Consider the following 59,561-nt stretch of genomic DNA (forward strand, 5'->3'; position numbering starts at 1 on the left):
TCTGTGACACTTTGCAGCTGAAACATCTATTAATGTTCTAGCTTATACAAATTGCAAAATAATGAAGTCAACATTAATTAAACATATACTATAAATAGTTAAAAAAATACTTAAGCAGAATTTAAACTTATGTTAAATACATACAAAAACGACAAACGAATTGTCCTTAAATGGGCGAGAATTCAAAATGACACATTTTCACAGTTTTTATATTTCAAAACATGGCTTTTATTTTCAGTTTCACAGTTTGTATCTCATAGCCCATTTGGGCTATGGAATAAAGTTTTGCAATGTCTTCAACAATATTTAAAGCATTTTATTCAAAGAAAGAATAATAAAGATTCAATGAAAACAATTCATGTTGTGAGAAATAGCATCATGTATTCTGCAGAGTGTTGCTGTGTTATTAAAAACAGAAATAACTGATGAATTTCGGCCTGTTGCAAGTCAGTGTCGAATACTGTTACAGTACAATAAATGTGTTTAAACCAAAATAGGTTCAAAAATGTTCTTGATCTAAAAAAAGAACAAAAATATCTGTTTTTAACATCATCCTTTCTAATGGCACATCACACATCTGACTCAATGATTATGTCCTGTCCTTCCCTGACCCTTCCCTCAAGAGGACAGATAATGAGCGGGGCGGCGTTCTTTCCATTTTCTTGAACACAGGGGTTAAAGTATGGGTAGAGAGGCTCAGAGAAGTGACACCCGCTGTAAGCGTAAATGAGTGTCTTTGCTTCTGCGTCGTAGAAAGACACCGACCCTTCCTCGTAGTCCAGGAAGATACCGACTTTCTGGGGGGTTTCCTGGCATTTGAGGGTGACGGAGGGGCCGGCGCAGGCGCTGAGACTGCCACCTTTTCGCCGGCAGATCGCCCAGTAACCGCTGTCGGGACGAATAGTGATGGCCCCCTTCCTGTTGATGGACTCTCTAGCCACTCCAAGATCCCAGTCAGTTTTATCTCCAACCTGAAACACAACGTACAAAATACAAAGTCAGACACACCAAACACTTTCAAACAACCAGCTCAGACATGCATATGACAGCGGAAAATTATTTTTAGGCTTTTTCTGTACAGTATCATGTTAAATGTAATGTGTTACTCCAACTGAAAATTTTGAGCTTAAAGTGTGTTTTCTTGTTTCTGAGCTCCTACCTGAACCACCCAGTAGCGTCTTCCAGATGTGAAGCTTTGTTTCCCCAAACGCAGACGCAGGAGTCAAATCGCTGAGGATTGTCTGGGAGCGGGGCCTTCTGGCTGCTGAGGCTCACCTGTGGATCAATGAAATCATGGTTATCATCGTCATCTTCATCATATTGAACATTGGCCTGATTAGCAACATTGTCGTTGTCACCGCTACCAATTAATTGCCTTATCATGTTTTACATGTCCTGCTGTCTTTACAGTCTTAAATGTGAGAAACTATTCTGAAGAACTATTAGTTTCCTAAGGCGACTGTGCTCTTCACACATTTAAGTCAATGATCGTACAATCAGACAATACCTTCTTTCTGTCTGGAGACAGGACCAGCCAGCCTGAAGCAGTCTCGGGGTCCAGAGTGACATCGACTGCAGAAACAAAGAAGAAAAACAGTGAGTCGGATAATAAAAACGGGTACTAATAAAGGTTAACCTATGTTATTGAAATAAGCAATGGATGTATGATTGTGAACATACCTGCACATTGATCCATCTTGTCTGCTTCTGCAAAAACGGAGAACGAAAAGGTTGATTTCATGCATTGATTTTCACAATCTATCGCTCGAATCTTTGGTCATTTTGTGAAGTAGATAAAGATTTTCAGCCAAAAGACTACTGACCTTCTGCAGACAGTTTGTTCCCAAGTTCCTGGCAGATGTCCACCAGCTTAGAGACAGCTCTCCTCACTGTCCCCATGCAGTTATCTGAGTGGACTGCCACCTCAGACCAGTCTTTAGTGGATGGGAGTTTACTTAGAGATGGGAAGCTCTAAAATAGGGAGGAAGACACATGGGGTTTCTCATGAGTTCTTGAAATGCTGACGCAGCACAGAAATGTTGAAATGCAGTTCAGGTATCTAACCTGTAGGAGGTGAAGAGGGTGCTGAGTGAGCTCCAGGTGCTGCAGCTCGCTGCTCCTCGTCTGCAGTTGGTTGATTTCCTGCTCCAGCTCGACCAGCAGCTCCTCGGCTCTCCTCTCAGCTTCTCCCTGCCTCTCCTCGAGCTCCTCGACCAGCCCGGCCTGTTGTCTCTCAATGGCGGTTATCAGCAGGGTGCAGACCTGAGCGCTGCTCTGTATCTCTCTCTCTGATTTTCTGTCGATTGAAACAATAGAACATGTAAATTTACAGATAAAAAACAGACACACCTGAGCAGTTAACTCTTTTTGAACATGCATCCAGACAACAATGCCGGCCTTACTTTGCTGAGATCCACTGAATTTTTTATCTGCTCCATTTTGCTCAGTCTGGCGTGGATCATCTGTTGAATGTCGGCCTTCGTCTCCCTCAAATGCATCTGCAAAAGGTTAGAAGATATAACATTTTGAATATAGTTTGCTGAAAAATGCACAAAAATGCAAGTGCTGAGAGAAAAGGTTTAATGGCTTCAAGGGAAAATATGTTGACTGGGTGACTGAGTTTATTTTCTCACTTAAAAATGACAAAATACAGAAACAATAAAATAAACTTTTCCTCACCTTGATCCTCTTGCTCTCCTTCTCCATGGGGACGGTCTCATGGTGTTTATGGTGCCTCTCTGTGCAACTCACGCACACAGGCGTCTGGTCGTTCTTGCAGAACATCGTCAGCGGCTTGTTGTGTTTTCTGCAGAGCTGACCGGTGGGGAAGGTGGCCGGATCTGTCAGCCGGTGTCTCTGCAGGGCTGGATCCCTCAGGTGTGGTGTGAGGTGAAGCTCACAGTAAGACACCTGACACACGAGGCACGACTTGACCGCTGTTGACTTGTTTCCCTGGCAGATGTCACAGGGAACTTCGTCAGCCTCGAAGAGTTGGTTTGGGGAATGTTTCACAATGTCGACATCCTCCTCTTGTGTTTTTGTGGGCAGCAGAGACCTTTTGATTTGAATTCACTTCTGTTAAATCTCAATTCAATTCAAATATTTAGCTTTTTTATATGATTTGCAATCATCCGAAAGAACCAGAATGCTTCAAAAAGTAATAAAGAGATTCAAAACAAACCTTGTAAAGATTTCAATGATTTCAGCAAATCCTCGGTTGATCCTGAGTTCTGGACGTTTTCTGAATGTCTCTTTGCACAGCGGACACTCTGACTTGTCCTTCATGTCCCAGAAGCCTTCTATGCAGTCCAGGCAAAAGTTGTGTCCACATGGGATGGAGACAGGGTTGTTGTAGGTGTCCAGACAGATGCAGCACCTGAACTGCACATCATACGGCACGGAGGCCATGTTCCTGGCTGGAAAAAACACATTATATTACTTAAACATGGAACACAGGGAAACAGATACTCACTATTACTCACTTGTCATAACATCAGAATGATTTGCAATTAATGACAATGACACAAGGAATTGCACCACACCGATGACGAATTGTTTTTGAATAAGACAGATAAATCTAACACTGACCAATATTAAGCTACTCCTCAAAACGCTGCTCATTGCATGCTACAAATAAATGAGCACTATAATAATAATATTAACATAGCTGGTGATAATTTAATGGCCAGTTGGTGCTAGCCAAGAAATAGTGGATTGCTCTAAAACAGCTATTCAATTCATCAGACGCTGCTACTCATTGCCAGCTCTGTTAGACAGTTAGTAGATTTAGGTGACTACTTAGTGGTCACTATAGGTGTTTAAATAATAAATCAAATTGTGTAGACCAAAATTTGGCAAAATTATTCTTTGTAGCTTGCAACATGTTGCAAAGACAGAAGTTAGAAAAATCAAACACTTAATGACAAAGGATTTCAAGTAACTAAATAACGATTGCAAATATTGCAATAAAAGTAGAAGTTGCAGAATCCTTGTCTTATATACTTTATATATCTGTCATATCACTGTTATTTACAACATTTAAGTCTTTAGTAATTATGATCACCTGGAAAAATCTGAATAAAGATTAAACTAATGCCATAAAGCCTGTTTTATTTGGTCAGTCCTTAGTTATTTCTAATCATAGATACCATTAATGTAATGAATTCTACGTTCTACACTTTTCTTGTTGCAGTAGTCAACCCTCTTACCTGTTTGGGTTGTCATGTCGAGTGTCCTGATTGTCCTCACAGATGCAGCACATACTGCAGATGCAGAGTGCAGGAAGTTTATATACTCACTCACAGTCACTGCCTGGTTGCAGTGGGTTAGTCACTCTGTTTACCGTTTAGCTCCTCCCTGCAGGTTTTAGAACATCACTCATTCAGTCAGGTATTTGTCTGCTGCTTTGGCTACACCGTGTTCTGTAAATTTTACCCTGAGGTCACATCGTCGTGCTCAGCTGGAGCAAAGTTGTTTCAGGAAAGTGTACAAAGTTTTGTCGTCTTACTGTAACATACTGTGTCATAATTTCCAGCTGTGTACATGTTTGAGCAAAAGCCAAAATGTGATCATCTAATTGCTCAGGATAATAAATGTGTGTGTGGAAAATGTAGAAAACCACCTGAGATAATAATAACATGTACAAAAATGTCAGCAAACTACAATGTGCCATGTGCTCTTCTTGTGGACCATGTGAGTGTATCCTGATTTAATATGTATTATTCCCTTTTTTATTTAAGTTATTTCACATTATACAGGCAAAGTTTGGGCAATTTTTCCATCTTGAAATCAGTCCAGAGATATGAGAATAAATTAATTAAGTTTTTATTACTATGTGTGTGTGTGTGTGTGTGTGTGTGTGTCAAGGTCAGCTAATCCACACTGTCTTATGACTCTAATTTAAGAAGAAGTTCCTCAGACATCAGAAATACAGTTAAACATTTTTATTGTCCAAACTGAGAGTGTGGGAGGAAACCGGAGCACCCGGAGTAAACCCACGCCGACACAGGGAGAAACTCCACACAGCAACAAGAGTCGGGGCCGGTGTGACCCTGACCTTGATTCTGTGGGGCCACAGTGTTAACAACTGAGCCACTGTGCGGCCCTATAGTCTACTGACTGTGGACATTGCTGCAATGTTGCAAACCTCCTCCACCTGCAGCTGCTGGTGTGCTGCTTTATATAATGAGAGCAATTAGAACAAATGCAGCTATTAAACATACGTGGAAAGCAACGATCTGGAGCACATCCTTCCAGGAACTTCGGGAGGCAGCTTTCTTTGCGAGCCGAGCAGGAAAGTCTTTGATTTGAGCCTGCAAAGACTGGACAATGGCTGCGTCCACAACTGGATCCTGTAATACTATTACAGACTCCAGCAGGCGCCTCCCGCAGAACTTCTTCTGCAGGTCCTTCACCACAGCCTTGCAGACTCTCTTGGTGTTCTTCACCTCCGGGCAGAAGCCTTCAGTGACAGTGAGTCCCTCCATCGTCTGGTTTACCAGGTGTCTGATGTGGGAGACCCACTCCTCCTGGCTGCGGTTCTGGAGAGCGTGACACTTAATCAACACTCTCGTCGTCAGCAGGGTAACAAACCACCGGAGCTGGGTCTCACTTTCTGCCTCGGTTGTCGAATCACAGCCAGAGGCAGAAGGATCAGCAGACTCCGGGGATGTTTGAGATCGGTCCATGGTGTCCCCAGAGTTGATTTGCTTCTGTAGGCAATCCTCTGGTGTATCTTCTTGAGATACGGCACTTTTTTGTGGCTCTTCCATTTTCTAGGATGCGTACTGTCTTCAGCAGTTTCTGATGTGAGCTTTGATCCTGAATGTGGGGAACTATGTGCTGCTGATGAGTCATGGATTCTAGAATGGATTCTAGAACGCCTTTGAGAGGTCACACACACACACACACACACACACACAGAAACACAGATAACTCTGGACTTACAAGACACCACAAACAAATCAAACAATACTACAGAGAAAGAAAAGTCCAAAAAGATCGAAAACCTACTCCAACAACTTTCACAGTCATATCTTCAGACGTTCATTGCCTTCAACAAAATTCATCAATCACAAACAAAAAACATTTACTATTTAATACAGGAGAAATCTTAATAAATATTGATTATATAGTCCATCTTGCCTTTTCTTAAGTTGGGAAACTTAAACACTTCAAAATAAAACACCCATTCCAATTGTTTATCATCTGTTCACCAGAATATTGCAGCTTTTTTCCCTTTTTTGAGCCATTTCATGGAAAATTAACTCTTAAATCATCCTAAAAGAAAATGCAACAAATTTTCCACGTCTCCCAAACCACACAGCTCACACAATCTGTTTTCCTTCTAATATTGTTTGCAAACCAGAGGGTGAATACCAGTTCTCAACTGTGCAACTTAAGATATATATTCTAAGATATTCTAGATAAACAAGATTTAACTGATGATTCAAGGCAAAACTTGCGTTTAATTTGCATCGAGGTCCTTCATTTAGTTTTTCACGAGATATTATATAGGTTGATTTGTTGATAATATATATCAAGATATGTCTTAAGTGCATAAACAGAAAGGTGTAAGTTCATCATTGTACATGTAGGCCATTTAACAATGGAATTAACAAGCCATGAAAAGTGATGCAAATCCTTGATCAGGTTCTGAAGGGTTGCTTCCTTATTTCTCACGCTTTTACAGTGTGTTTGTGTGTGGGCTGCAACGTCAAGAATGACCAGATATTCTTAAGGTACTGGATGTTAGCAGATAAGAGTTGTTTTGTCTCAGTGAACTTCTGCATTTTTCTGTTGATCAGCTCGGTGATGCTGCAACCTTTCTAGAAAGAAAAACCTGTTTTGCAGAGTTCCACCTTTTCTTTCAGATGAATGAACAACACCTCACATCAAGAATAGTCACACGTCAGAGGGAAAGGACTGTGTCTTTCAGTGCATGTGCGTCATACAGAACCATCAAAGATTGTATCACCTCTTTGCTCTGTGCTTACTCTCTCACTACTAAGATCCTTTACTTAAGTCAAAGTAGCAATAATGCAATATAAAAACATTAAACGTAATGTACTAGAAATGATACTCAAGTAAAAGTATTATGAGCAAATGCACTGAAAGTCAAAAGTAAAAGTACTCATAATTCAGAAACACAACTCCTGTGAGTGTTACACTCTTATATATTATATTACTGGATTATTATGACTGATGCATCAATGTGTAAGTAGCAGCTTTATGTTGCATTTGGTCAGGATGGAGCTAGTTTATATACTGTTGGGTAGTTTAATGTATAACAGTTCATCATATTTCATAAGATGATCATTTGTTTTGTATGTAAAATCTAATGTGATGACGTGATGAACTTGCTAGCAAACAGTTGCTTATTTACACATCCAGCAATTACGGAGCAACATTATTGTTCATGTGGAGTCATGTTTCTGGCCCCCTGATGAATATTCACTCTCTTTTAGCTCTGTTTTTTGTCTCCACCAACTCCTGAGGGACATATCTGGCTCTTTGGCTGCTAAATGCTCCACTATGTTCACCAGCTTGTCTCTAACTCTGCCATTTGGTGCTAAGCAGGTAGTGTACAGTGGAGTTTCAGAGCTTTTTCGCTGAAAACAGCTGCCTGCTGCGGCCGAAAACAACGCTATGAGAGCGGTGAGAATGAAGCAAAACAGTAAAGTTGCGGGCCGAACAGATAAACAGTGAACTGAAAGTTGTTATAAAATTCTGTAAAGTCAAGGGGAGCAGCAGATTCAGGTGATTATTCTTTGTAGTTTCATCACTACGAGCGACCCCTTTCACATAGTCACTTGGTACATTGTTATTATAGATATATTGACTATAGCCACTTTAAGTCCTGTATTTTAGCAAATTACATTCCACCACTGAGACTCTCATATTTCATTAACAGCAGCTTTTGTGTTTGAGCTGATGAAAAAGGATAAATTGCATAATTCTTTGTCTAAATGTGCAGTTTTTGCATTACTGCAAAATGTCTTAACAAAAACCATGAAATAAAACATACGTTTATAAGTTTATTTATTAGTTATCCATACACAGTAAAAAGTTGGGTGAATTCAGTATTCATGTTAAATGATGTTTTGACCCATCACTTGGCCAAAAACTGCTACATAAAAGAACACCTTTGACTACAAAATAAATTGCATTGAATGTCAATGTATACACTAATGAAACAACATCACGCAAGCCCTTGTGTCCAAACCAGCAATATATTCCTACAGACAGCACTTTGCAGCCTGTGCATACAACGGATTATCAATTAGAAATATGCAACCACCGTCCTCAGTGTAGCCTCACTAGAATTAACCAGAAAAACTGAGACAGTTAAACAAAAATGACTGACAATAAATAAAAAGCACTATGGACACCACAGAGGGTGCAACAAGCATTATTAGTTTGCATAAATTAAATTATGCCACTACTTATAGAATCAACTTTACCAAAGCAGACAACACGGACATGTAGAAACTCAGGGAAGTTTTGAGTGAGTCCTACACCCTTGAACCAGGAAAAAACAGCATGTAAATATATTTGCAGGGTTTTACAACAACAACTCTATCTTACTGATGTCAAAAGCAAATTAAATGCTAATTATTAAATCTGTTGTCACACACAAAAGACAAAAAATCTGTAACAAAATCCTTTATTTAACCAGGTTAAAGCTGAGATTACAATCTAAATCAGTCTCAATTTTAAAATGTAGGTTCTGCAGGCTCATACAGTATTTCTTGGAAAAAGCTGCATAAAAGTGGTTAAAAAGTTACATCTTTTACATACTGTAATACAGTGTAGTTTTACAATTGAGATGCCACAGAAAGGAGGGTAAACAACATTTTTGTGCAGATTACAATCAGATCACGGCTCTCAAGCTTATCACTCAATTGAAAAGTACGTACAGGTTCTGCGTGCAAGTGAATCGAAAACCTGTGAGACAACATCTGACTAGATAAGAGAACTAAATGGGCTTTAACCCAGTTGTCAGGTGACAGTGTAGATTATTAGAATTTTAATTTATGAAAATGTGCATTTTCATTATTGAACAATTTCTAATTGGGTTATTGCAAATATCAGTGGTGGAAGAAGTGTCTTTTACTTAACTAAAAGTAGCAATACCACAGTATAAAAATACTCCATTACAAGTAGAAGTCTTGCATTCAAAACTGTACTTTAGTACATAAGTATTATCAGCAAAATATATCATGTTGCCAGTTTATTAAGTACACCTATCTTAGATTTATTGCAGGACTGTTGTAATAATGTATTAGTTTGACCTTCATGAAGGTTATAATGTTCAGTTTTTGTAGAAACAGTTTTAGAGACGTGTTGATTCAACTTTATGGTCATCTTGGAGACTGCAGTTTGTTGTGCTGTTGAACTGTATTGTTTTATACTGACAGGTGTTTCTATTATTTTGTCCACCCCATTTATATCAATGAGGGTAGAAACACCTCTCTGCATAATGCAATGCAGTTAAACTACATATATATTCCATTCAGAGTGCTACATTTATTATATATATATATATGTATTATTGGAATATTACTGCTGTTGTATTACACTGTCATAGCCCAGCTCTTAGACTGGGACAAAAAACAGGAAACACTGGGGTATACTAAATAATAAAATAATTTATTTACAACAAAATAATCAAAACAAATCCAAAAAATAGGTGGGAGGAATCTGTAAAGCCAGTACTGTAGGGAGTGAGTGAGTGAGTGAGTGAGTGAGTGAGTGAGTGAGTGAGTGAGTGAACACTGGAAAGGAGAGCTTCCAACAGACACAAAACAGAGCAACACCCCCGGCTGAAATACCAAGTCTTAAGGGAGTCCTGACAGGTATGCGTCACGGTCGAAGCCTAACAGCACATTCACAGACTGCACCGAAACCTAAATAGTCCTATTTGCCAACACACACACCTGTAAAACAAATACTGATATTTTCATTTAAATCCTGAGTATCAAGATTGCCTAGACACTTTGCATTCACGTCCAATTGGTGAGACGGCTTTTGGAAAAGCCTGATCAAAAACGTCAGTACACCTGTATTGTTCTCACCCGCACTGACAATACCACCTGTCACTTCTCAAAACATATCATATTCACTATTATGTAAGTTGATCCTGGTGCTTGTGACACAGTAGTACATTCAGATCAGCAGTACAGTATGTCCTTAACCAGAGTCAAAACAATTTGTACAGGTAAGGTTGGGCAAAAGTGTTTTATTTTAACCTCATGAATACATTATTGTTTCCTACAGATAGATACATGTTTGTCTTCACTACATTTTTATATTACTCTTGTAAATTTCTGTATCGACTATAAGTGAATATTGTATTGTGTAAAAACTAATTTAAAGAGATCATACTAATGTTGTTTTGTGTACTTAGCTTCTAAACTTATACTGTACATAAGGAAATGCAGGAAAAACACCCTGATGATGTTACAGACAGACAGGCTGGGGACACCGAGATGGAAAAAGATGGTTCTTTATTAGATAACAGGAGGGGAAGACAGGTGTACGGCTCTGGAGGCTTGAGGCGAAGACGAAGGCGGGGACCCTCTGGAGGTCTGCGGCGAAGGTGGGAGCCATCTGGAGGCTGGCGAACCAGATCAGGGGTCGATGGAGCAGCCGGACAGGGAGCCGGCGACGGAGCAGCCGGACAGCGAGCCGGTGATGGGATGACTGGCAGAGGAGCGAGCTGGACCAGTGGTGTCCAAGAGTCCGGAACCTGCCACTCCGGCCAAGAAGGAGGGTATGGCTGCTGCTGTGACCCAGCCGATGGTTCAGCAGCTTGTTGCAACCCAGCAGTCGGTCCTGCGGCGTGCTGCGATCCAACCGAGAAAGGAGGCGACTGCGATCCAGCAGGAAGTCCGGGGAACTGCTGTGGCCGGCGGAGATTCCGGGGGCGAGGAGCTGCTGCCATCCTGCAGGGGGTGCTGGCTGCTGCGATTCAGCAGTGAGTGATGATTGCCGCGGCGCGTGGTGACAGAGCGACTGCGGAAGTGATGGAAGTGATGACTGGAGTGGGTGTGGTTGGATTGGTGGAGAGTACCGATGAGGACAATCCACCCGCTTTTGAACGGGGTCCGTGGAGCTCGGGCTGTAATCCTTCGGTGTGGGTACGATCTTCTGTTACGGACAGACAGGCAGGAGACACCGATACAGAAACAGATGGCTCTTTATTGGGTTACAGCCAGAGCAGACAGGTATGCAGGTAAGCTCACAACCAGACGATGACGTACGGAGACGGGGAAACACACTGGAATGGAATATAGGAGTCGTGGAGAATCCCATGTAGAGTACTTCGTAAAACGAGATCGGACAACTGGCTGAGGTGAGTGATGTACTTTTTTCCTGGCTGTGATTAGGTGCTGATGGGGAGCAGGAGTGTGATAGGGTGCAGGTGTGTGATTAACTGATAGTGGAGCCTGGCGTGTCTGTGACACTTTGCAGCTGAAACATCTATTAATGTTCTAGCTTATACAAATTGCAAAATAATGAAGTCATCATTAATTAAACATATACTATAAATAGTTAAAAAATACTTAAGCAGAATTTAAACTTATGTTAAATACATACAAAATCGACAAACGAATTGTCCTTAAATGGGCGAGAATTCAAAATGACACATTTTCACAGTTTTTATATTTCAAAACATGACTTTTATTTTCAGTTTCACAGTTTGTATCTCACAGCCCATTTAGGCTATGGAATAAAGTTTTGCAATGCCTTCAACAATATTTAAAGCATTTTATTCAAAGAAAGAACAATAACAATAATAAAGATTCAAAGAAAACAATTCATGTTGTGAGAAATAGCATCATGTATTCCGCAGAGTGTTGCTGTGTTATTAAAAACAGAAATAACTGATGAATTTCGGCCTGTTGCAGGTCAGTGTCGAATACTGTTACAGTACAATAAATGTGTTTAAACCAAAATAGGTTCAAAAATGTTCTTGATCTAAAAAAAGAACAAAAATATCTGTTTTTAACATCATCCTTTCTAATGACACATCACACATCTGACTCAATGATTATGTCCTGTCCTTCCCTGACCCTTCCCTCAAGAGGACAGATAATGAGCGGGGCGGCGTTCTTTCCATTTTCTTGAACACAGGGGTTAAAGTATGGGTAGAGAGGCTCAGAGAAGTGACACCCGCTGTAAGCGTAAATGAATGTGTCTTTGCTTCTGCGTCGTAGAAAGACACCGACCCTTCCTCGTAGTCCAGGAAGATACCGACTTTCTGGGGGGTTTCCTGGCATTTGAGGGTGACGGAGGGGCCGGCGCAGGCGCTGAGACTGCCACCTTTTCGCCGGCAGATCGCCCAGTAACCGCTGTCGGGACGAATAGTGATGGCCCCCTTCCTGTTGATGGACTCTCTAGCCACGCCAAGATCCCAGTCAGTTTTATCTCCAACCTGAAACACAACGTACAAAATACAAAGTCAGGCACACCAAACACTTTCAAACAACCAGCTCAGACATGCATATGACAGCGGAAAATTATTTTTAGGCTTTTTCTGTACAGTATCATGTTAAATAATGTGTTACTCCAACTGAAAATTTTGAGCTTAAAGTGTGTTTTCTTGTTTCTGAGCTCCTACCTGAACCACCCAGTAGCGTCTTCCAGATGTGAAGCTTTGTTTCCCCAAAACGCAGACGCAGGAGTCAAATCGCTGAGGATTGTCTGGGAGCGGGGCCTTCTGGCTGCTGAGGCTCACCTGTGGATCAATGAAATCATGGTTATCATCGCCATCTTCATCATATTGAACATTGGCCTGATTAGCAACACTGTCGTTGTCACCGCTACCAATTAATTGCCTCATCATGTTTTACATGTCCTGCTGTCTTTACAGTCTTAAATGTGAGAAACTATTCTGAAGAACTATTAGTTTCCTAAGGCGACTGTGCTCTTCACACATTTAAGTCAATGATCGTACAATCAGACAATACCTTCTTTCTGTCTGGAGACAGGACCAGCCAGCCTGAAGCAGTCTCGGGGTCCAGAGTGACATCGACTGCAGAAACAAAGAAGAAAAACAGTGAGTCGGATAATAAAAACGGGTACTAATAAAGGTTAACCTATGTTATTGAAATAAGCAATGGATGTATGATTGTGAACATACCTGCATATTGATCCATCTTGTCTGCTTCTGCAAAAACGGAGAACGAAAAGGTTGATTTCATGCATTGATTTTCACAATCTATCGCTCGAATCTTTGGTCATTTTGTGAAGTAGATAAAGATTTTCAGCCAAAAGACTACTGACCTTCTGCAGACAGTTTGTTCCCAAGTTCCTGGCAGATGTCCACCAGCTTAGAGACAGCTCTCCTCACTGTCCCCATGCAGTTATCTGAGTGGACTGCCACCTCAGACCAGTCTTTAGTGGATGGGAGTTTACTTAGAGATGGGAAGCTCTAAAATAGGGAAGACACATGGGGTTTCTCATGAGTTCTTGAAATGCTGACGCAGCACAGAAATGTTGAAATGCAGTTCAGGTATCTAACCTGTAGGAGGTGAAGAGGGTGCTGAGTGAGCTCCAGGTGCTGCAGCTCGCTGCTCCTCGTCTGCAGTTGGTTGATTTCCTGCTCCAGCTCGACCAGCAGCTCCTCGGCTCTCCTCTCAGCTTCTCCCTGCCTCTCCTCGAGCTCCTCGACCAGCCCGGCCTGTTGTCTCTCAATGGCGGTTATCAGCAGGGTGCAGACCTGAGCGCTGCTCTGTATCTCTCTCTCTGTGATTTTCTGTCGATTGAAACAATAGAACATGTAAATTTACAGATAAAAAACAGACACACCTGAGCAGTTAACTCTTTTTGAACATGCATCCAGACAACAATGCCGGCCTTACTTTGCTGAGATCCACTGAATTTTTTATCTGCTCCATTTTGCTCAGTCTGGCGTGGATCATCTGTTGAATGTCGGCCTTCGTCTCCCTCAAATGCATCTGCAAAATGTTAGAAGATATAACATTTTGAATATAGTTTGCTGAAAAATGCACAAAAAAGCAAGTGCTGAGAGAAAAGGTTTAATGACTTCAAGGGATGTTGACTGGGTGACTGAGTTCATTTTCTCACTGAAAAATGACAAAATACAGAAACAATAAAATAAACTTTTCCTCACCTTGATCCTCTTGCTCTCCTTCTCCATGGGGACGGTCTCATGGTGTTTATGGTGCCTCTCTGTGCAACTCACACACACAGGCGTCTGGTCGTTCTTGCAGAACATCGTCAGCGGCTTGTTGTGATTTCTGCAGAGCTGACCGGTGGGGAAGGTGGCCGGATCCGTCAGCCGGTGTCTCTGCAGGGCTGGATCCCTCAGGTGTGGTGTGAGGTGAAGCTCACAGTAAGACACCTGACACACGAGGCACGACTTGACCGCTGTTGACTCGTTTCCCTGGCAGATGTCACAGGGAACTTCGTCAGCCTCGAAGAGTTGGTTTGGGGAATGTTTCACAACGTCGACATCCTCCTCTTGTGTTTTTGTGGGCAGCAGAGACCTTTTGATTTGAATTCACTTCTGTTAAATCTCAATTTAATTCAAATATTTAGCTTTTTTATATGATTTGCAATCATCCGAAAGAACCAGAATGCTTCAAAAAGTAATAAAGAGATTCAAAACAAACCTTGTAAAGATTTCAATGATTTCAGCAAATCCTCGGTTGATCCTGAGTTCTGGACGTTTTCTGAATGTCTCTTTGCACAGCGGACACTCCGACTTGTCCTTCATGTCCCAGAAGCCTTCGATGCAGTCCAGGCAAAAGTTGTGTCCACATGGGATGGAGACAGGGTTGTTGTAGGTGTCCAGACAGATGCAGCACCTGAACTGCACATCATACGGCACGGAGGCCATGTTCCTGGCTGGAAAAAACACATTATATTACTTAAACATGGAACACAGGGAAACAGATACTCACTATTACTCACTTGTCATAGCATCAGAATGATTTGCAATTAATGACAATGACACAAGGAAAATAGAGCTTCTCCAGGATTGCACCACACCGATGACGAATTGTTTTTGAATAAGACAGATAAATCTAACACTGACCAATATTAAGCTACTCCTCAAAACGCTGCTCATTGCATGCTACAAATAAATGAGCACTATAATAATAATATTAACATAGCTGGTGATAATTTAATGACCAGTTGGTGCTTGCCAAGAAATAGTGGATCGCTCTAAAACAGCTATTCAATTCATCAGACACTGCTACTCATTGCCAGCTCTGTTAGACAGTTAGTAGATTTAGGTGACTACTTAGTGGTCACTATAGGTGTTTAAATAATAAATCAAATTGTGTAGACCAAAGTTTGGCAAAATTATTCTTTGTAGCTTGCAACATGTTGCAAAGACAGAAGTTAGAAAAATCAAACACTTAATGACAAAGGATTTCAAGTAACTAAAAAACGATTGCAAATATTGCAATAAAAGTAGAAGTTGCAGAATCCTTGTCTTATATACTTCATATATCTGTCATATCACTGTTATTTACAACATTTAAGTCTTTAGTAATTATGATCACCTGGAAAAATCTGAATAAAGACTGACTAAATATACTGTATTTATAATGTAATTGTCATACTAATGCCATAAAGCCTTATTTATTTGGTCAGTTCTTAGTTATTTCTAATCATAGATACCATTAATGTAATGAATTCTACGTTCTACACTTTTCTTGTTGCAGTAGTCAACCCTTTTACCTGTTTGGGTTGTCATGTCGAGTGTCCTGATTGTCCTCACAGATGCAGCACATACTGCAGATGCAGAGTGCAGGAAGTTTATATACTCACTCACAGTCACTGCCTGTTTGCAGTGGGTTAGTCACTCTGTCTGTTTACTGTTTAGCTCCTCCCTGCAGGTTTTAGAACATCACTCATTCAGTCAGGTATTTGTCTGCTGCTTTGGCTACACCGTGTTCTGTAAATTTTACCCTGAGGTCACATCGTCGTGCTCAGCTGGAGCAAAGTTGTTTCAGGAAAGTGTACAAAGTTTTGTCGTCTTACTGTAACATACTGTGTCATAATTTCCAGCTGTGTACATGTTTGAGCAAAAGCCAAATGTGATCATCTAATTGCTCAGGATAATAAATGTGTGTGTGGAAAATGTAGAAAACCACCTGAGATAATAATAACATGTACAAAAATGTCAGCAAACTACAATGTGCCATGTGCTCTTCTTGTGGACCATCATGTGAGTGTATCCTGATTTAACATGTATTATTCCCTTTTTTATTTAAGTTATTTCACATTAAGTTTGGGAAATTTTTCCATCTTGAAATCAGTCCAGAGATATGAGAATAAATTAATTAAGTTTTTATTACTATGTGTGTGTGTGTGTGTGTGTGTGTGTGTGTGTGTGTGTCAAGGTCAGCTAATCCACACTGTCTTATGACTCTAATTTAAGAAGAAGTTCCTCAGACATCAGAAATACAGTTAAACATTTTTATTGTCCAATCTGAGAGTGTGGGAGGAAACCGGAGCACCCGGAGTAAACCCACGCCGACACAGGGAGAAACTCCACACAGCAACAAGAGTCGGGGCCGGTGTGACCCTGACCTTGATTCTGTGGGGCCACAGTGTTAACAACTGAGCCACTGTGCGGCCCTATAGTCTTCTGACTGTGGACATTGCTGCAATGTTGCAAACCTACTCCACCTGCGGCTGCTGGTGTGCTGCTTTATATAATGAGAGCAATTAGAACAAATGCAGCTATTAAACATACGTGGAAAGCAACGGCCTGGAGCACATCCTTCCAGGAACTGCGGGAGGCAGCTTTCTTTGCGAGCCAAGCAGGAAAGTCTTTGATTTGAGCCTGCAAAGACTGGACGAGGGCTGCGTCCACAACTGGATCCTGTAATACTATTACAGACTCCAGCAGGCGCCTCCCGCAGAACTTCTTCTGCAGGTCCTTCACCACAGCCTTGCAGACTCTCTTGGTGTTCTTCACCTCCGGGCAGAAGCCTTCAGTGACAGTGAGTCCCTCCATCGTCTGGTTTACCAGGTGTCTGATGTGGGAGACCCACTCCTCCTGGCTGCGGTTCTGGAGAGCGTGACACTTAATCAACACTCTCGTCGTCAGCAGGGTAACAAACCACCGGAGCTGGGTCTCACTTTCTGCCTCGGTTGTCGAATCACAGCCAGAGGCAGAAGGATCAGCAGACTCCGGGGATGTTTGAGATCGGTCCATGGTGTCCCCAGAGTTGATTTGCTTCTGTAGGCAATCCTCTGGTGTATCTTCTTGAGATACGGCACTTTTTTGTGGTTCTTCCATTTTCTAGGATGCGTACTGTCTTCAGCAGTTTCTGATGTGAGCTTTGATCCTGAATGTGGGGAACTATGTGCTGCTGATGTGTCATGGATTCTAGAATGGATTCTAGAACGCCTTTGAGAGGTCACACACGCACACACACACACACACACACACACACACACACACACACACACACACACACAGACAACTCTGGACTTACAAGACACCACAAACAAATCATACAATACTACAGAGAAAGAAAAGTCCAAAAAGATCGAAAACCTACTCTAATAACTTTCACAGTCATATCTTCAGACGTTCATTGTCTTCAACAAAATTCATCAATCACAAACAAAAAACATTTACTATTTAATACAGGAGAAATCTTAATAAATATTGATTATATAGTCCATCTTGCCTTTTCCTATGTTGGCAAACTTAAACACTTCAAAATAAAACACCCATTCCAATTGTTTATCATCTGTTCACCAGAATATTGCAGCTTTTTTCTCTTTTTGAGCCATTTCATGGAAAATTAACTCTTAAATCATCCTAAAAGAAAATGCAACTAATTTTCCACGTCTCCCAAACCACACAGCTCACACAGTCTGTTTTCCTTCTGAATATTGTTTGCAAACCAGAGGATGAATACCAGTTCTCAACTGTGCAACTTAAGATATATATTCTAAGATATTCTAGATAAACAAGATTTAACTGATGATTCAAGGCAAAACTTGCGTTTAATTTGCATCGAGGTCCTTCATTTAGTTTTTCACGAGATATTATATAGGTTGATTTGTTGATAATATATATCAAGATATGTCTTAAGTGCATAAACAGAAAGGTGTAAGTTCATCATTGTACATGTAGGCCATTTAACAATGGAACTAACAAGCCATGAAAAGTGATGCAAATCCTTGATCAGGTTCTGAAGGGTTGCTTCCTTATTTCTCACGCTTTTACAGTGTGTTTGTGTGTGGGCTGCAACGTCAAGAATGACCAGATATTCTTAAGGTACTGGATGTTAGCAGATAAGAGTTGTTTTGTCTCAGTGAACTTCTGCATTTTTCTGTTGATCAGCTCGGTGTTGCTGCAACCTTTCTAGAAAGAAAAACCTGTTTTGCAGAGTTCCACCTTTTCTTTCAGATGAATGAACAAAAAACACCTCACATCAAGAATAGTCACACGTCAGAGGGAAAGGACTGTGTCTTTCAGTGCATGTGCGTCATACAGAACCATCAAATAAGATTGTATCACCTCTTTGCTCTGTGCTTACTCTGTCACTACTCAGATCCTTTACTTAAGTCAAAGTAACAATACTGCAATACAAAAACATTAAAAGTAACGTACTAGAAATGATACTCAGGTAAAAGTATTATGAGCAAATGTACTGAAAGTCAAAAGTAAAAGTACTCATAATTCAGAAACATAACTCCTGTGAGTGTTACGCTCTTATATATTATATTACTGGATTATTATGACTGATGCATCAATGTGTAAGTAGCAGTTTTATGTTGCATTTGGTCAGGATGGAGCTAGTTTATATACTGTTGGGTAGTTTAATGTATAACAGTTCATCATATTTTGTATGTAAAATCTAATGTGACGTGATGAACTTGTTAGCAAACAGTTGCTTATTTACACATCTAGCAATTACGGAGCAACATTATTGTTCATGTGGAGTCATGTTTCTGGCCCCCTGATGAATATTCACTCTCTTTTAGCTCTGTTTTTTGTCTCCACCAACTCCTGAGGGAAATATCTGGCTCTTTAGCAGCTAAATGCTCCACTATGTTCACCAGCTTGTCTCTAACTGTGTCTGTCTGCCATTTGGTGCTAAGCAGGTAGTGTACAGTGGAATTTCAGAGCTTTTTCGCTGAAAACAGCTGCCTGCTGCCACCAAGCATTAGCTAAAAACTTCCCCCTTTTTGAAACAAGCAGGTCACTTTTTGTTAGAACTGAAGAAGAGAGAGAAACAACAGCAACAAAATCAAATGAAGCAGATAGTTATCAATACACAGTAAAAAGTTGGGTTAGTTCAATATTCACGTTAAATGATGTTTTGACCCATCACTTGGCCAAAAACTGCTAAATTAAAGAACACCTTTGACTACAAAATGAGTTGCATTGAATGTCAACGTATACACTAATGAAACAACATCACGCAAGCCTTTATGTCCAAACCAGCAATATATTCCTACAGACAGCACTTTGCAGCCTGTGCATACAACGGATTATCAATTATAAATATGCAACCACCGTCCTCAGTGTAGCCTCACTAGAATTAACCAGAAAAACTGAGACAGTTAAACAAAAATGGCCGACAATAAATAAAAAGAGCTATGGACACTACAGAGGGTGCAACAAGCATTATCAGTTTGCATAAATTAAACAGTCTGCCATTACTTATAGAATCAACATCACCAAAGCAGACAACACGGACATGTAGAAACTCATCTAAGTTTTGAGTGAGTCCTACACCCTTGAACCAGGAAAAAACAGCATGTAAATAGATTTGCAGGGTTTTACAACAACTCTATCTTACTGATGTCAAAAGCAAATGATTCAATGATTAAATCTGTTGTCATCCACAAAAGACAAAAAGTCTGAAACAAAATCCTTTATTTAACCAGGTTAAAGTCGAGATTAGAATTTAAATCTGTCTCAATTTTAAAATGTAGGTTCTGCAGGCTCAGTATTTCTTGGAAAAAGCTGCAAAAAGTGGTTAAAAAGTTACATCTTTTACATACTGTAATACAGTGCAGTTTGACAATTGAGATGCCACAGAAAGGAGGGTAAACAACATTTTTGTGCAGCTTACAATCAGATCACAGCTCTCTTATCACTTGACTGAAAAAATACGTACAGGTTCTGCGTGCAAGTGAATCGAAAACCTGTGAGACAACATCTGACTAGATAAGAGAACTAAATGTGCTTTAACACAGTTGTCAGGTGACAGTGTAGATTATTAGAATTTTAATTTATGAAAATGTGCATTTTCATTGTTCAACAATTTCTTATTGGGCTTTTGCAAATATCAGTGGTGGAAGAAGTATCTTTTTCTTAACTAAAAGTAGCAATACGACAGTATGAAAATACTCCATTACAAGTAGAAGTCTTGCATTCAAAACTGTACTTCAGTTCATAAGTATTAGCAGCAAAATACATCGTGTTGCCAATTTATTAAGTACACCTATCTTAGATTTATTGCAGGACTGTTGTAATAATGTATTAGTTTGACCTTCATGAGGTTATAATGTTCAGTTTTTGTAGAAACAGTTTTAGAGACGTGTTGATTCAACTTTATGGTCATCTTGGAGACTGCAGTTTGTTGTGCTGTTGAACTGTATTGTTTTATACTGACAGGTGTTTCTATTATTTTGTCCACCCCATTTATATCAATGAGGGTAGGCCAAATAACAGAAACACCTCTCTGCATAATGCAATGCAGTTAAACTACATATATATTCTATTTAGAGTGCTACATTTATTATATATATATATATATATATATATATTATTGGAATACTACTGCTGTTGTATTACACTGTCACAGCCCAGCTCTTAGACTGGGACAAAAAACAGGAAACACTGGGGTATACTAAATAATAAAGTAATTTATTCACAACAAAATAATCAAAACAAATCCAAAAAATAGGTGGGAGGAATCTGTAAAGCCAGTACTGTAGGGAGTGAGTGAGTGAGTGAACACTGGAAAGGAGAGCTTCCAACAGACACAAAACAGAGCAACACCCCCGGCTGAAATACCAAGTCTTTAGGGAGTCCTGACAGGTATGCGTCACGGTCGAAGCCTAACAGCACATACACAGACTGCACCGAAACCTAAATAGTCCTATTTGCCAACACACACACCTGTAAAACAAACACTGATATTTTCATTTAAATCCTGAGTATCAAGATTGCCTAGACACTTTGCATTCATGTCCAATTGGTGAGACGGCTTTTGGAAAAGCCTGATCAAAAACGTCAGTACACCTGTATTGTTCTCACCCGCACTGACAATACCACCTGTCACTTCTCAAAACATATCATATTCACTATTATGTAAGTTGATCCTGGTGCTTGTGACACAGTAGTACATTCAGTACATTCAGATCAGCAGTACAGTATGTCCTTAACCAGAGTCAAAACAATTTGTACAGGTAAGGTTGGGCAAAAGTGTTTTTTTAACCTCATGAATACATTATTGTTTCCTACATTACATACATGTTTATCTTCACTACATATTTATATTACAGCAGCCGGACAGGGAGCCAGCGATGGGATGACTGGCAGAGGGGGGACAGAGAGTCATAGGAGGCCGGCGCCGAAGACGAAGGCTGGGACCTTCTGGAGGCTGGCGGCAAAGACGAAGGCGGGGACCCTCTGGAGGCTTGAGGTGAAGACGAAGGCGGCGACCCTCTGGAACCTGGCGGCGAAGGTGGGGACCCTCTGGAACCTGGCGGCGAAGGCGGGAACCCGCTGGAGGCCTGCAGTGAAGGCGGGAGCCATCTGGAGGCTGGCGAACAGATTTAGAAATGTGTTGATTCAACTTTATGGTCATCTTGGAGGCTGCAGTTTGTTGTGCTGTTGCACTGTATTGTTTTATACTGACAGGTGTTTCTATTATTTTGTCCACCCCATTTATATCAATGAGGGTAGGCCAAATAACAGAAACACCTCTCTGCATAATGCAATGCAGTTAAACTACATATATATTCTATTTAGAGTGCTACATTTATCATATAAAACTTTGTCCTTCGCCCTCCGCGGGTGGTCTCATCCTTCGAGCTCGGGTCCTCTACCAGAGGCCTGGGAGCTTGAGGGTTCTGCGCAGTATCTTTGCTGTTCCTAGTACTGCACTCTTCTGGACCGAGATGTCTGGTGTTCTTCCAGGGATCTGCTGTAGCCACTCCTCCAGTTTGGGGGTCACTGCCCCGAGTGCGCAGATGACCACGGGCACCACTGTTGCCTTCACCTTCCAGGTCTTCTCCAGCTCTTCTCTGAGCCCTTGGTATTTCTCTAGTTTCTCGTGTTCCTTTTTCCTGATGTTGCCATCGCTTGGTATTGCCACGTCAACCACAATGGCTTTCCTCTGCTGTTTGTCAACCACCACGATGTCAGGCTGGTTCGCCATTACCATTCTGTCAGTCTGAATCTGGAAGTCCCACAGGATCTTGGCTTGGTCATTCTCTACCACCAGTAGAAGTCTTGCATTCAAAACTGTACTTCAGTTCATAAGTATTAGCAGCAAAATACATCGTGTTGCCAATTTATTAAGTACACCTATCTTAGATTTATTGCAGGACTGTTGTAATAATGTATTAGTTTGACCTTCATGAGGGTTATAATGTTCAGTTTTTGTAGAAACAGTTTTAGAGACGTGTTGATTCAACTTTATGGTCATCTTGGAGACTGCAGTTTGTTGTGCTGTTGAACTGTATTGTTTTATACTGACAGGTGTTTCTATTATTTTGTCCACCCCATTTATATCAATGAGGGTAGGCCAAATAACAGAAACACCTCTCTGCATAATGCAATGCAGTTAAACTACATATATATTCTATTTAGAGTGCTACATTTATTATATATATATATATATATATATATATATATATATATATTATTGGAATACTACTGCTGTTGTATTACACTGTCACAGCCCAGCTCTTAGACTGGGACAAAAAACAGGAAACACTGGGGTATACTAAATAATAAAGTAATTTATTCACAACAAAATAATCAAAACAAATCCAAAAATAGGTGGGAGGAATCTGTAAAGCCAGTACTGTAGGGAGTGAGTGAGTGAGTGAACACTGGAAAGGAGAGCTTCCAACAGACACAAAACAGAGCAACACCCCGGCTGAAATACCAAGTCTTTAGGGAGTCCTGACAGGTATGCGTCACGGTCGAAGCCTAACAGCACATACACAGACTGCACCGAAACCTAAATAGTCCTATTTGCCAACACACACACCTGTAAAACAAACACTGATATTTTCATTTAAATCCTGAGTATCAAGATTGCCTAGACACTTTGCATTCATGTCCAATTGGTGAGACGGCTTTTGGAAAAGCCTGATCAAAAACGTCAGTACACCTGTATTGTTCTCACCCGCACTGACAATACCACCTGTCACTTCTCAAAACATATCATATTCACTATTATGTAAGTTGATCCTGGTGCTTGTGACACAGTAGTACATTCAGTACATTCAGATCAGCAGTACAGTATGTCCTTAACCAGAGTCAAAACAATTTGTACAGGTAAGGTTGGGCAAAAGTTTTTTTAACCTCATGAATACATTATTGTTTCCTACATTACATACATGTTTATCTTCACTACATATTTATATTACAGCAGCCGGACAGGGAGCCAGCGATGGGATGACTGGCAGAGGGGGGACAGAGAGTCATAGGAGGCCGGCGCCGAAGACGAAGGCTGGGACCTTCTGGAGGCTGGCGGCAAAGACGGCGGCGGGGACCCTCTGGAGGCTTGAGGTGAAGACGGGCGGCGACCCTCTGGAACCTGGCGGCGAAGGTGGGGACCCTCTGGAACCTGGCGGCGAAGGCGGGAACCCGCTGGAGGCCTGCAGTGAAGGCGGAGCCATCTGGAGGCTGGCGAACAGATTTAGAAATGTGTTGATTCAACTTTATGGTCATCTTGGAGGCTGCAGTTTGTTGTGCTGTTGCACTGTATTGTTTTATACTGACAGGTGTTTCTATTATTTTGTCCACCCCATTTATATCAATGAGGGTAGGCCAAATAACAGAAACACCTCTCTGCATAATGCAATGCAGTTAAACTACATATATATTCTATTTAGAGTGCTACATTTATCATATAAAACTTTGTCCTTCGCCCTCCGCGGTGGTCTCATCCTTCGAGCTCGGGTCCTCTACCAGAGGCCTGGGAGCTTGAGGGTTCTGCGCAGTATCTTTGCTGTTCCTAGTACTGCACTCTTCTGGACCGAGATGTCTGGTGTTCTTCCAGGGATCTGCTGTAGCCACTCCTCCAGTTTGGGGTCACTGCCCCGAGTGCGCCCAGATGACCACGGGCACCACTGTTGCCTTCACCTTCCAGGTCTTCTCAGCTCTTCTCTGAGCCCTTGGTATTTCTCTAGTTTCTCGTGTTCCTTTTTCCTGATGTTGCCATCGCTTGGTATTGCCACGTCAACCACAATGGCTTTCCTCTGCTGTTTGTCAACCACCACGATGTCAGGCTGGTTCGCCATTACCATTCTGTCAGTCTGAATCTGGAAGTCCCACAGGATCTTGGCTTGGTCATTCTCTACCACCTTTGGAGTTGTTTCCCACTTTGACCTCGGGGTTTCCAGTCCATACTCAGTGCAGATGTTCCTGTACACTATGCCAGCTACTTGGTTATGGCGTTCCATGTATGCTTTTCCTGCCAGCATCTTACACCCTGCCGTTATGTGCTGGATTGTCTCAGGGGCCTCTTTGCACAGCCTACACCTTGGGTCTTGTCTGGTGTGGTAGATCTGGGCCTCTATTGCTCTGGTGCTCAGGGCCTGCTCCTGTGCAGCCATGATGAGTGCCTCTGTGCTGTCCTTCAGTCCAGCCCGCTCTAGCCATTGGTAGGACTTCTTGATATCAGCCACTTCAGTTATGTTCCGGTGGTACATCCCGTGTAGGGGTTTGTCCTCCCATGATGGTCCTTCCTCCAGCACGTCTTCCTCTGTTCCCCATTGCCTGAGACATTCCCTGAGCACGTCATCTGTTGGGGCCTTATCTTGGATGTACTTGTGGATCTTGGATGTTTCATCCTGGATAGTGGCTCTCACACTCACTAGTCCACGGCCGCCTTCCTTACGGCTAACGTACAGTCTCAGGGTGCTGGATTTGGGATGGAACCCTCCATGCATGGTGAGGAGCTTTCGCGTCTTAACGTCTGTGGTCTGTATCTCTTCCTTTGGCCACCTTATTATTCCCGCAGGGTATCTGATCACTGGCAGGGCGTAGCTGTTTATTGCCTGGGCCTTGTTCTTGCCATTGAGCTGACTTCTTAGGACTTGCCTTACTCGTTGGAGGTATTTGGCCGTTGCTGTCTTCCTTGTCGCCTCTCCGAGGTTGCCATTTTCCTGTGGTATTCCAAGGTACTTGTAACCATCCTCAATGTCTGCTATTGTTCCTTCTGGGAGTGAGACCCCTTCTGTTTGGACTACCTTCCCTCTCTTTGTCACCATTCGACTGAACTTCTCAAGCCCGAATGACATCCCAATGTCAGAGCTGTAGATCCTGGTGGTGTGGCTCAGTGGGTCGATGTCCCGCTCGCTCTTAGCGTATAGCTTGATGTCATCCATGTAGAGGAGGTGACTGATGGTGGCCCCGTTCCTGAGTCGGTATCCATAGCCAGTCTTGTTGATTATTTGGCTGAGGGGGTTCAGACCTATGCAGAACAGCAGTGGGGACAGAGCATCTCCTTGGTATATGCCACATTTGATGGATACTTGTGCAAGTGGCTTGCCATTGGCCTCAGGGGTGGTTTTCCACAGCCTCATCGAGTTTGCAATGAAGTCTCTTAGAGTCCTGTTGATGTTGTACATCTCTAAGCATTCAGTGATCCATGTGTGCGGCATTGAGTCATATGCTTTCTTGTAATCAATCCAGGAAGTGCACAGGTTGGTGTGTCGGGCTCTGCAGTCTTGGGTGACTGTTCTGTCAACCAGGAGTTGGTGTTTGGCTCCTCTGGTTCCTCTGCCAATGCCCTTCTGTGCTTTGCTGATGTATTGATCCATGTGTCCACTTATCTTAGCCGCGATGATGCCTGACATGAGCTTCCATGTTGTGGAGAGACAGGTTGTTGGCCGATAGTTGGATGGGACTGTACCCTTTGCGGGATCCTTCAGGATCAGGATTGTGCGCCCTTCGGTAAGCCATTCAGGGTGCGTCCCATCTCTTAGCAGCTGGTTCATTTGTGCTGCTAGGCGCTCATGGAGTGCAGTGAGCTTCTTTAGCCAGTAGGTGTGGATCCTGTCAGGGCCCGGTGCTGTCCAGTTCTTCATACCTGAGACTCTTTCTTGGATGTCTGCCGCTGTGATGGTGACTGGATTCTGTTCAGGGAGGTTGCTGTGGTCCTTTCTCAGAGCCGCCAGCCACTGTGCATCACTGTTGTGTGATGCCTCCCTCTCCATATACTTTTCCAGTACTGCTCCGTTTCCAGCCTTGGTGGGTCTGCTCTGCTGTTATTACCCTGCCATTGAGCGTACACTTTCGCAGGTTGAGTTGCGAACAGCCGGTTTATTCTTCTGGCTTCATTATCTCTCGTGTATCTCTTTAGGCGGATGGCCAAGGCTTGGAGCCTTTGTTTGGCAGTTTCGAGTGCTTCAGGTATGGGCATCTGGTTGTACTTCTTGGGTACTTGCTTTCTCATTGCACCTCTCTCAGCCTCTGTCAGTTGGCTCACTTCTCTCCGGGCCTCCTTGATTTTTGCCTCCAACCTTCGTTTCCATGGTGGGTACTGTCTCTCATGGCTCCCATGGTTGCTCTTGTAGCCAAGCATCTCTAGGATCACTGCTGCTGAGGCGTATATCAGCTCATTGGTTTCAGTGATGGTTGTGGTAGGGATCGCTCTCAATGCTGCATTCACATCTTCTAGGAGACTTTCTGATGGTACTTCACTTAGCCGTTGTAGTTGGCGTCGGGGTTGCCTTGTATTCATCCTCGCCATGATCTTATCTTTCAGGTCAGTCGCTGCCTCGTTCAGCGTGATTTCTCTTGGGGCTTCGTACCCAATCTCTGGTTGGGGAGCTGCTGGTTGCTCCCCTCTGACCTGTAGTCCTGGCTCCCCCTTGCCGTAGCATTTGTGTTGTATCTCGTCAATCTCAAGTTGTGATAGCAGTTGCCGCTTGTGGATGTTGGAACACTGAGCTACTAATTGCTTCGCTGTAAGCCTTGATTGTGGGTTTCGAAGTAACCATTCATCTCACATCCTGTGCATGTAACCCCTCTGACTAGGGTTACTGGAGTAGTAGCATTCCAACAGAGCCTTATTATCGCATCTCGCCCATCTCCGTCGTGTTCCAGTAGCCCATTTGTCGTCTCGATGCCCTGGTTCCCCAACACCTGACGGAGACCTTGTTTGGCTGGGCGACGTCTGAGCCTGCATGTCATATATTCCATTGTCACTCATCATCATCATGAGGTAGGCAGCAGCGTGAAGGGTCTTGCCTAAGGACCCACACTGGATCACACACTGTATATATATATATATATATATATAGGAATACTACTGCTGTTGTATTACACTGTCACAGCCCAGCTCTTAGACTGGGACAAAAAACAGGAAACACTGGGGTATACTAAATAATAAAGTAATTTATTTACAACAAAATAATCAAAACAAATCCAAAAAATAGGTGGGAGGAATCTGTAAAGCCAGTACTGTAGGGAGTGAGTGAGTGAGTGAACACAAGAAAGGAAAGCTTCCAACAGACACAAAACAGAGCAACACCCCCGGCTGAAATACCAAGTCTTTAGGGAGTCCTGACAGGTATGCGTCACGGTCGAAGCCTAACAGCACATACACAGACTGCACCAAAACCTAAATAGTCCTATTTGACAACACACATACCTGTAAAACAAACACTGATATTTTCATTTAAATCCTGAGTATCAAGATTGCCTAGACACTTTGCATTCATGTCCAATTGGTGAGACGGCTTTTGGAAAAACCTGATCAAAAACGTCCGGTACACCTGTATTGTTCTCACCCTTTTCTGACAATACCACCTGTCACTTCTCAAAACATATCATATTCACTATTATGTAAGTTGATCCTGGTGCTTGTGACACAGTAGTACATTCAGTACATTCAGATCAGCAGTACAGTATGTCCTTAACCAGAGTCAAAACAATTTGTACAGGTAAGGTTGGGCAAAAGTGTTTTTTTTAACCTCATGAATACATTATTGTTTCCGACATTAGATACATGTTTATCTTCACCACATATTTATATTATTCTTGTAAATTTCTGTACCGACTATAAGTGAATATTGTATTGTGTAAAAACTAATTTAAAGAGATTATACTAATGTTGTTTTGTGTACTTAGATTCTAAACGTATACTGTACATAAGGAAATGCAGGAAACCCCCTGGAGGTATACGGCGACCACGGGAGCCATCTGGAGGCCGGCGAACCAGATCAGGGGTCGATGGAGCAGCCGGACAGGGAGCTGGCGACGGAGCAGCCGGACAGCGAGCCAGTGACGGGATGACTGGCAGAGGGGGGACAGAGAGTCATAGGAGGCCGGCGCCGAAGATGAAGGCTGGGACCTTCTGGAGGCTGGCGGCGAAGACGAATGTGGGGACCCTCTGGAGGCTTGAGGTGAAGACGAAGGCGGCGACCCTCTGGAACCTGGCGGCGAAGGTGGGGACCCTCTGGAACCTGGCGGCGGCGGCGGAACCCGCTGGAGGCCTGCAGTGAAGGCGGGAGCCATCTGGAGGCTGGCGAACCAGATCAGGGGTCGATGGAGCAGCAGGACAGGGAGCTGGCGACGGAGCAGCCGGACAGTGAGCCGGTGATGGGATGACTGGCAGAGGAGCGAGCTGGACCAGTGGTGTCCAAGAGTCCGGATCCTGCCACTCTGGCCGAGAAGGAGGGTACGGCTGCTGCTGTGACCCAGCCGATGGTTCAGCAGCTTGTTGCGACCCAGCAGTCGGTCCTGCGGTGTGCCGCGATCCAACCGAGAAAGGAGGCGACTGTGATATAGCAGGGAGTCTGAGGAGCTGCTGTGATCCAGCCGGGGAAGGAGTCGAATGCGATCTAGCAGGGAGTCCGGGGAGCTGCTGCGATCCAGCCGAGAAGGGAGTCGACTGCGATCCAGCAGCTCCCTGCTGGATCGCAGTCGACTCCGGGCCCGGGAGCTGCTGCGGCCCGGCGGAGAGTCCGGGGGCGAGGAGCTGCTGCCATCCTGCAGGGGGTGCTGGCTGCTGCAATGGAAGTGATGACTGGAGTGGGTGTGGGTGGATTGGTGGAGAGTACCAACGGAGACAATCCACCTGCTCTTGAATGGGGTCCGTGGAGCTCGGGCTGTAATCCTTCGGTGTGGGTACGATCTTCTGTTACGGACAGACAGGCAGGAGACACTGATACAGAAACAGATGGCTCTTTATTGGGTTACAGCCAGAGCAGACAGGTATGCAGGTAAGCTCACAACCAGACGATGACGTACGGAGACGGGGAAACACACTGGAGTGGAATATAGGAGTCGTAGAGAATCCCATGTAGAGTACTTCGTAAAACGAAATCGGACAACTGGCTGAGGTGAGTGATGTACTTTTATCCTGGCTGTGATTAGGTGCTGATGGGGAGCAGGAGTGTGATAGGGTGCAGGTGTGTGATTAATTGATAGTGGAGCCTGGCGTGTCTGTGACACTTTGCAGCTGAAACATCTATTAATGTTCTAGCTTATACAAATTGCAAAATAATGAAGTCAACATTAATTAAACATATACTATAAATAGTTAAAAAATACTTAAGCAGAATTTAAACTTATGTTAAATACATACAAAAACGACAAACGAATTGTCCTTAAATGGGCGAGAATTCAAAATGACACATTTTCACAGTTTTTATATTTCAAAACATGGCTTTTATTTTCAGTTTCACAGTTTGTATCTCATAGCCCATTTGGGCTATGGAATAAAGTTTTGCAATGTCTTCAACAATATTTAAAGCATTTTATTCAAAGAAAGAATAATAAAGATTCAATGAAAACAATTCATGTTGTGAGAAATAGCATCATGTATTCTGCAGAGTGTTGCTGTGTTATTAAAAACAGAAATAACTGATGAATTTCGGCCTGTTGCAAGTCAGTGTCGAATACTGTTACAGTACAATAAATGTGTTTAAACCAAAATAGGTTCAAAAATGTTCTTGATCTAAAAAAAGAACAAAAATATCTGTTTTTAACATCATCCTTTCTAATGACACATCACACATCTGACTCAATGATTATGTCCTGTCCTTCCCTGACCCTTCCCTCAAGAGGACAGATAATGAGCGGGCGGCGTTCTTTCCATTTTCTTGAACACAGGGGTTAAAGTATGGGTAGAGAGGCTCAGAGAAGTGACACCCGCTGTAAGCGTAAATGAGTGTCTTTGCTTCTGCGTCGTAGAAAGACACCGACCCTTCCTCGTAGTCCAGGAAGATACCGACTTTCTGGGGGTTTCCTGGCATTTGAGGGTGACGGAGGGGCCGGCGCAGGCGCTGAGACTGCCACCTTTTTAGCCGGCAGATCGCCCAGTAACCGCTGTCGGGACGAATAGTGATGGCCCCCTTCCTGTTGATGGACTCTCTAGCCACGCCAAGATCCCAGTCAGTTTTATGTCCAACCTGAAACACAACGTACAAAAATACAAAGTCAGACACACCAAACACTTTCAAACAACCAGCTCAGACATGCATATGACAGCGGAAAATTATTTTTAGGCTTTTTCTGTACAGTATCATGTTAAATGTAATGTGTTACTCCAACTGAAAATTTTGAGCTTAAAGTGTGTTTTCTTGTTTCTGAGCTCCTACCTGAACCACCCAGTAGCGTCTTCCAGATGTGAAGCTTTGTTTCCCCAAAACGCAGACGCAGGAGTCAAATCGTTGAGGATTGTCTGGGAGCGGGGCCTTCTGGCTGCTGAGGCTCACCTGTGGATCAATGAAATCATGGTTATCATCGTCATCTTCATCATATTGAACATTGGCCTGATTAGCAACACTGTCGTTGTCACCGCTACCAATTAATTGCCTTATCATGTTTTACATGTCCTGCTGAGAAACTATTCTGAAGAACTACTAGTTTCCTAAGGCGACTGTGCTCTTCACACATTTAAGTCAATGATCGTACAATCAGACAATACCTTCTTTCTGTCTGGAGACAGGACCAGCCAGCCTGAAGCAGTCTCGGGGTCCAGAGTGACATCGACTGCAGAAACAAAGAAGAAAAACAGTGAGTCGGATAATAAAAACGGGTACTAATAAAGGTTAACCTATGTTATTGAAATAAGCAATGGATGTATGATTGTGAACATACCTGCATATTGATCCATCTTGTCTGCTTCTGCAAAAACGGAGAAACGAAAAGGTTGATTTCATGCATTGATTTTCACAATCTATCGCTCGAATCTTTGGTCATTTTGTGAAGTAGATAAAGATTTTCAGCCAAAAGACTACTGACCTTCTGCAGACAGTTTGTTCCCAAGTTCCTGGCAGATGTCCACCAGCTTAGAGACAGCTCTCCTCACTGTCCCCATGCAGTTATCTGAGTGGACTGCCACCTCAGACCAGTCTTTAGTGGATGGGAGTTTACTTAGAGATGGGAAGCTCTAAAATAGGGAAGACACATGGGGTTTCTCATGAGTTCTTGAAATGCTGACGCAGCACAGAAATGTTGAAATGCAGTTCAGGTATCTAACCTGTAGGAGGTGAAGAGGGTGGTGAGTGAGCTCCAGGTGCTGCAGCTCGCTGCTCCTCGTCTGCAGTTGGTTGATTTCCTGCTCCAGCTCGACCAGCAGCTCCTCGGCTCTCCTCTCAGCTTCTCCCTGCCTCTCCTCGAGCTCCTCGACCAGCCCGGCCTGTTGTCTCTCAATGGCGGTTATCAGCAGGGTGCAGACCTGAGCGCTGCTCTGTATCTCTCTCTCTGTGATTTTCTGTCGATTGAAACAATAGAACATGTAAATTTACAGATAAAAAACAGACACACCTGAGCAGTTAACTCTTTTTGAACATGCATCCAGACAACAATGCCGGCCTTACTTTGCTGAGATCCACTGAATTTTTTATCTGCTCCATTTTGCTCAGTCTGGCGTGGATCATCTGTTGAATGTCGGCCTTCGTCTCCCTCAAATGCATCTGCAAAAGGTTAGAAGATATAACATTTTGGTTTAATGGCTTCAAGGGAAAATATGTTGACTGGGTGACTGAGTTCATTTTCTCACTTAAAAATGACAAAATACAGAAACAATAAAATAAACTTTTCCTCACCTTGATCCTCTTGCTCTCCTTCTCCATGGGGACGGTCTCATGGTGTTTATGGTGCCTCTCTGTGCAACTCACGCACACAGGCGTCTGGTCGTTCTTGCAGAACATCATCAGCGGCTTGTTGTGATTTCTGCAGAGCTGACCGGTGGGGAAGGTGGCCGGATCCCTCAGCCGGTGTCTCTGCAGGGCTGGATCCCTCAGGTGTGGTGTGAGGTGAAGCTCACAGTAAGACACCTGACACACGAGGCACGACTTGACCGCTGTTGACTCGTTTCCCTGGCAGATGTCACAGGGAACTTCGTCAGCCTCGAAGAGTTGGTTTGGGGAATGTTTCACAACGTCGACATCCTCCTCTTGTGTTTTTGTGGGCAGCAGAGACCTTTTGATTTGAATTCACTTCTGTTAAATCTCAATTCAATTCAAATATTTAGCTTTTTTATATGATTTGCAATCATCCGAAAGAACCAGAATGCTTCAAAAAGTAATAAAGAGATTCAAAACAAACCTTGTAAAGATTTCAATGATTTCAGCAAATCCTCGGTTGATCCTGAGTTCTGGACGTTTTCTGAATGTCTCTTTGCACAGCGGACACTCCGACTTGTCCTTCATGTCCCAGAAGCCTTCGATGCAGTCCAGGCAAAAGTTGTGTCCACATGGGATGGAGACAGGGTTGTTGTAGGTGTCCAGACATATGCAGCACCTGAACTGCACATCATACGGCACGGAGGCCATGTTCCTGGCTGGAAAAAACACATTATATTACTTAAACATGGAACACAGGGAAACAGATACTCACTATTACTCACTTGTCATAGCATCAGAATGATTTGCAATTAATGACAATGACACAAGGAAAATAGAGCTTCTCCAGGATTGCACCACACCGATGACGAATTGTTTTTGAATAAGACAGATAAATCTAACACTGACCAATATTAAGCTACTCCTCAAAACGCTGCTCATTGCATGCTACAAATAAATGAGCACTATAATAATAATATTAACATAGCTGGTGATAATTTAATGACCAGTTGGTGCTTGCCAAGAAATAGTGGATCGCTCTAAAACAGCTATTCAATTCATCAGACACTGCTACTCATTGCCAGCTCTGTTAGACAGTTAGTAGATTTAGGTGACTACTTAGTGGTCACTATAGGTGTTTAAATAATAAATCAAATTGTGTAGACCAAAGTTTGGCAAAATTATTCTTTGTAGCTTGCAACATGTTGCAAAGACAGAAGTTAGAAAAATCAAACACTTAATGACAAAGGATTTCAAGTAACTAAATAACGATTGCAAATATTGCAATAAAAGTAGAAGTTGCAGAATCCTTGTCTTATATACTTTATATATCTGTCATATCACTGTTATTTACAACATTTAAGTCTTTAGTAATTATGATCACCTGGAAAAATCTGAATAAAGATTAAACTAATGCCATAAAGCCTGTTTTATTTGGTCAGTCCTTAGTTATTTCTAATCATAGATACCATTAATGTAATGAATTCTACGTTCTACACTTTTCTTGTTGCAGTAGTCAACCCTCTTACCTGTTTGGGTTGTCATGTCGAGTGTCCTGATTGTCCTCACAGATGCAGCACATACTGCAGATGCAGAGTGCAGGAAGTTTATATACTCACTCACAGTCACTGCCTGTTTGCAGTGGGTTAGTCACTCTGTCTGTTTACCGTTTAGCTCCTCCTGCAGGTTTTAGAACATCACTCATTCAGTCAGGTATTTGTCTGCTGCTTTGGCTACACCGTGTTCTGTAAATTTTACCCTGAGGTCACATCGTCGTGCTCAGCTGGAGCAAAGTTGTTTCAGGAAAGTGTACAAAGTTTTGTCGTCTTACTGTAACATACTGTGTCATAATTTCCAGCTGTGTACATGTTTGAGCAAAAGCCAAAATGTGATCATCTAATTGCTCAGGATAATAAATGTGTGTGTGGAAAATGTAGAAAACCACCTGAGATAATAATAACATGTACAAAAATGTCAGCAAGCTACAATGTGCCATGTGCTCTTCTTGTGGACCATCATGTGAGTGTATCCTGATTTAATATGTATTATTCCCTTTTTTATTTAAGTTATTTCACATTATACAGGCAAAGTTTGGGCAATTTTTCCATCTTGAAATCAGTCCAGAGATATGAGAATAAATGAATTAAGTTTTTATTACTATGTGTGTGTGTGTGTGTGTGTGTGTGTGTGTGTGTGTGTGTGTGTGTGTCAAGGTCAGCTAATCCACACTGTCTTATGACTCTAATTTAAGAAGAAGTTCCTCTGACATCAGAAATACAGTTAAACATTTTTATTGTCCAAACTGAGAGTGTGGGAGGAAACCGGAGCACCCGGAGTAAACCCACGCCGACACAGGGAGAAACTCCACACAGCAACAAGAGTCGGGGCCGGTGTGACCCTGACCTTGATTCTGTGGGGCCACAGTGTTAACAACTGAGCCACTGTGCGGCCCTATAGTCTTCTGACTGTGGACATTGCTGCAATGTTGCAAACCTCCTCCACCTGCGGCTGCTGGTGTGCTGCTTTATATAATGAGAGCAATTAGAACAAATGCAGCTATTAAACATACGTGGAAAGCAACGGCCTGGAGCACATCCTTCCAGGAACTGCGGGAGGCAGCTTTCTTTGCGAGCCAAGCAGGAAAGTCTTTGATTTGAGCCTGCAAAGACTGGACGAGGGCTGCGTCCACAACTGGATCCTGTAATACTATTACAGACTCCAGCAGGCGCCTCCCGCAGAACTTCTTCTGCAGGTCCTTCACCACAGCCTTGCAGACTCTCTTGGTGTTCTTCACCTCCGGGCAGAAGCCTTCAGTGACAGTGAGTCCCTCCATCGTCTGGTTTACCAGGTGTCTGATGTGGGAGACCCACTCCTCCTGGCTGCGGTTCTGGAGAGCGTGACACTTAATCAACACTCTCGTCGTCAGCAGGGTAACAAACCACCGGAGCTGGGTCTCACTTTCTGCCTCGGTTGTCGAATCACAGCCAGAGGCAGAAGGATCAGCAGACTCCGGGGATGTTTGAGATCGGTCCATGGTGTCCCCAGAGTTGATTTGCTTCTGTAGGCAATCCTCTGGTGTATCTTCTTGAGATACGGCACTTTTTTGTGGTTCTTCCATTTTCTAGGATGCGTACTGTATTCAGCAGTTTCTGATGTGTGCTTTGATCCTGAATGTGGGGAACTATGTGCTGCTGATGAGTCATGGATTCTAGAATGGATTCTAGAACGCCTTTGAGAGGTCACACACGCGCACACACACACACACACACACACACACACACACACACACACACAAACACAGACAACTCTGGACTTACAAGACACCACAAACAAATCATACAATACTACAGAGAAAGAAAAGTCCAAAAAGATCGAAAACCTACTCTAATAACTTTCACAGTCATATCTTCAGACGTTCATTGTCTTCAACAAAATTCATCAATCACAAACAAAAAACATTTACTATTTAATACAGGAGAAATCTTAATAAATATTGATTATATAGTCCATCTTGCCTTTTCCTATGTTGGCAAACTTAAACACTTCAAAATAAAACACCCATTCCAATTGTTTATCATCTGTTCACCAGAATATTGCAGCTTTTTTCTCTTTTTTGAGCCATTTCATGGAAAATTAACTCTTAAATCATCCTAAAAGAAAATGCAACTAATTTTCCACGTCTCCCAAACCACACAGCTCACACAGTCTGTTTTCCTTCTGAATATTGTTTGCAAACCAGAGGATGAATACCAGTTCTCAACTGTGCAACTTAAGATATATATTCTAAGATATTCTAGATAAACAAGATTTAACTGATGATTCAAGGCAAAACTTGCGTTTAATTTGCATCGAGGTCCTTCATTTAGTTTTTCACGAGATATTATATAGGTTGATTTGTTGATAATATATATCAAGATATGTCTTAAGTGCATAAACAGAAAGGTGTAAGTTCATCATTGTACATGTAGGCCATTTAACAATGGAACTAACAAGCCATGAAAAGTGATGCAAATCCTTGATCAGGTTCTGAAGGGTTGCTTCCTTATTTCTCACGCTTTTACAGTGTGTTTGTGTGTGGGCTGCAACGTCAAGAATGACCAGATATTCTTAAGGTACTGGATGTTAGCAGATAAGAGTTGTTTTGTCTCAGTGAACTTCTGCATTTTTCTGTTGATCAGCTCGGTGTTGCTGCAACCTTTCTAGAAAGAAAAACCTGTTTTGCAGAGTTCCACCTTTTCTTTCAGATGAATGAACAAAAAACACCTCACATCAAGAATAGTCACACGTCAGAGGGAAAGGACTGTGTCTTTCAGTGCATGTGCGTCATACAGAACCATCAAATAAGATTGTATCACCTCTTTGCTCTGTGCTTACTCTGTCACTACTCAGATCCTTTACTTAAGTCAAAGTAACAATACTGCAATACAAAAACATTAAAAGTAACGTACTAGAAATGATACTCAGGTAAAAGTATTATGAGCAAATGTACTGAAAGTCAAAAGTAAAAGTACTCATAATTCAGAAACATAACTCCTGTGAGTGTTACGCTCTTATATATTATATTACTGGATTATTATGACTGATGCATCAATGTGTAAGTAGCAGTTTTATGTTGCATTTGGTCAGGATGGAGCTAGTTTATATACTGTTGGGTAGTTTAATGTATAACAGTTCATCATATTTTGTATGTAAAATCTAATGTGACGTGATGAACTTGTTAGCAAATAGTTGCTTATTTACACATCTAGCAATTACGGAGCAACATTATTGTTCATGTGGAGTCATGTTTCTGGCCCCCTGATGAATATTCACTCTCTTTTAGCTCTGTTTTTTGTCTCCACCAACTCCTGAAGGAAATATCTGGCTCTTTAGCAGCTAAATGCTCCACTATGTTCACCAGCTTGTCTCTAACTGTGTCTGTCTGCCATTTGGTGCTAAGCAGGTAGTGTACAGTGGAATTTCAGAGCTTTTTCGCTGAAAACAGCTGCCTGCTGCCACCAAGCATTAGCTAAAAAACTTCCCCCTTTTTGAAACAAGCAGGTCACTTTTTGTTAGAACTGAAGAAGAGAGAGAAACAACAGCAACAAAATCAAATGAAGCAGATAGTTATCAATACACAGTAAAAAGTTGGGTTAGTTCAGTATTCACGTTAAATGATGTTTTGACCCATCACTTGGCCAAAAACTGCTAAATTAAAGAACACCTTTGACTACAAAATGAGTTGCATTGAATGTCAACGTATACACTAATGAAACAACATCACGCAAGCCTTTATGTCCAAACCAGCAATATATTCCTACAGACAGCACTTTGCAGCCTGTGCATACAACGGATTATCAATTATAAATATGCAACCACCGTCCTCAGTGTAGCCTCACTAGAATTAACCAGAAAAACTGAGACAGTTAAACAAAAATGGCCGACAATAAATAAAAAGAGCTATGGACACTACAGAGGGTGCAACAAGCATTATCAGTTTGCATAAATTAAACAGTCTGCCATTACTTATAGAATCAACATCACCAAAGCAGACAACACGGACATGTAGAAACTCATCTAAGTTTTGAGTGAGTCCTACACCCTTGAACCAGGAAAAAACAGCATGTAAATAGATTTGCAGGGTTTTACAACAACTCTGTCTTACTGATGTCAAAAGCAAATGATTCAATGATTAAATCTGTTGTCATCCACAAAAGACAAAAAGTCTGAAACAAAATCCTTTATTTAACCAGGTTAAAGTCGAGATTAGAATTTAAATCTGTCTCAATTTTAAAATGTAGGTTCTGCAGGCTCAGTATTTCTTGGAAAAAGCTGCAAAAAGTGGTTAAAAAGTTACATCTTTTACATACTGTAATACAGTGCAGTTTGACAATTGAGATGCCACAGAAAGGAGGGTAAACAACATTTTTGTGCAGCTTACAATCAGATCACAGCTCTCTTATCACTTGACTGAAAAGTACGTACAGGTTCTGCGTGCAAGTGAATCGAAAACCTGTGAGACAACATCTGACTAGATAAGAGAACTAAATGTGCTTTAACACAGTTGTCAGGTGACAGTGTAGATTATTAGAATTTTAATTTATGAAAATGTGCATTTTCATTGTTCAACAACTTCTTATTGGGCTTTTGCAAATATCAGTGGTGGAAGAAGTATCTTTTTCTTAACTAAAAGTAGCAATACGACAGTATAAAAATACTCCATTACAAGTAGAAGTCTTGCATTCAAAACTGTACTTCAGTTCATAAGTATTAGCAGCAAAATACATCGTGTTGCCAATTTATTAAGTACACCTATCTTAGATTTATTGCAGGACTGTTGTAATAATGTATTAGTTTGACCTTCATGAGGGTTATAATGTTCAGTTTTTGTAGAAACAGTTTTAGAGACGTGTTGATTCAACTTTATGGTCATCTTGGAGACTGCAGTTTGTTGTGCTGTTGAACTGTATTGTTTTATAAATCTGTAAAGCCAGTACTGTAGGGAGTGAGTGAGTGAGTGAACACTGGAAAGGAGAGCTTCCAACAGACACAAAACAGAGCAACACCCCCGGCTGAAATACCAAGTCTTTAGGGAGTCCTGACAGGTATGCGTCACGGTCGAAGCCTAACAGCACATACACAGACTGCACCGAAACCTAAATAGTCCTATTTGCCAACACACACACCTGTCAAAAACGTCAGTACACCTGTATTGTTCTCACCCGCACTGACAATACCACCTGTCACTTCTCAAAACATATCATATTCACTATTATGTAAGTTGATCCTGGTGCTTGTGACACAGTAGTACATTCAGTACATTCAGATCAGCAGTACAGTATGTCCTTGACCAGAGTCAAAACAATTTGTACAGGTAAGGTTGGGCAAAAGTGTTTTTTTAACCTCATGAATACATTATTGTTTCCTACATTAGATACATGTTTATCTTCACTACATATTTATATTCCCCTTGTAAATTTCTGTATCGACGTATTGTGTAAAAACTAATTTAAAGAGATTATACTAATGTTGTTTTGTGTACTTAGATTCTAAACTTAGACTGTACATAAGGAAATGCAGGAAACCCCCTGGAGGTTTGCAGCGACCACGGGAGCCACCTGGAGGCCGGCGAACCAGATCAGGGGTCGACGGAGCAGCCGGACAGGGAGCCAGCGATGGGATGACTGGCAGAGGGGGGACAGAGAGTCATAGGAGGCCGGCGCCGAAGACGAAGGCTGGGACCCTCTGGAGGCTTGAGGTGAAGACGAAGGCGGCGACCCTCTGGAACCTGGCGGCGAAGGTGGGGACCCTCTGGAACCTGGCGGCGAAGGCGGGAACCCGCTGGAGGCCTGCAGTGAAGGCGGGAGCCATCTGGAGGCTGGCGAACAGATTTAGAAATGTGTTGATTCAACTTTATGGTCATCTTGGAGGCTGCAGTTTGTTGTGCTGTTGCACTGTATTGTTTTATACTGACAGGTGTTTTGTCCACCCCATTTATATCAATGAGGTTAGGCCAAATAACAGAAACACCTCTCTGCATAATGCAATGCAGTTAAACTACATATATATTCTATTTAGAGTGCTACATTTATCATATAAAACTTTGTCCTTCGCCCTCCGTGGGTGGTCTCATCCTTCGAGCTCGGGTCCTCTACCAGAGGCCTGGGAGCTTGAGGGTTCTGCGCAGTATCTTTGCTGTTCCTAGTACTGCACTCTTCTGGACCGAGATGTCTGGTGTTCTTCCAGGGATCTGCTGTAGCCACTCCTCCAGTTTGGGGGTCACTGCCCCGAGTGCGCAGATGACCACGGGCACCACTGTTGCCTTCACCTTCCAGGTCTTCTCCAGCTCTTCTCTGAGCCCTTGGTATTTCTCTAGTTTCTCGTGTTCCTTTTTCCTGATGTTGCCATCGCTTGGTATTGCCACGTCAACCACAACGGCTTTCCTCTGCTGTTTGTCAACCACCACGATGTCAGGCTGGTTCGCCATTACCATTCTGTCAGTCTGAATCTGGAAGTCCCACAGGATCTTGGCTTGGTCATTCTCTACCACCTTTGGAGTTGTTTCCCACTTTGACCTCGGGGTTTCCAGTCCATACTCAGTGCAGATGTTCCTGTACACTATGCCAGCTACTTGGTTATGGCGTTCCATGTATGCTTTTCCTGCCAGCATCTTACACCCTGCCGTTATGTGCTGGATTGTCTCAGGGGCCTCTTTGCACAGCCTACACCTTGGGTCTTGTCTGGTGTGGTAGATCTGGGCCTCTATTGCTCTGGTGCTCAGGGCCTGTTCCTGTGCAGCCATGATGAGTGCCTCTGTGCTGTCCTTCAGTCCAGCCCGCTCTAGCCATTGGTAGGACTTCTTGATATCAGCCACTTCAGTTATGTTCCGGTGGTACATCCCGTGTAGGGGTTTGTCCTCCCATGATGGTCCTTCCTCCAGCACGTCTTCCTCTGTTCCCCATTGCCTGAGACATTCCCTGAGCACGTCATCTGTTGGGGCCTTATCTTGGATGTACTTGTGGATCTTGGATGTTTCATCCTGGATAGTGGCTCTCACACTCACTAGTCCACGGCCGCCTTCCTTACGGCTAACGTACAGTCTCAGGGTGCTGGATTTCAGCCATGCATGGTGAGGAGCTTTCGCGTCTTAACGTCTGTGGTCTGTATCTCTTCCTTTGGCCACCTTATTATTCCCGCAGGGTATCTGATCACTGGCAGGGCGTAGCTGTTTATTGCCTGGGCCTTGTTCTTGCCATTGAGCTGACTTCTTAGGACTTGCCTTACTCGTTGGAGGTATTTGGCCGTTGCTGTCTTCCTTGTCGCCTCTTCGAGGTTGCCATTTGCCTGTGGTATTCCAAGGTACTTGTAACCATCCTCAATGTCTGCTATTGTTCCTTCTGGGAGTGAGACCCCTTCTGTTTGGACTACCTTCCCTCTCTTTGTCACCATTCGACTGAACTTCTCAAGCCCGAATGACATCCCAATGTCAGAGCTGTAGATCCTGGTGGTGTGGCTCAGTGGGTCGATGTCCCGCTCGCTCTTAGCGTATAGCTTGATGTCATCCATGTAGAGGAGGTGACTGATGGTGGCCCCGTTCCTGAGTCGGTATCCATAGCCAGTCTTGTTGATTATTTGGCTGAGGGGGTTCAGACCTATGCAGAACAGCAGTGGGGACAGAGCATCTCCTTGGTATATGCCACATTTGATGGATACTTGTGCAAGTGGCTTGCCATTGGCCTCAGGGGTGGTTTTCCACAGCCTCATCGAGTTTGCAATGAAGTCTCTTAGAGTCCTGTTGATGTTGTACATCTCTAAGCATTCAGTGATCCATGTGTGCGGCATTGAGTCATATGCTTTCTTGTAATCAATCCAGGAAGTGCACAGGTTGGTGTGTCGGGCTCTGCAGTCTTGGGTGACTGTTCTGTCAACCAGGAGTTGGTGTTTGGCTCCTCTGGTTCCTCTACCAATGCCCTTCTGTGCTTTGTTGATGTATTGATCCATGTGTCCACTTATCTTAGCCGCGATGATGCCTGACATGAGCTTCCATGTTGTGGAGAGACAGGTTGTTGGCCGATAGTTGGATGGGACTGTACCCTTTGCGGGATCCTTCAGGATCAGGATTGTGCGCCTTCGGTAAGCCATTCAGGGTGCGTCCCATCTCTTAGCAGCTGGTTCATTTGTGCTGCTAGGCGCTCATGGAGTGCAGTGAGCTTCTTTAGCCAGTAGGTGTGGATCCTGTCAGGGCCCGGTGCTGTCCAGTTCTTCATACCTGAGACTCTTTCTTGGATGTCTGCCGCTGTGATGGTGACTGGATTCTGTTCAGGGAGGTTGCTGTGGTCCTTTCTCAGAGCCGCCAGCCACTGTGCATCACTGTTGTGTGATGCCTCCCTCTCCCATATACTTTTCCAGTACTGCTCCGTTTCCAGCCTTGGTGGGTCTGCTCTGCTGTTATTACCCTGCCATTGAGCGTACACTTTCGCAGGTTGAGTTGCGAACAGCCGGTTTATTCTTCTGGCTTCATTATCTCTCGTGTATCTCTTTAGGCGGATGGCCAAGGCTTGGAGCCTTTGTTTGGCAGTTTCGAGTGCTTCAGGTATGGGCATCTGGTTGTACTTCTTGGGTACTTGCTTTCTCATTGCACCTCTCTCAGCCTCTGTCAGTTGGCTCACTTCTCTCCGGGCCTCCTTGATTTTTGCCTCCAACCTTCGTTTCCATGGTGGGTACTGTCTCTCATGGCTCCCATGGTTGCTCTTGTAGCCAAGCATCTCTAGGATCACTGCTGCTGAGGCGTATATCAGCTCATTGGTTTCAGTGATGGTTGTGGTAGGGATCGCTCTCAATGCTGCATTCACATCTTCTAGGAGACTTTCTGATGGTACTTCACTTAGCCGTTGTAGTTGGCGTCGGGGTTGCCTTGTATTCATCCTCGCCATGATCTTATCTTTCAGGTCAGTCGCTGCCTCGTTCAGCGTGATTTCTCTTGGGGCTTCGTACCCAATCTCTGGTTGGGGAGCTGCTGGTTGCTCCCCTCTGACCTGTAGTCCTGGCTCCCCCTTGCCGTAGCATTTGTGTTGTATCTCGTCAATCTCAAGTTGTGATAGCAGTTGCCGCTTGTGGATGTTGGAACACTGAGCTACTAATTGCTTCGCTGTAAGCCTTGATTGTGGGTTTCGAAGTAACCATTCATCTCACATCCTGTGCATGTAACCCCTCTGACTAGGGTTACTGGAGTAGTAGCATTCCAACAGAGCCTTATTATCGCATCTCGCCCATCTCCGTCGTGTTCCAGTAGCCCATTTGTCGTCTCGATGCCCTGGTTCCCCAACACCTGACGGAGACCTTGTTTGGCTGGGCGACATCTGAGCCTGCATGTCATATATTCCATTGTCACTCATCATCATCATGAGGTAGGCAGCAGCGTGAAGGGTCTTGCCTAAGGACCCACACTGGATCACACACTGTATATATATATATATATATATATATATATATATATATATATATATATATATATATATATATATAGGAATACTACTGCTGTTGTATTACACTGTCACAGCCCAGCTCTTAGACTGGGACAAAAAACAGGAAACACTGGGGTATACTAAATAATAAAGTAATTTATTTACAACAAAATAACCAAAACAAATCCAAAAAATAGGTGGGAGGAATCTGTAAAGCCAGTACTGTAGGGAGTGAGTGAGTGAGTGAACACAAGAAAGGAAAGCTTCCAACAGACACAAAACAGAGCAACACCCCTGGCTGAAATACCAAGTCTTTAGGGAGTCCTGACAGGTATGCGTCACGGTCGAAGCCTAACAGCACATACACAGACAGCACCGAAACCTAAATAGTCCTATTTGACAACACACATACCTGTAAAACAAACACTGATATTTTCATTTAAATCCTGAGTATCAAGATTGCCTAGACACTTTGCATTCATGTCCAATTGGTGAGACGGCTTTTGGAAAAACCTGATCAAAAACGTCGGTACACCTGTATTGTTCTCACCCGCACTGACAATACCACCTGTCACTTCTCAAAACATATCATATTCACTATTATGTAAGTTGATCCTGGTGCTTGTGACACAGTAGTACATTCAGTACATTCAGATCAGCAGTACAGTATGTCCTTAACCAGAGTCAAAACAATTTGTACAGGTAAGGTTGGGCAAAAGTGTTTTTTTTTAACCTCATGAATACATTATTGTTTCCGACATTAGATACATGTTTATCTTCACCACATATTTATATTATTCTTGTAAATTTCTGTACCGACTATAAGTGTATTGTGTAAAAACTAATTTAAAGAGATTATACTAATGTTGTTTTGTGTACTTAGATTCTAAACGTATACTGTACATAAGGAAATGCAGGAAACCCCCTGGAGGTTTGCGGCGACCACGGGAGCCATCTGGAGGCCGGCGAACCAGATCAGGGGTCGATGGAGCAGCGGGACAGGGAGCTGGCGACGGAGCAGCCGGACAGCGAGCCAGTGACGGGATGACTGGCAGAGGGGGGACAGAGAGTCATAGGAGGCCGGCGCCGAAGATGAAGGCTGGGACCTTCTGGAGGCTGGCGGCGAAGACGAATGTGGGGACCCTCTGGAGGCTTGAGGTGAAGACGAAGGCGGCGACCCTCTGGAACCTGGCGGCGAAGGTGGGGACCCTCTGGAACCTGGCGGCGAAGGCGGGAACCCGCTGGAGGCCTGCAGTGAAGGCGGGAGCCATCTGGAGGCTGGCGAACCAGATCAGGGGTCGATTGAGCAGCAGGACAGGGAGCTGGCGACGGAGCAGCCGGACAGTGAGCCGGTGATGGGATGACTGGCAGAGGAGCGAGCTGGACCAGTGGTGTCCAAGAGTCCGGATCCTGCCACTCTGGCCGAGAAGGAGGGTACGGCTGCTGCTGTGACCCAGCCGATGGTTCAGCAGCTTGTTGCGACCCAGCAGTCGGTCCTGCGGTGTGCCGCGATCCAACCGAGAAAGGAGGCGACTGTGATATAGCAGGGAGTCTGAGGAGCTGCTGTGATCCAGCCGGGGAAGGAGTCGAATGCGATCTAGCAGGGAGTCCGGGGAGCTGCTGCGATCCAGCCGAGAAGGGAGTCGACTGCGATCCAGCAGGGAGTCCGGGGAGCTGCTGCGGCCCGGCGGAGAGTCCGGGGGCGAGGAGCTGCTGCCATCCTGCAGGGGGTGCTGGCTGCTGCAACGGAAGTGATGACTGGAGTGGGTGTGGGTGGATTGGTGGAGAGTACCAACGGAGACAATCCACCTGCTCTTGAATGGGGTCCGTGGAGCTCGGGCTGTAATCCTTCGGTGTGGGTACGATCTTCTGTTACGGACAGACAGGCAGGAGACACCGATACAGAAACAGATGGATCTTTATTGGGTTACAGCCAGAGCAGACAGGTATGCAGGTAAGCTCACAACCAGACGATGACGTACGGAGACGGGGAAACACGCTGAAGTGGAATATAGGAGTCGTAGAGAATCCCATGTAGAGTACTTCGTAAAATGAGATCGGACAACAGGCTGAGGTGAGTGATGTACTTTTTTCCTGGCTGTGATTAGGTGCTGATGGGGAGCAGGAGTGTGATAGGGTGCAGGTGTGTGATTAATTGATAGTGGAGCCTGGCGTGTCTGTGACACTTTGCAGCTGAAACATCTATTAATGTTGTAGCTTATACAAATTGCAAAATAATGAAGTCATCATTAATTAAACATATACTATAAATAGTTAAAAAATACTTAAGCAGAATTTAAACTTATGTTAAATACATACAAAAACGACAAACGAATTGTCCTTAAATGGGCGAGAATTCAAAATGACACATTTTCACAGTTTTTATATTTCAAAACATGACTTTTATTTTCAGTTTCACAGTTTGTATCTCACAGCCCATTTAGGCTATGGAATAAAGTTTTGCAATGCCTTCAACAATATTTAAAGCATTTTATTCAAAGAAAGAACAATAACAATAATAAAGATTCAAAGAAAACAATTCATGTTGTGAGAAATAGCATCATGTATTCCGCAGAGTGTTGCTGTGTTATTAAAAACAGAAATAACTGATGAATTTCGGCCTGTTGCAGGTCAGTGTCGAATACTGTTACAGTACAATAAATGTGTTTAAACCAAAATAGGTTCAAAAATGTTCTTGATCTAAAAAAAGAACAAAAATATCTGTTTTTAACATCATCCTTTCTAATGGCACATCACACATCTGACTCAATGATTATGTCCTGTCCTTCCCTGACCCTTCCCTCAAGAGGACAGATAATGAGCGGGCGGAGTTCTTTCCATTTTCTTGAACACAGGGGTTAAAGTATGGGTAGAGAGGCTCAGAGAAGTGACACCCGCTGTAGCGTAAATGAGTGTCTTTGCTTCTGCGTCGTAGAAAGACACCGACCCTTCCTCGTAGTCCAGGAAGATACCGACTTTCTGGGGGTTTCCTGGCATTTGAGGGTGACGGAGGGGCCGCGCAGGCGCTGAGACTGCCACCTTTTAGCCGGCAGATCGCCCAGTAACCGCTGTCGGGACGAATAGTGATGGCCCCCTTCCTGTTGATGGACTCTCTAGCCACTCCAAGATCCCAGTCAGTTTTATCTCCAACCTGAAACACAACGTACAAAATACAAAGTCAGACACACCAAACACTTTCAAACAACCAGCTCAGACATGCATATGACAGCGGAAAATTATTTTTAGGCTTTTTCTGTACAGTATCATGTTAAATGTAATGTGTTACTCCAACTGAAAATTTTGAGCTTAAAGTGTGTTTTCTTGTTTCTGAGCTCCTACCTGAACCACCCAGTAGCGTCTTCCAGATGTGAAGCTTTGTTTCCCCAAAACGCAGACGCAGGAGTCAAATCGCTGAGGATTGTCTGGGAGCGGGGCCTTCTGGCTGCTGAGGCTCACCTGTGGATCAATGAAATCATGGTTATCATCGTCATCTTCATCATATTGAACATTGGCCTGATTAGCAACATTGTCGTTGTCACCGCTACCAATTAATTGCCTTATCATGTTTTACATGTCCTGCTGTCTTTACAGTCTTAAATGTGAGAAACTATTCTGAAGAACTATTAGTTTCCTAAGGCGACTGTGCTCTTCACACATTTAAGTCAATGATCGTACGATCAGACAATACCTTCTTTCTGTCTGGAGACAGGACCAGCCAGCCTGAAGCAGTCTCGGGGTCCAGAGTGACATCGACTGCAGAAACAAAGAAGAAAAACAGTGAGTCGGATAATAAAAAAGGGTACTAATAAAGGTTAAACTAGGTTATTGAAATAAGCAATGGATGTATGATTGTGAACATACCTGCATATTGATCCATCTTGTCTGCTTCTGCAAAAACGGAGAACGAAAAGGTTGATTTCATGCATTGATTTTCACAATCTATCGCTCGAATCTTTGGTCATTTTGTGAAGTAGATAAAGATTTTCAGCCAAAAGACTACTGACCTTCTGCAGACAGTTTGTTCCCAAGTTCCTGGCAGATGTCCACCAGCTTAGAGACAGCTCTCCTCACTGTCCCCATGCAGTTATCTGAGTGGACTGCCACCTCAGACCAGTCTTTAGTGGATGGGAGTTTACTTAGAGATGGGAAGCTCTAAAATAGGGAAGACACATGGGGTTTCTCATGAGTTCTTGAAATGCTGACGCAGCACAGAAATGTTGAAATGCAGTTCAGGTATCTAACCTGTAGGAGGTGAAGAGGGTGCTGAGTGAGCTCCAGGTGCTGCAGCTCGCTGCTCCTCGTCTGCAGTTGGTTGATTTCCTGCTCCAGCTCGACCAGCAGCTCCTCGGCTCTCCTCTCAGCTTCTCCCTGCCTCTCCTCGAGCTCCTCGACCAGCCCGGCCTGTTGTCTCTCAATGGCGGTTATCAGCAGGGTGCAGACCTGAGCGCTGCTCTGTATCTCTCTCTGTGATTTTCTGTCGATTGAAACAATAGAACATGTAAATTTACAGATAAAAACAGACACACCTGAGCAGTTAACTCTTTTTGAACATGCATCCAGACAACAATGCCGGCCTTACTTTGCTGAGATCCACTGAATTTTTATCTGCTCCATTTTGCTCAGTCTGGCGTGGATCATCTGTTGAATGTCGGCCTTCGTCTCCCTCAAATGCATCTGCAAAAGGTTAGAAGATATAACATTTTGGTTTAATGGCTTCAAGGGAAAATATGTTGACTGGGTGACTGAGTTTATTTTCTCACTTAAAAATGACAAAATACAGAAACAATAAAATAAACTTTTCCTCACCTTGATCCTCTTGCTCTCCTTCTCCATGGGGACGGTCTCATGGTGTTTATGGTGCCTCTCTGTGCAACTCACGCACACAGGCGTCTGGTCGTTCTTGCAGAACATCGTCAGCGGCTTGTTGTGATTTCTGCAGAGCTGACCGGTGGGGAAGGTGGCCGGATCCGTCAGCCGGTGTCTCTGCAGGGCTGGATCCCTCAGGTGTGGTGTGAGGTGAAGCTCACAGTAAGACACCTGACACACGAGGCACGACTTGACCGCTGTTGACTCGTTTCCCTGGCAGATGTCACAGGGAACTTCGTCAGCCTCGAAGAGTTGGTTTGGGGAATGTTTCACAACGTCGACATCCTCCTCTTGTGTTTTTGTGGGCAGCAGAGACCTTTTGATTTGAATTCACTTCTGTTAAATCTCAATTCAATTCAAATATTTAGCTTTTTTATATGATTTGCAATCATCCGAAAGAACCAGAATGCTTCAAAAAGTAATAAAGAGATTCAAAACAAACCTTGTAAAGATTTCAATGATTTCAGCAAATCCTCGGTTGATCCTGAGTTCTGGACGTTTTCTGAATGTCTCTTTTGCACAGCGGACACTCCGACTTGTCCTTCATGTCCCAGAAGCCTTCGATGCAGTCCAGGCAAAAGTTGTGTCCACATGGGATGGAGACAGGGTTGTTGTAGGTGTCCAGACAGATGCAGCACCTGAACTGCACATCATACGGCACGGAGGCCATGTTCCTGGCTGGAAAAAACACATTATATTACTTAAACATGGAACACAGGGAAACAGATACTCACTATTACTCACTTGTCATAGCATCAGAATGATTTGCAATTAATGACAATGACACAAGGAAAATAGAGCTTCTCAGGATTGCACCACACCGATGACGAATTGTTTTGAATAAGACAGATAAATCTAACACTGACCAATATTAAGCTACTCCTCAAAACGCTGCTCATTGCATGCTACAAATAAATGAGCACTATAATAATAATATTAACATAGCTGGTGATAATTTAATGACCAGTTGGTGCTTGCCAAGAAATAGTGGATCGCTCTAAAACAGCTATTCAATTCATCAGACACTGCTACTCATTGCCAGCTCTGTTAGACAGTTAGTAGATTTAGGTGACTACTTAGTGGTCACTATAGGTGTTTAAATAATAAATCAAATTGTGTAGACCAAAGTTTGGCAAAATTATTCTTTGTAGCTTGCAACATGTTGCAAAGACAGAAGTTAGAAAAATCAAACACTTAATGACAAAGGATTTCAAGTAACTAAATAACGATTGCAAATATTGCAATAAAAGTAGAAGTTGCAGAATCCTTGTCTTATATACTTTATATATCTGTCATATCACTGTTATTTACAACATTTAAGTCTTTAGTAATTATGATCACCTGGAAAAATCTGAATAAAGATTAAACTAATGCCATAAAGCCTGTTTTATTTGGTCAGTCCTTAGTTATTTCTAATCATAGATACCATTAATGTAATGAATTCTACGTTCTACACTTTTCTTGTTGCAGTAGTCAACCCTCTTACCTGTTTGGGTTGTCATGTCGAGTGTCCTGATTGTCCTCACAGATGCAGCACATACTGCAGATGCAGAGTGCAGGAAGTTTATATACTCACTCACAGTCACTGCCTGTTTGCAGTGGGTTAGTCACTCTGTCTGTTTACCGTTTAGCTCCTCCCTGCAGGTTTTAGAACATCACTCATTCAGTCAGGTATTTGTCTGCTGCTTTGGCTACACCGTGTTCTGTAAATTTTACCCTGAGGTCACATCGTCGTGCTCAGCTGGAGCAAAGTTGTTTCAGGAAAGTGTACAAAGTTTTGTCGTCTTACTGTAACATACTGTGTCATAATTTCCAGCTGTGTACATGTTTGAGCAAAAGCCAAAATGTGATCATCTAATTGCTCAGGATAATAAATGTGTGTGTGGAAAATGTAGAAAACCACCTGAGATAATAATAACATGTACAAAAATGTCAGCAAACTACAATGTGCCATGTGCTCTTCTTGTGGACCATGTGAGTGTATCCTGATTTAATATGTATTATTCCCTTTTTATTTAAGTTATTTCACATTATACAGGCAAAGTTTGGGCAATTTTTCCATCTTGAAATCAGTCCAGAGATATGAGAATAAATTAATTAAGTTTTTATTACTATGTGTGTGTGTGTGTGTGTGTGTGTGTCAAGGTCAGCTAATCCACACTGTCTTATGACTCTAATTTAAGAAGAAGTTCCTCTGACATCAGAAATACAGTTAAACATTTTTATTGTCCAAACTGAGAGTGTGGGAGGAAACCGGAGCACCCGGAGTAAACCCACGCCGACACAGGGAGAAACTCCACACAGCAACAAGAGTCGGGGCCGGTGTGACCCTGACCTTGATTCTGTGGGGCCACAGTGTTAACAACTGAGCCACTGTGCGGCCCTATAGTCTTCTGACTGTGGACATTGCTGCAATGTTGCAAACCTCCTCCACCTGCGGCTGCTGGTGTGCTGCTTTATATAATGAGAGCAATTAGAACAAATGCAGCTATTAAACATACGTGGAAAGCAACGGCCTGGAGCACATCCTTCCAGGAACTGCGGGAGGCAGCTTTCTTTGCGAGCCAAGCAGGAAAGTCTTTGATTTGAGCCTGCAAAGACTGGACGAGGGCTGCGTCCACAACTGGATCCTGTAATACTATTACAGACTCCAGCAGGCGCCTCCCGCAGAACTTCTTCTGCAGGTCCTTCACCACAGCCTTGCAGACTCTCTTGGTGTTCTTCACCTCCGGGCAGAAGCCTTCAGTGACAGTGAGTCCCTCCATCGTCTGGTTTACCAGGTGTCTGATGTGGGAGACCCACTCCTCCTGGCTGCGGTTCTGGAGAGCGTGACACTTAATCAACACTCTCGTCGTCAGCAGGGTAACAAACCACCGGAGCTGGGTCTCACTTTCTGCCTCGGTTGTCGAATCACAGCCAGAGGCAGAAGGATCAGCAGACTCGGGGATGTTTGAGATCGGTCCATGGTGTCCCCAGAGTTGATTTGCTTCTGTAGGCAATCCTCTGGTGTATCTTCTTGAGATACGGCACTTTTTTGTGGTTCTTCCATTTTCTAGGATGCGTACTGTATTCAGCAGTTTCTGATGTGTGCTTTGATCCTGAATGTGGGGAACTATGTGCTGCTGATGAGTCATGGATTCTAGAATGGATTCTAGAACGCCTTTGAGAGGTCACACACGCGCACACACACACACACACACACACAAACAGACAACTCTGGACTTACAAGACACCACAAACAAATCATACAATACTACAGAGAAAGAAAAGTCCAAAAAGATCGAAAACCTACTCTAATAACTTTCACAGTCATATCTTCAGACGTTCATTGTCTTCAACAAAATTCATCAATCACAAACAAAAAACATTTACTATTTAATACAGGAGAAGTCTTAATAAATATTTATTATATAGTCCATCTTGCCTTTTCCTATGTTGGCAAACTTAAACACTTCAAAATAAAACACCCATTCCAATTGTTTATCATCTGTTCACCAGAATATTGCAGCTTTTTTCTCTTTTTTGAGCCATTTCATGGAAAATTAACTCTTAAATCATCCTAAAAGAAAATGCAACTAATTTTCCACGTCTCCCAAACCACACAGCTCACACAATCTGTTTTCCTTCTAATATTGTTTGCAAACCAGAGGATGAATACCAGTTCTCAACTGTGCAACTTAAGATATATATTCTATGTATCACCTCTTTGCTCTCTGCTTACTCTCTCACTACTCAGATCCTTTACTTGAGTCAACGTAACAATACTGCAATATAAAACCAAAAAGTAATGTACTAGAAATGATTTCACGTAAAAGTATTATGAGCAAATGTACTGAAAGTCAAAAGTAAAATAGTCATAATTCAGAAACAACTCCTGTGACAGTGTTTTACTCTTATATATTATAATACTGAATTATTATGACTGATGCATCAATGTGTCAGTAGCAGTTTTATGTTGCCTTTGGTCAGGATGGAGCTAGTTTATATACTGTTGGGTAGTTTAATGTATAACAGTTCATCATATTTCATAAGATGATCATTTGTTTTGTTTGTAAAATCTAACGTGACATGATGAACTTGTTAGCAAACAGTTGCTTATTTACACATCCAGCAATTACGGAGCATCATTGATGTTCATGTGGAGTCATGTTTCTCGCCCCCTGATGAATATTCACTCTCTTTTAGCTCTGTTTTTGGTCTCCACCAACTCCTGAGGGAAATATCTGGCTCTTTAGCTGCTAAATGCTCCACTATGTTCACCAGCTTGTCTCTAACTGTGTCTGTCTGCCATTTGGTGCTAAGCAGGTAGTGTACAGTGGGGTTTCAGAGCTTTCTCGCTACGAGAGCGATGAGAATGAAGCAAAACAGTAAAGTTGCCTGCCGAACAGATAAACAGCGAACTGAAAGTTGTTATAAAATTCTGTAAAGTCGAGGGGAGCTGCAGATTCAGGTGATACATTTTTGTAGTTTCATCACTACAAGCGACCCCTTTCACATAGTCATTTGGTGCATTGTTATTATAGATAATATTGACTATAGCCATTTTAGGTCCTGTATTTTAGCAAATTACATTCCACCACTGAGACTCTCATATTTCATTAACAGCAGCTTTTGTGTTTGAGCTGATGAAAAAGGATAAATTGCATAATTCTTTGTCTAAATGTGCAGTTTTTGCATTACTGCAAAATCCCTTAACAAAAACCATGAAATAAAGTTAATACAATAAAAGTTTTTTTTTAATTCATGTACAGACTATTTTCTTACACTACTACACACACAACAGACACCCAAACACACACACACCACACACCAGCAGCAGGGTAGAGACAGACACACATCTTTCTTAATCAACTGTAGTCTTGAATCTGATTGGTAGTTGCGAGCACATGTACACACCTGTGCTCTACTGCAGTCGACATAGTAGAAATAGATTTTGAATCATCCACACACACACCCACTCACAATCAGAAGTGGAGTAATTGACTCACAATGCATTCAACTGAATCTCTTTTGTATAATTAACAGTGGTGAAATCTGTTCGAGGTGGAGCTAACTTTAACTACTTTTTATCCTATTTATCAACAAAGTGAATGAGTCAAATTATTCCTTTAACCTGCAAAGTAAGTAGTAACTATTGCTGTCAAATAAATGTAATAGAGTAAGAAGTACAATATGTGTCTCTGAAGTGGAAAGTAGCATAAAATGGAAATCTTCTTTTCCTTTCGGCTGTTCCATTTTAGGGGTCGCCACAGCGAATCATGTGCCTCCATCTAACCCTGTCCTCTGCATCCTCTTCACTCACACCAATTAACTTCATGTCCTCTCTCACTACATCCATAAATCTCCTCTTTGGTCTTCCTCTAGACCTCCTGCCTGGCAGCTCCAACCTCAGCATCCTTCTACCAATATATTCACAGTCTCTCCTCTGAACATGTCCAAACCACCTCAATGTGGCCTCTCTGACTTTATCTCCGAAACATCTAACATGAGCTGTCCCTCTGATGCACTCACTCCTGATCCTGTCCATCCTCGTCACTCCCAAAGAGAACCTCAACATCTTAAGGTCTGCTACCTCCAGCTCTGCCTCTTTTCTTTTCTTCCGTGCCACTGTCTCTAAGCTGTACAACATCGCTGGTCTCACCACCGTCTTGAACACCTTTCCTTTCATTCTTCTGAATCAGAAATACTTTATTGATCCCCAAAGGGAAACTCTTTGTTACAGCAGCTCGCCTTTACGTCAGTGCACACAGGAGAAAGTACTAGCAAAAAATATAATACAATACACTATAAAAACACTATAAAATCAGGTCAGAAAATAAATTAAGTACCAGGTGGGTATAAGTATAAGATAAAATAAGTGTGAAGTACCAAGTGGGTTTACCGGTTGATGATGATAATACAGTATAATAATACAATGTAATAATATGAGAAATAAGTAGTGATGCATGTACTGTCAAGTTAAGTGTAGCTTATTGAGATTATTAAGATATTGCACAGCAGTAATGGAGGTATATAATATCAATATCAATAAATAGGAAAAACTAACATAGGAAAACTAAATATTGCACGGGAGTAATACACAGAATATTGCACAATTATTCAAGTATGGCAGAGATGTAATGATCAATGTCCAGTTTAGTGACCTAGGGTGATACAGACTAACACTTAGAGGGAGGAGTTAAATAGTTTGATGGCCACAGGCAGGAATGACTTCCTGTGGCGCTCTGTGGTGCTTTTTGGGGGGATGAGTCTTCCGCTGAAGGTGCTCCTTTGCAGCACGTCATGGAGTGGGCAGGAGACACTGTCCAAGATGGCATGTAGTTTGGCCAGCATCCTCCTCTCTGACACCACCGCCAGAGAGTCCAGCTCCACCCCCACAATGTCACTGGCCTTACGGATCAGTTTGTTGAGTCTGTTGGCGTCCGCTACCTTCAACCTGCTGCCCCAGCATGCAACAGCATACAGGATAGCACTGGCTACCACAGACTCATAAAACATCTTCAGCATTGTCCGGCAGATGTTGAAGGACCTCAGCCTCCTCAGAAAATAGAGGCTGCTCTGGCCCTTCCTGTAAACAGCTTGAGTGTTCTTGGTCTTCTCACCCAGCAGGGCAGGCCGGATGGTAGTGAAAGCACTGGAGAAGTCAAAAAACATGATCCTCACCATGCTTGCCGGCTTGTCCAAGTGAGTGTGGATGCGGTTTAGCAGGAAGATGATGGCGTCCTCAACTCCCAGTCGGGGTTGGTAGGCGAACTGAAGGGGGTCCAGGAGGGGTCTGACCATGGGCCGCAGCTGTTCCAGCACTAGTCTCTCCAGGGTCTTCATTATGTGGGAGGTCAGTAGTCCTTGGAGCCACTGGGACGCGGCGTCTTTGGCACAGGAACGAGGCAAGATGTCTTCCACAGAACAGGGACCCTTTGAAGACTCAGGCTCAGGTTGAAGACATGTTCATGACAAGGACTCCACATAGCTGGGGGGGCACAGGCTTTTAGCACCCCGGGGCTAACGCCATCGGGGCCTGCAGCCTTTTTTGAATGGAGTTTCATCAGCTGTCCTCTCACCTGGTCAGTAGTCAGGCACACAGCAGAAGTTACAGGTGGGGGAGGGGGGGAATCGTCAGTGTGAAGAGGGCTGTTAGCCTGATGGGGAGGGGGGAGCAGAGTACTCTGAAGAGCCTGAGGGCCGACAGCAGCTGAGTTAGAGGGGTGATGAGCAGGAGCCGGTGTGTCAAATCTGTTAAAGAACAGGTTGGCCCTGTCCAAGCTGCCTTCAACTCTTCTGTTGCCAGTCGGTCTGAAGACAGTAATGGTCTTCATGCCGCTCCAGACCTCTCTCATGTTGTTCTGCTGGAGTTTCCGCTCCAGCTTCCTCTTGTACTTCTCCTTGGCCTCCCTGATTTTCACCCTCAGGTCGACCTGGATTGCCCTCACCTCCTCCCTATTACCATCAGTAAAGGCCCTCCTTTTGGCATTCAGGATGTCCTTGATGTCCTTTGTTACCCAGGGTTTGTTATTTGGATAACAATGGACCATCTTGGTTGGGACATTGCAGTCCACACAGAAGTTAATGTAGCCAGTAATGCACTCAGTGAGCCCGTCAATGTCATCTCCATGAAGCTCACAGAGTGCATCCCAGTTTGTCACCTCAAAACATTCCTGCAGCGTCTCATAGGCCTCCCCTGACCATCTCCTCACTGTCCTTGTGGTCGCGGGCTGCCTTTTAACCAGAGGCACGTAGCAGGGTTTAAGGTAAACCAGGTTGTGGTCTGACCTACCCAGAGGGGGGAGGGGGGAAGAGCTGTATGCGTCCTTAAGGTTAGCATACAGCAGGTAAAGTGTCCTCGCCTCTCTAGTAGGACAACTCACATACTGGGTGAAATTATTCAGTGTTGTTGAAACACTGACATGGTTGAAGTCACCCAAGATTAATATGAGTGCACTCGGGTGTTGAGTCTGTAGTTGTGCTATGGCGGTGTGAATGGTGTTGCACGCCGATGCCAGGTTAGCAGAGGGGGGGGTGTAAACAGAGAGCCAATCCTTGATGCAAACCCACCTCCACCTTGAACTCCTCTGTCACACCTACAGCACACCTCACCACAGTCTTACAGCTCTCATACATGTCCTGCACCACTCTAACATACTTCTCTGCCACTCCAGACTTCCTCATATAATACCACAGCTTCTCTCTTGGCACCCTGTCATACGCTTTCTCTAAATCTACGAAGACACAATGCAACTCCCTATGACCTTCTCTGTACTTCTCCATCAGCATCCTCAAAGCAAATACTGCATCTGTTGTACTCTTTCTAGGCATGAAACCATAATGCTGTCACCTCTGCCCTTAGCCTAGCTACCACTACTCTTTCCCACAACTTCATTGTATGGCTCATCAGCTTTATTCCTCTGTAGTTGCCACAGCTCTGCACATCTCCCTTGTTCTTAAAAATTGGCACAGTACACTTCTCCATTCATCGGGCATCCTCTCACTCTCCAAGATCTTGTTAAACAAACTAGTCAGAAACTCTACTGCCACCTCTCCTAGACACTTCCATACCTCCACAGGTATGTCATCAGGACCAAATGCCTTTCCACTGTTCATCCTCTTCAACGTCCTCCTCACTTCACTCTTGCTAATCTTTGCTACTTCCTGCTCCACACCAGTCACCTCTTCTACTTTTCGTTCCCTTTCATTTTCCTCATTCATTAACTCTTCAAAGTACTCCTTCCATCTTCATTCTTCCCACACTTAAAATTCAGAGGATCACCAAAGTCAGTAGGATTTGTCCTCTGGGAAACACAAATGTCTCTACAAAATTTCATAGCAATCCATCATATATATATATATATATATATATATATATATATATATATATATATATATATATATATATATATATATATATATATATATATATATATATATATATATATATATATATATATATATATATATATATATATATATATATATATATATATATATATATATATATATAAAATTTAGTTAAGTAGAAGAAGTAGAAGCATATAAGACAGTACAGTAGACAGTACAAAATTACCTCAAAATTCTTCTTAAGTACAGTACTTGAGTAAATGTCTTTTGAATGTCAGTTAACAAATCTAAACAAGTTTTTTAAAAAGCTTGCTAAAGAACACAGTCTACAACTCTACATTGTGAAAAGTATTCTGAGGAATGTTTTCTTCTCTCAGTTTTCTGGTAAGCTCAAAGAAAAACCTGAATCAGACGGCATGTTCAATGGCCAAACAAGGAAACGGTAAGAGTGATTAATTTAAGAAATGAGTCATGCAATAAACATCTGAGATCACTTAAATGTGTGTTAATATCCAGCTGTGATGTCAACAGGTTAAAATTAAGTGATTTATCGTGCCGGAAGTAATTTCACCATATTCTTTATTTAGCTGTGCTTTATGAGCACTGCTGCTGTGCTGCTTTCCGGTAATAATCCTTTAGGCTACTAATAATTATTAAAACCTTTTTTGATAAATACCACCGAGCATTAGCTAAAAAACTTCCCCCTTTTTGAAACAAGCAGGTCACTTTTTGTTAGAACTGAAGAAGAGAGAGAAACAACAGCAACAAAATCAAATGAAGCAGATAGTTATCAATACACAGTAAAAAATTAGGTGAGTTCAGTATTCATGTTAAATTATGTTTTGACCCATCACTTGGCCAAAAAACTGCTAAATTAAAGAACACCTTTGACTACAAAATGAAACAACAACAATCACGCAAGCCCTTATGTCCAAACCAGCAATATATTCCTACAGACAGCAACCACCGTCCTCAGTGTAGCCTCACTAGAATTAACCAGAAAAACTGAGACAGTTAAACAAAAATGGCCGACAATAAATAAAAAGAGCTATGGACACCACAGAGGGTGCAACAAGTATTATCAGTCTGCATAAATTAAACAGTCTGTCACTTCTTATAGAATCAACATCACCAAAGCAGACAACACGAACATGTAGAAACTCAGGGAAGTTTTGAGTGAGTCCTACACCCTTGAACCAGGAAAAAACAGCATGTAAAAGCAGCATGTAAATAGATTTGAACAACTCTGTCTTACTGATGTCAAAACCAAATGAGTCAATGATTAAATCTGTTGTCGCACACAAAAGACAAACAATCTGAAACAAAATCCTTTATTTAACCAGGTTAAAGCCGAGAATTTAGAATTTAAATCCTGAGTATCAAGATTGCCCAGACACTTTGCATTCATGTCCAATTGGTGAGACGGCTTTTGGAAAAGCCTGATAGTTCAAAAACGTCAGTACACCTGTATTGTTCTCACCCGCACTGACAATACCACCTGTCACATCAAAACATATCATATTCACTATTATGTAATTTGATCCTGGTGCTTGTGACACAGTAGTACATTCAGATCAGCAGTACAGTATGTCCTTAACCAGAGTCACAACCATTTGTACAAGCATTATCAGGTTGCATAAATTAAACAGTCTGCCACTTTTTATGCAATCAACATCACCAAAGCAGACACCACAGACATGTAGAAACTCAGGGAAGTTTTGAGTGAGTCCTACACCCTTGAACCAGGAAAAAAAACAGCATGTAAATAGATTTGCAGGGTTTTACAACAACAACAACTATCTTACTGACGTCAAAAGCAAATTAAATGCTGATGATTAAATCTGTTGTCGCACACAAAAGACAAAAAATCTGTAACAAAATCCTTTATTTAACCAGGTTAAAGTCAAGATTAGAATCTAAATCTGTCTCAATTTTAAAATGTAGGTTCTGCAGGCTCATACAGTATTTCTTGGAAAAAGCTGCATAAAAGTGGTTGAAAAGTTAGTCAAGCTTATCACTCGATTGAAAAGTATGTACAGGTCCTGCGTGCAAGTGAATCGAAAACCTGTGAGAAAACATCTGTCACGCACTAACAGGCAGAGGACACCAAGATGGATTGAAATGTCTTTATTTGAGATGACAGCCAGCAATGGAGAGTGTAGAGATAGGTAGAGTGGATCTGGGGAAGTTTACCGGAGGGAAGCCACAGGAGACCGGAGAGACCAAGGAGGAATGGAGAAACCACAGAGGACTGGCGATGACTCGGGGGACTGGAGAACACTCGGGAAACTGGAGAGACCACGGGGAACTGGAGAGACACAGGAATAGTCTAGTGCATGGAGTCCTATCCACAAACGAGGTTGGACACTGAGTGTGGAGAGCGGAGTGATTTTATCTTGGGTGTGATTGGGGCTGATTAAGGGCAGGAGTGTAATTAGGAGCAGGTGTGGGTGATTATGGGCTGGTGAGGACATGACAGGCTGTGACAACATCTGATTAGATAAGAGAACTAAATGTGCTTTAACATGTTTATGTTCACTACATATTTATATTACTCTTGTAAATTTCTGTATCGACTATAAGTAAATATTGTATTTTGTAAAAACTAATTTAAGATCATACTAATGTTCTTTT

At 42.8% G+C, this 59,561-nt stretch overlaps 1 protein-coding gene, 2 long non-coding RNA genes and 3 pseudogenes across 4 annotated transcripts in view; 1 reads left to right on the forward strand and 5 right to left on the reverse strand.

Annotated features, from left to right (window-relative positions):
- Positions 1 to 204: 204 nt before the first annotated feature.
- Positions 205 to 4,361, reverse strand: LOC122869768 (annotated as a pseudogene).
- A 7,300-nt stretch (positions 4,362 to 11,661) lies between these two features.
- LOC122869772 lies at positions 11,662 to 15,910 on the reverse strand (annotated as a pseudogene).
- A 4,956-nt stretch (positions 15,911 to 20,866) lies between these two features.
- Positions 20,867 to 21,765, reverse strand: LOC122869775. Its single transcript, XR_006376407.1, has 2 exons — positions 21,653 to 21,765; positions 20,867 to 21,616 (listed from the first exon to the last, which is right to left on the reverse strand). It is a non-coding gene; the product is annotated as an uncharacterized LOC122869775 (long non-coding RNA).
- An 8,096-nt stretch (positions 21,766 to 29,861) lies between these two features.
- LOC122869771 (E3 ubiquitin-protein ligase TRIM68-like) lies at positions 29,862 to 34,081 on the reverse strand. The gene is given in 13 exon segments (XM_044183073.1): positions 29,862 to 30,300; positions 30,303 to 30,455; positions 30,458 to 30,518; positions 30,520 to 30,627; positions 30,817 to 30,933; positions 31,146 to 31,210; positions 31,319 to 31,345; positions 31,463 to 31,610; positions 31,701 to 31,934; positions 32,041 to 32,136; positions 32,269 to 32,644; positions 32,771 to 33,005; positions 33,816 to 34,081. Coding segments are annotated over 13 exon segments (1,710 nt in total). The 5' UTR covers positions 33,832 to 34,081; the 3' UTR covers positions 29,862 to 30,226.
- Positions 34,082 to 45,608: 11,527 nt separating this feature from the next.
- LOC122869773 lies at positions 45,609 to 49,738 on the reverse strand (annotated as a pseudogene).
- A 9,382-nt stretch (positions 49,739 to 59,120) lies between these two features.
- Positions 59,121 to 59,561, forward strand: part of LOC122869774 — a 5,300-nt gene continuing 4,859 nt past the window's right edge. For both annotated transcript variants that reach the window (XR_006376405.1, XR_006376406.1), the window contains exon 1: positions 59,121 to 59,286. This is a non-coding gene — a long non-coding RNA (uncharacterized LOC122869774). The remainder of the gene's footprint in view (positions 59,287 to 59,561) is intronic.

Source organism: Siniperca chuatsi, linkage group LG22 (genome assembly GCF_020085105.1).
Source record: "Siniperca chuatsi isolate FFG_IHB_CAS linkage group LG22, ASM2008510v1, whole genome shotgun sequence".
Taxonomy (NCBI): Eukaryota; Metazoa; Chordata; class Actinopteri; order Centrarchiformes; family Sinipercidae; genus Siniperca; species Siniperca chuatsi.